The sequence below is a fragment of the Dreissena polymorpha genome, chromosome 7 (genome assembly GCF_020536995.1).
Source record: "Dreissena polymorpha isolate Duluth1 chromosome 7, UMN_Dpol_1.0, whole genome shotgun sequence".
NCBI classification, from domain to species: domain Eukaryota; kingdom Metazoa; phylum Mollusca; class Bivalvia; order Myida; family Dreissenidae; genus Dreissena; species Dreissena polymorpha.
This window is the reverse complement of record NC_068361.1, coordinates 47,761,170-47,833,258: the sequence shown is the minus strand read 5'-3', so window position 1 is coordinate 47,833,258 and position 72,089 is coordinate 47,761,170. Positions and strand designations below refer to the sequence as shown.

At 36.2% G+C, this 72,089-nt stretch overlaps 1 protein-coding gene across 1 annotated transcript; it reads right to left on the bottom strand.

Moving 5' to 3' along the window:
- Nucleotides 1-30,447: 30,447 nt before the first annotated feature.
- LOC127837632 (protein SET-like) lies at nucleotides 30,448-53,979 on the bottom strand. The gene is made up of 7 exons (XM_052364866.1): nucleotides 53,820-53,979; nucleotides 51,550-51,731; nucleotides 42,228-42,350; nucleotides 41,799-41,912; nucleotides 37,621-37,788; nucleotides 35,438-35,548; nucleotides 30,448-31,395 (listed from the first exon to the last, which is right to left on the bottom strand). The coding sequence occupies exons 1-7, from the start codon at nucleotides 53,887-53,889 to the stop codon at nucleotides 31,345-31,347; spliced, it is 819 nt and encodes a 272-aa protein (XP_052220826.1). The 5' UTR covers nucleotides 53,890-53,979; the 3' UTR covers nucleotides 30,448-31,344.
- Between the last annotated feature and the right edge of the window lie 18,110 nt (nucleotides 53,980-72,089).

Here is a 72,089-nt window from a genome sequence, read left to right as displayed (position 1 = left end):
CTCCTCTTGGTCATTTACCTTTCAAAAGCCCCAGTATCAAAGCTATCACCACACCTCCCTGCTGTTCCTTGACTGTAAACCACAAATATTTCACCTCTCTTCAGTCATGACATTTCACCACTTAATATATATGGCACTGAACAGGTGAATGTGATCTGTAAACTGTTGATTACCATTAAAACGCTGTAATAGAACATTTTATGCTTGTGGTCTATTAATTATTTATCAACTAATTGTGTCACATTCCATCTACCCATTCATGACTGAAATGTAAAAAACAATGGATTTGAAGGATTTTTGTTCCACAACATACCTAGATAAGCTTTTTTGGGATGTTTTCCGTATTTAGATATTGAAGTCAATTAATGGAAAAGGGGTGTTAAATTGAGATTGAATAATTAGCATCGTATATAACAGGACGAATTAATGCACATTGTGGTATTTCATAATTCTTAATAGCACAATTAGTGATAGCGCTGTAAGTTGTTTAGGGTTAGGTGAGAATGCTATAATTATTTATGTTGTTTAATGCTGGAACTTTAAATTGTCACAAATTGTATACCCACAAGCCAGCATGCTTTCTGTTTTACAAGTATTTTTGTTTATGTAATCAATACAGTTTTGTATGTTTTGTATTTAATTTCTTTGCACTTCATTAATTGGCTTAACCCTTTGAGTGCTGGAACCGAATTTAAAAGGCCTTTGCAAACAGTTTGGATCCTGATGAGACGCCACAGAACGTGGCGTCTCATCAGGATCCAAACTGTTTGCTATTCTGATAGTATTCTTTGAAAAAAATGAAAGAAAATGCTAATTTTAGAAATTCAGCAGAAGACATTTTAGCAGACGACAAATTTCCTAGCATGCAAAGGGTTAAACATTATTTATTCACATAAATTGATATAAGAGATATCCTAACATAAAAATTACATGTATGTAGGGGTTGGGCTGAAGGTTGTGAGTACTTATATGTGCCCTCTCCATTAAAGTAAGTTACAACTGGATATAAATTATGGACCTGTAAACATGACATTTTTCTGTGTTTTTTACATATAATACTACTGTAATGTACAGTTTATACAATACTTCATGTAATGCACAAATCACGTACTCTGGTGATAGATGACTCAGGTGCTTGAAAGCTTTTGAACACTGAAAGCCATGAGCAACATCAATCATGTCACAAAGTTTCCTCCTAGTTTTGACATGTGTGAGACAAAAAAAGGCTTATCAGTAAACCAGCAGCAGCAGCATAACAAGGTGAAATATTGCCCTGAGAATGCCCGTTGATGACAGATATTATCAGATACAATCAGTAAATTACATGGGTGGATTTTGCAAGCAATTGTGATGGGGTAGCAGAGGAAAACTATAACAGCTCACAGAAAAAAATCAATGAAGCCTAGTTCTGGGAAAATGGGGCTTAATTCATGTGCAAAGCAAAGTGTACTCCCAGATTAGCCTGTGGAGTCCGCGATTGTAGAACAAACTGCTCCCAGACAATCGACTCCCTGCTTTTTTTTGATTCCCGGACAATTGGCACCTCAATAATTTGTGAACCAGGACAATTTGCACCGAATTTTCACCCGAACAATCAGCACCCAACTTGAGTTGATTTGACTTTGCTTGGAAAAAACAATCATGTAGTTATCGTACACAACCTTTTCACACCCTCATGTGTCATTATGAATTCCATTTTTTCTTATGGAAAAAATCGATTTCCCTTCTTCTAATAAAAAAATAAAGCGAGACTATACGATTTTGTCAAATATTTATGAATTTATATAAAATGTGTAAAAAAACTTATTATACACATATTTCAATATAAATTAAAATAAAAGTGAAGAAGAACATGTGTCGAAAAATGCGAAATAAGCCAGATATTTAATTCTGAAATCGAAAATATCTGTACAGTCGAATTCACCAGCATATTTATCATGCATGTACGATGTGAATCTAAATTTAGTTTAACAGTTCCTTTTAAATTCCTGCAACGATATCTATTCATACGACACACGAACACTAAATAAACAGATGAATGCTTCGGTTATTAGAGGAAAGTATGTACAAAATATTTTCGTCACAATCGGCTCGGGGCGCTAATTTGTCTTTGCTGTATTTTATGAAATTTAATTTTCCTTGCCTATTTTGTGTTATTGTAACATATTTTTATCAATATATTACAATTTAACACATATAAAAATCATATGGTCACTTTTTTCGCAGTTTGTTGTTTTCTGGAAAAATCATAAGTTAATGAAATGCTTAAATTACCCTTGATCTACCGGCACATAAATTGTTGACACATGTTATCAAACCAATAATCTGATTAGCTTAATCATTCCACATTGAAATTAGTTTGATAACAAAAAAGTTTGTTGATGGGATTTATTATCATCTCTTTTACCCAACCAATTAGCTGATTAGATTAATAAGTCTGGTTTTTGTTCCCCATTATATGTCAGAATGTTTCTCTTTATTGAACAGAACAGAACAACTCTGTAATTATAGCTAAAAGTACCAGTAAACAAGAGCACCGCATTATAAGCGGGTGCCAACGCTCGGCTGCGGGTGAAGTTTTGAAAAAATGAAACCTTGTCAGAAGAATTTATTTATTATATTTTTTATAGAGGTCACAGTGACCTTGACCTTTGACCTAGTGACCCAAAAATGGTTGTGGCGTGTAGAACTCATCAAGGTGCAGCTATATATGAAGTTTCAAAGTTGTAGGTTGAAGCACTTTGATTTTAGAGCCAATGTTAGGGTTTTAGCATGGCGTACGAGCTGGCCATGACAATACCTCGGGTTTTCTTCGAAAACAGCCGAGCTAAAAAATAATGATAAATTTATTTATTACGCAGAGTAAAATCCAGTAAATGTGAACATTAAAATAACAGTAAAACCCCTAAATTTCCAAGAAACTGCATGTTTGTCCTATTCAAAATGCATGTAATACAATTAAAATGTATATGGGTCATGCTCTGTCTAATGCATGTACACAGGGACGACATTTTCCGCTTTTATGATATTTTTCGTTTCAAGAAAGTCTCTTTTTAGCAAAAATCAAGTTTACGTGGAAATGTCATCCCTGCTTAGCCTGTGCGTCAAGCATAGGCTAATCAGGGACGACACTTTACGCACATGCATTAAACCCCCTTTTCACAGAGGCTCATATGTATATTTGAAATGAAAAAAAAATCAACAACAAATAATTTATAATGCCACAAAAGAATAAATCTTGAGTTAAAATCACACAAATATCTTTATATCATTATGTCAACTTTTGAAGGTAAAAATTGCAATTAAAGCAATACCTTGTGTGTTAATGCAGATACAGTAATGCTTATGTGATTTATGACTATACTCTGCGCATTTTTATTTTGATGTACACAAGTACAAAATATCACCTGATCTACTGGCTTTGCATGGTGCAGACTTGATGTTCAACAATATGCAATACAAAAATATAACCTGATATACCCAGAATACAAACAAGCAGCGCTCTGGGAAAACAGGGCTTAATGCATGTTTGTAAAGTGTTGTCCCAGATTAGCCTGTGCAGTCCACAGAGGCTTATCAGGGACATGACCTATTACTTTTATAGAATTTTTTGTTTAAAGCAGTTCACTTCTAAACGAAAATCCAGTCTAGTTTGAAATTATCATCCCTGAACAATCTTGGCAGACTGCACAGGCTAATTTGGGAAATTTCTTTAAGCACAGGCATAAAGCAACTTTCTCCAGTGTGATGCTCTAATAAGATTTGCTAATTTTTAACTTTAATGAGCTGCCTTTACTGAGGAACGAGATGTCAGCTTGTGAGAGCTGTTTTGAACATTTACCCTTTACCACTTAGATTATGTATTTTGATGCATTTGCAGTCTCTTGGAAAGTTAAATTTAATTACAGACCTTTCTTACTAGATTCAAGTTTTTAAGGCTTCATTTCCAAACCTTAGAAACTGATGAGCATCAAACAGCATAAAACCTGACCAGACTGCAAGTTACTCGCAGGCTGTTCTGGTTTTATGCTATTTGCACATAGCCTTTTTTACTTTTGCTTCTAAGTGGGAAAGGGTTAAAACAGCAATTATTTGTGCTTGCCAAGACAACCGGAATGTGTTTTCGTAAACTATTTTAAGTTCCAGACAAAAAAATAAATGTTCCAAGAAGATGATGTAAATGTTTACATATCCTTTCCAGCTTTTCTAAGTTCCAATGCTCTTCACTCAACGCATATAAAGAACTGTAGAGTAAATATTTAATGAGCACTCTCTGTTTTCTGTCTTCATTTCTCATAATATATAAACAGTAAAAATTGAATAAAAATAATAGAATGTGATAGTTTAGATGTTGGAAGGGTAAAGGCAAGAGATCAAATTTTCTTGGATATTTAAAGGGGCCTTTTCACAGATTTTGGCATGTATTGATGTTTGTCATTTCTTAAATTCTTCTTATACTTCCTATACAGGCTGTCAAGTGACCTTTTTTCAAAAAGTAGGAAAAAATAGGAACTACTTTTGCAAGAAAAGTAGGAAAAAAGTAGGAAAAAGTAGGAACTTTTCCCTCAAAAGTAGGAATACATAATACTAATTTTTTAGACACAGGTCCATGAAACATAGCTTGAAACAGAGCAGGAGTGCCATCACATGTTCTTTATGGATACCCACTTGAAGCTACCTTAAGGGCCGAGAGGATTTCAGCCTTTTGTATCTGTTTCTTGTGTGATGGTTGTACTTGCATACAGATATATTTATCCCCACCACCCTGAGAGCTGCTTGGCTTTGGGGCACTTCCACGCTTTTGTGAATTATCATGCATGTATTTCATGTTTTCCTTGTGTTTTTATCCATCTGCATGACTTATCAGTTGATTAGCACCAGAATTACAACAAGATGGACTTCATTCAGACAGTACAATATCTTGCAAACTCATTGCCGGTATCTCTCTTGCACCATGATCCAAGTGTTTTTCCACTGTTGTCCAACTTCTCCATCCATGAAGGGTTAAACTTTGTTTTCCCACTAGGCATTTTAGCACTTATAGTGCATCTATGATAATTAAGTTTCAAGCAAAGCTACCCTGTTAAAGAAGTATAAGTAGATGCTGTTCATTTTGGTGTATCATCAAATAAGTGGTTAGAGGTCTTCTGTGTATCGATATAAAAATGGTAATATATTGTGCAATAAAAATGGTAATATAGTGTGCATGTTATATCCTTAAGCAGAAGACCAAATTTATTTAGTGATACACCAACATGTTGTACAAGATTAATACTAGTATATAAAGCAGTGTCAATGCTCTGCTACAGCTACATTGTGAAACCTTTAAATTGACAATAGGGTGCAGTTATAATAACTTAAGTTACATTCAAACTCACTGGTCATTGCACAGCAGATTATGCAACTGGAGATAGGACCTTATCACCTGACATCTTTTATGACATCATTGATTGGGCAATGAAACAGTTGCACTACACTGTTTATTCCAGTTTCAAATAATGGTTTTTTCATTACGGTATTGATTACTTCGCCGGAGTGTAATAATGCCGTTAAATAATTTTAATACTACGCTGTAACACCTTAAAGTTACCTCACTAACTATGGCATCATTAGACAAGAACTGTGTTTGTCAGAAACACAATGCCCACTATTGCGCCGCTTTGAAATAAAATTTCAATATATCATTTGGCAGGTTTAGAAAATATCTCCCTTTTAAAGCTTATTACCTCCCTTGGATTGTACTTTTTTACTTTTGACCTTGAAGGATGACCTTCACCTTTCACCACTCAAAATGTTTAGCTCCATGATATACACATGCATGCCAAATATCAAGTTGCTATCTTCAATATTGCAAAAGTTATGGCCCATATTAAAGTTTGCTGACAGACACACAGACAGACAGACAGACAGACAGACAAACGGACTGACAGTACAACTGCTATATGCCACCCTACCGGGAGCATAAAAATGTATCGGGACATTTAGGCTCTGTGCATTTATTTTTAATTACTAAACATGATGTGCCTATGATATCAATAGAACATCATATCTGTTGTCATGTAATACAGAATTTATTACATTATATTTTTAAATGATGAAAACTCAGCAAAGCATCAGTTTTATCTTTTTCCAATAACTTGTGTAATAAATTCCATATTTCATAACCCCTCATACAATACATGGTATCTCTATATCTCTACATTCCAAACAGCAATATCATGTAAATATGCATAAGGTTTGGTCAAATTGTTGTCAATAGAGACAAAATAAAACTAGAATAAACAATGGGTGCCCTCAGCTCTTGCATCACTGGGAACTGTGTAAGGTATGTGAAGTCTGCAGTGAACAAATGCTAAGGAAGTAAACAAGGCACTATTGTTACTTAAAAAAAATTGTCAATATTTTCAAAAGTTACATAAGAAATAAATATTTATGCTTCCTGAAGAGGTGCTAGAAGACAGTCAGCATGGGTTAATTGTCAGGTCTCATCTAGATGAATGCACATTACCAGGGATACAGTCATGCCATTGATTCATTCATCCTGCAAGTTTACTAAATAAACTCTTAAAAAAAATAATTCTTAATTGAAAATGAAAAAGTAGGAATAGTAGGAAGATTTGGTAAAAAAATAGGAAAAAGTAGGATCCTGATGAAAAAGTAGGAAATAGTAGGAAAAAGTAGGAAAAAGTATGACCGCTTGACAGCCTGCCTATACTGACCACATTTCTCATTTGACGTAAATGTACAAACATAAATTAGTATAAATGTCATTGCATATCTACAGTTTATCTTCTATGATAAAGCAAAGCAAGTTTATGCACATTTTATCTAATTATTTGAAAATTTCAGTAAATATTAAGATAAAATGACAAGATTTATTGTTAATGTTTCCTGATGTCTTGGACAGTTCACATTCCTATATGTTATTTATTGCTCTGAGAAATGTTCACACCTTAATCAGAAATGAGGCCTGTAAAATGACCTTAACATTTGAAACATGAATATGAAATGAATAGGTTTACTCTCATGCAAACACAGAGAATTAACAACTATTCCACAACAATATATTCAAATAAACAAGAAATAACACTTATGCCTGGGTTACACTGTTACGAATCAGAGCTACGAACGAGCTACGAATACTTTTCGGTACAGTTCGTAGCTATCCTTACTGGACCGTGGCCCTCCGTACTTGATCCGTGATCAGTCGAAGTAGAGTTTGGATGTCCGTAGCGACTCTTGACAAATTTTGAACATGTTAAAAAAATTGCTACGAATTTATCGACCATAGCGTATCTGTAGAAGTCCGTACTTAACCGTACTGATCCGTACTAGTTCGTAACGACACCGTTGTCATCCTTTCCTTTTCGTAGGCCAAAAGATTTTCAAGGACTTCTACGGATTGATACGAATAACTACGGAGCGGTACGGTTACGCTACGTATTAGCTACGATTATTCCACGGATATACTACGGAAAGCCACGGTTCTAGTACATTGTACTACGGATAGGCAGGAATTTGCACGATCTTGTACGATGTACTACATTTCAGCACGAAACAGTACGGACATGTAAGGTCCACTACAATGAATTGCTACTGAAATACATCATTGAAATTAAAGCAACCGTACTTGCATTTGTTGAGTTAACAATCATGAACCGCCAGCAAATTGCGTTTGCGATACACTTGTTACACTTGGATGTTGATATGGCACAAAATGCAGAGGCCGTAGTCGAGCTGCTTGACGATATGCAAAGAGGTAATAATGATTCAATATGTTATAACAAGTATAGCTTTGTGCTAAAGATTATGTATTTAGAAAATATTAGAATTTGAACTTACTAGTAATAAATTATGTTTATTTGCTGGTAAGTGTCTCCCTCATATGCCTTTTGAATCTTGCTCTAATTTTTACGTGATTTAATAATTGTTAAATTAATAGCCGACAAAATAAAATACAAAATTAATCATATTTTCCTAAGCATAATCTATATTGGTACAATAATAATTACATACTTTATCAGGTCAGAGAAGAAAAAGGAGGTGGTTGATAAGAGACTGGCTTTTAAGACGACTTTGATGGCCGAACTGATGGCTGAAGATCCGGCGGCTTTTAGAAACTTCACCAGAATCGGGCCTGGTTTTGTTCAATGAGCTATTACAGGTCGTTGGTCCCAGGATCACGAAGAACCACACCTGGTTCAGACAGTCTATCAATCCAGATTTGAAGTTGGCAATTACCTTCAGGTTCTTGGCCACATGGGGCAGTTACCGTACATTGATGTTTGGGTTTCGTGTTGCACACAATACGATATGTAGAATTGTACGAGACGTTTGTGAGGCCATAGTTTCAGCATATGCTAGGGATGTTATCCAGACTCCTACTGAGCCTGAGGAGTGGAAGACCATAGCCAATCAGTTCGCGGCTAAATGGCAATTCTCACACGCCATTGGAGCTCTAGATGGAAATCATATAGCCATACGATGTCCCAAGAATGGTGGCTCATTATACTAAAACTATAAAGGTTACCATTCTGTTGTACTGATGGCCATGGTGGACGCCGATTATCAATTCATATGGGTAAATATTGGATCGCAAGGAGGATGTTCCGACGCAATAATCTGGAATCAAAGCAACCTCAAGTTGGCAATCGAAAGGGGGTTGATTGGCATGCCAGAAGCAACACCTCTTCCAGGTGATGACAGACCAATATGATACTATATCATCGCAGATGATGCATATGCCATGAGGACATGGCTCATGAAACCATTCTCACGACGAGGCCTTGAGAAGGACGAGCGAATGTTTAACTATCGCCTGTCTAGAGCCAGGAGAGTTGTGGAGAATGCTTTGGTATTTTCGCTCAGCGATTCCGATGCTTAATGTCTTCTCTGCCACAAAGACTCTTCCCCAGACACGGCTGATTCCATTATTTCTGTTACGCGCTGTTTCTGCCGCTTGCATGTTCTCTTTTTGGGAGGCATTTTGTGTATGACAATACAAGAGGCTGTGGGTGCAATGTTCAATCGTAGGTCGTTCCTACCTGTCCATACCAGTCCGTCGCAATTCCCACTGCTTAGTAGCGGACCGTTCTAGTTCGTACTTACCTGTACTAGACCGATGAGGGTCCGTAGTTGGATCGCACTGATTCGTGTAGCATCGTACTTAATCGTACCTGACCGTTGCAGATTCGTAGTTTGATCATACCAATTCATGGCGCTCCGTACTAAATCGCGTCGATCAGTAGCAGTCCGTACCTTTCCCTGTTCCTTTTCCAACATGTTGATGGTAGATTCGTCGAAATCCGTACTCACATCCTTGTGCTCCGTACTGAAATCATAGCGGCCTAGGAATGTTGACAATTTCGTAGTCATTCGTTGCAGATTCAATCGTAGCTCATTCGTAGCTCTGATTCGTGACAGTGTGACCGAGGCATTAACAAGCATATCAGGGATTTCAGTAGATTTTGAAAACCAGGAGTCAAAATGACCGAAGGTCTCAAAATAAAAATGATATTGGCCCAAATACTGAAGTTACTTAAAATGTCCCTAAATGCGTGTTTAAAGTTTTGTATTCGCTTATTTATCATAATAATGAATAAAACATTTTCACAAAAGCTTTACTATTTCCATAATAGGGGTATTCCACTACGACCCGATTCCCCACGACTGGTCCCGATTTCCAATATTTTGAGGTCAGGGACATTTGTAGCTCAATCGGCGAAGGTCCTAACTCATTCATAGCTAGTCGTGGGCTGGTCGTAAGTAATTCCTGCAACTCGTGAGCTCCCGAAAAATCGTGGCCAGATTTTAAACGTGTTTAAAATTTGGCCAGGACCTCCAAGACTGAATTTGATCGCAGTTGACTTGTAACAGCATGGTTGTGTGTTCTTGGGCGTCATAATAGAATCGTAGGTAATTCGTGACTCAATCAGGAAATCAGTGATCATGTGATCTGTCTACGAATCAGCTACGACTTTGTCAAGACTCTCACGAGTTCACCCCGAAAGAGTTGCCAGCCCGCTATGTTCTTGCGATTAAGATCAAGACTCTCACGAGTTCACCCCGAGTGAGTTGCCAGCCCGCTATGTTCTTGCGATTAAGATCAAGACTCTCACGAGTTCACCCCGAGTGAGTTGCCAGCCCGCTATGTTCTTGCGATTAAGATCAAGACTCTCACGAGTTCATCCCGAGTGAGTTGCGAGCCCGCTATGTTCTTGCGATTAAGATCAAGACTCTCACGAGTTCATCCCGAGTGAGTTGCCAGCCCGCTATGTTCTTGCGATTAAGATCAAGACTCTCACGAGTTCATCCCGAGTGAGTTGCCAGCCCGCTATGTTCTTGCGATTAAGATCAAGACTCTCACGAGTTCACCCCGAGTGAGTTGCCAGCCCGCTATGTTCTTGCGATTTAGATCAAGACTCTCACGAGTTCATCCCGAGTGAGTTGCCAGCCCGCTATGTTCTTGCGATTAAGATCAAGACTCTCACGAGTTCATCCCGAGTGAGTTGCCAGCCCGCTATGTTCTTGCGATTAAGATCAAGACTCTCACGAGTTCACCCCGAGTGAGTTGCCAGCCCGCTATGTTCTTGCGATTTAGATCAAGACTCTCACGAGTTCACCCCGAAAGAGTTGCCAGCCCGCTATGTTCTTGCGATTAAGATCAAGACTCTCACGAGTTCATCCCGAGTGAGTTGCCAGCCCGCTATGTTCTTGCGATTAAGATCAAGACTCTCACGAGTTCACCCCGAGTGAGTTGCCAGCCCGCTATGTTCTTGCGATTAAGATCAAGACTCTCACGAGTTCATCCCGAGTGAGTTGCCAGCCCGCTATGTTCTTGCGATTAAGATCAAGACTCTCACGAGTTCACCCCGAAAGAGTTGCCAGCCCGCTATGTTCTTGCGATTAAGATCAAGACTCTCACGAGTTCATCCCGAGTGAGTTGCCAGCCCGCTATGTTCTTGCGATTAAGATCAAGACTCTCACGAGTTCATCCCGAGTGAGTTGCCAGCCCGCTATGTTCTTGCGATTTAGATCAAGACTCTCACGAGTTCATCCCGAGTGAGTTGCCAGCCCGCTATGTTCTTGCGATTAAGATCAAGACTCTCACGAGTTCATCCCGAGTGAGTTGCCAGCCCGCTATGTTCTTGCGATTTAGATCAAGACTCTCACGAGTTCATCCCGAGTGAGTTGCCAGCCCGCTATGTTCTTGCGATTAAGATCAAGACTCTCACGAGTTCATCCCGAGTGAGTTGCCAGCCCGCTATGTTCTTGCGATTAAGATCAAGACTCTCACGAGTTCATCCCGAGTGAGTTGCCAGCCCGCTATGTTCTTGCGATTAAGATCAAGACTCTCACGAGTTCACCCCGAGTGAGTTGCCAGCCCGCTATGTTCTTGCGATTTAGATCAAGACTCTCACGAGTTCATCCCGAGTGAGTTGCCAGCCCGCTATGTTCTTGCGATTAAGATCAAGACTCTCACGAGTTCACCCCGAGTGAGTTGCCAGCCCGCTATGTTCTTGCGATTAAGATCAAGACTCTCACGAGTTCACCCCGAAAGAGTTGCGAGCCCGCCAATATTCTCACGATTTAGATCAATATCAATAGATATTGGCGCCTAATTCATGGGTGCGTTCGGTGAGGTCCTAGCTTAGTCGTGACCGATCTGCATCTTTCCTAGTACAGTCGCAGTAGATTCTTACACATTGTAGTTAAGTTGCTACCCTATTCGCAAGACTTCAACCGAACCCCACGATTCATGGTAACTCAATCGTACCAGTGTCGTAACTGAATCGTAGACCGTCATGAGTCGTTCCGATTCAATAAATGTGATAAATTGTTGCATATTGTTGGCTTGTTTTCGTAGTGGAATAGTGCCATAAATGATCATTTCTAGTCCTTTTTCAAGATGGATTGTGGAAAGCAGATGTGTCAAAATGATGCAAGCCTAATTTTTTGCAGAGTCAAAAATGAGAAAATTGCAACTTGCAATTCTGCTTCAATCAAAATCACTGCATATACAATCTAAATAACAAAAAATTACACTCCATAATAGTATAATGTCCCAATACCAAAATGCAATACATAATTGCATTTCATTCAAATTGCATAACATGATAATCAACAACTGCATACCCTTCAAATAATAAAAAAATAACAATCAGTATCTGTATAAAATCCAAATACAAATAAATCCACAACTCTACCCCATCTAAATAAATAAGAAATAGTATTCCAAAACATAAACTAATTCCAATAACTAAGAAATAACAATCCACAACTGGAACCAATTTAAATAAATTAGAACTAGCATTCCAAAACATCGCCACATTCAAATAACTAAGAAAATACAATCCACAACTGCAACCCATTTAAAAAAAGCATTAAAATTCCATCACTTCACCCCGTTCAAACAACCAATCCATAACAATTCACAACTGCATCCAATACTAATAACTAATAAATATAAATCCATTATTGCATCACATGCTAATACCAAGAAATAAATTCCATTAAAATACATATCCCAATAACCCACCCATTATCACATGTTTATCTTCACATCCGAATAAACAAAAAATAACAAACCATAGCTTATTACATTGTAGTTGACTATCACATCCAATTAACTCATAAGTTAATCATCAGATTAGATTATTCACATTAGAAATGACTTATCAAGAACTAGAATCTGTCATGCTACATATTATGAAGTCAAATATATCTCAGGTTATCTATGAAAATCCATCATTATTAAAATGTCAGAAGCAATATTATAGAAATAGGAACAAATCCAGATAAATTGTTTTATACAAATGTTAACTTCTTTTTTACATTTTAAACAAGACGTTTTTATAATGTTGTGCTTTTTTCTAACACATTCTAAAACTCTAAATAAGAAGTGTAAATTGGCTAATCACTCACAACTAGTTTCTATTTATTAATCTACAATTTTTTTTAATGAAAAGCATTCAGTACAAAAACATCTTGTCTTCATATAATAAAAATGCTTGACTTGTCCTTTAAAAAAGGCAATACTATTTTCAGATTTAAAACAGTCCAAACACTCAAATAAGCTATTAAAACATATGATACTAGTATTTTGTCATTGAACCGATGTAAAATAACACAAACTTACTAAAAGTTACATTAAAACTGAAATGTAAAACCACTAAAATAATCTACTTAACATCAACGTCTATAAACATCAACAACTAGCATCATACTTAAATATAAATAAACACTCTTAAGCTATTTAAATAGCTAACTCTACAATAAATATTTAATGGGAACTGTAATTAGGTATTCAAAATATTGAAATCAACAGCCTAATATCAACAACTATTATCGTAAATGTAACATCAAATATAAATAAACACACTTAAGGTATTATAGCTAACACTACCATAAATATAAAATGGGGATTTTCCTAGTGAGGTATAACATCAAATTTAAGCCAGTGTTTTAGACGGATTTATAACATCGAACAAAATCAGCAGCCTAAAACTACTTTACATCAACAACTATTAACATAAACATGAATAAAAATACTTAAAACATTATAGCTAACACTTAAAGAAATATTTACATAGTAACTTACCTTGTGAGGTATAACATCCAATTAGCCAGTGTCCTAGTGGTATAATGACCAGGTAGCCAGCCAGCCGGCAGGGGTAGTGCGGGGGTGGAGTCTGTAGTGATCACATGTGACTTAGCTGCCCTGGGCTGGGCTTACCACACCATGACTGAGTTACTCATGGTACACTGCAGAGGGTCTGGCTTTAAAAGTCCTTTAGGCCTGGGCTGGTATTCATAAAGCTTCTTAGGCAACTCTTTACATAAGCTGGATTTAAGGGAAAATTTTAAAATTCAATTTTCTATTGAAATTTTTATGATTTTAGTTTTGTAATGCCAAAATACTGTTCTTCTATGCAAAATTTACTTAAATAAACAAATATAATGAAAAAAGACACCAAAATGAAAGAGCAAAATACTTTTTAATTATTCAAGGAATTTTCTTCAAGTTTACCCTTAGGAGCTTTATGGATACCAGCCCAGCACTTTTATTAGACCAGCTTGTCTAATAGACCGGCTCGACCAGTCATGTGGATGAAACATGCTGCCTGAGATTCTGAAAAGGAATGAGACATGCTCTAGGAAAATGGGGCTTATAATAAATGCATGGGCACAAAGTGTCATCACACATTAGCCGGTGAAGTCTGAAATAAGAGTTGCAGTGAATAAATTGTCTTTCATTTTTAGATGTTTTATAACAATATTTACAAGCATATATTGTCATTTTACAGAAAAAGGACATTTTTTGGTATCCGTTTAGGTAATTTATAATTTATCACATTTAAAATCGTTACAAATGCATGTATTTCCAGGTTTACTTTGTCTTTAATTATGCAGCTGTCATGTGTAATTTAACATGAATGTTAAAGAGATACAGATATCATCACAAATTTACTTGTTTTGTTATTGAATTTGTAGACATACAAATTTAAATAATTATGCAAGATCGTGCAAACAACAGACAAACCTAAATGAAAAATGCAGTTTTAAGTAAAATATTGCGTCACGTAGTAAGGTGATTACAGGTAAGTTCATGTAAGTTTGTTTTATATGTTTGCATTGTATCCGCAAAAATCACAATTTTTGAAGTATTAGGAGACTAAGAAGGCCATACATAATTTATCATAAATAAATCAAAATTGCACAAATGTTTAAATGTATTTGACTCCAGGTTAGGAAAAGCAGAAATTAAAATTTCGATTGATTAAATATCAATAGATGATTATAGAATAGGTCTGCTTCCAAAACCAATTTTGATTATCCAAGGTTAAAGCATTTTCTAGAGTATGTATGAAAAAAAAGATTTATAATACAAGCCTCTGTGACCTTGACCTGTGAATAAAAATTAACAATAAGCATCATGTAATAAGCAAAGCTAATTAGAGTAAGTCAAAGTATTCTCTTGATATTGGGCAGTGAATGAATTACATTCTACAACCTTCTGTGACCTTGACCTTAACCCTGTTGACCTCAAATCTGTAAGAGTTTCATTTCCTCCCAAGTATCCAGCAAAATATCTAACATGATTGTTAAGTCAGAATTTCCTAAATACCTAGTGGACAATAAATTTCCTACTTACAGATCAACCACCCCACCAATGGGCAGATTCAAAGAAACATTGCCCCACTTGTTCAAAGGACGACATAAAATGAATATGCAACAGTTCAGTTATATTCCTTAAATTAAATTCAAATGCTTCAAATGAAGCTTTTGCCATAGTAATGAACGATTTATACTGTCATAACATTTAGCATAATCAATAAAAATGCAATATAATTTTTTACCAGAGTTTAAGACTTTGTTGATTATACTGTTCAATATAAAGATACAATCAACTGTGCTCTTTCCTTTTTGGTAACCAAATTGGAAATCAGATATAATTTTATTTTCATCACACCATTTGGTCAGTCTGTTTAAAAGAATCTTGAAATCTTATATCCGGTTGCTGCATGGGAAGGGTAAAGAATAAAAAAATTATGTTTATATTTACTAAGATTCAACATATAGAGCTCTATAGAGAAATTAACCTTTTTATGCCTAGTGGACTCTCCCATCCTTCTAAATTGGATCAATTTATTTCCAAAATTAGGGATGTCTAGTATATTTATTTCTATATTTAGAATATTTCTTACAGAAATTCATTTAAGCAAACAGCGCAGACCCTGATGAGACGCTGCATTATGCGGCGTCTCATCTGGGTCTGCGCTGTTTGCAATGTCCTTTTTTCAGGACGCTAGGCATAAATGGATTAATTAATGATGCATTTTATTTTATTTAAAATTGGGGAGGGGGGTGGCCTTGAATTGGGAATTTAAGGCAGTCAGTTGAGGAATATAATTATATTCTTTTTGAAAGGATTTTGGCTGAATTTTGGCCCCAAATTAGACCCCTAAAAAACACACTTGTATTGCAAAACTATACAATTTCCCCATTTACTGCAGCATTTCATAGATGGTCTCTGCCCTGACTCACGTGTGCCTGTTCAGGACCTAGCTATCTGGACTTATCTGCCCATGTAGACTGGAGTGACCAATTATCAGATAACTGACCAATTAATGTCCTGTACACTTAATTAGCGCACCTGTCCACAAATACCCTTTTATCTACGGATCTGGATGTGGACTCTGTTGAAACCTGTCCACTTTATCATTTATCATTGGGGAATGTTGTTTTTCTGGGGTGAGTGAGGTGGAAGCATCTTAAGAATATCTCAACTTACCGTTAATGTGCTTTAACCCATCTTTGTTATTCTTTATCTCATTATTTTTTATTAGAAACTGTTATTATTTATGTTAAACTTAAAGAAATATATAATATGTTATGAATCAGTCAAATCTTTGTTAACCTCTACCTTAACTTAATTTTCATAATTATTATGAATCCATATCAAAACACTTGTGTGTATTTTTGCATTTGGCTTAGAAGCAATTGTAATGCTTAAAAGCTAATAAATGTTGTTGTTGTTGTTGTAAAATATCGGTCAAGCAATTCTTAACCCATCTCATGAAATTTGTAGTTAAAAAAGAAATTACCTTTTAGTTGACATGTAAATTCAAGGATTTCTGATTTTGAAAAAAAAATCCGCTTAAGTCATTTTCTTACGTGATTGTGTTAAATTCATTGATAAGTCAACCAACGAAATCAACAAATATTAATGTCTAACAAAAAATGATGATTTAACAGTATTTGGAAATATGCCTGTCTGGACAGTGAAAAAGGCTAAAATATGTCACATGCAGGATTCCTACAGATTAGGATAACATAGCGGTTGCGCTGACTACACAGGCTAACACTTCGCGCACATGCATAAAGCCCCGTTTTATTTACTGATTCTAGAGAAAGGTGCAAATGGTTTCTTGATTGTTTAATTCAAAATTTTCATTGTCTTCATTTTGTTATTCTTCATTTTAAGAGTCTGTTTAACAATCATGTAACATGATACATACAAACTATACCCATGTACAGACAGGGCCATACATCAGGTATACAATTACAATTAATGGCTTAATCTCACTTTTAATATGGCTACTGACAATTTTGTGGTTTACAACAACTATGGTTCAAAAACAAAATATCTTCCAACATTTAAAGGGGCTTGTTACCATATTTTAGTGAATGCATATTATTTACAACTTAAAAAAGAGATGTGTTTGTCAGAAACACAATGAACCCTACTTTACCGCTTTGATTTTGTTTTTTTTACCTTTGACCTTGAAGGATTCTTTTGACCTTGACCTTTCACCACTCAAAATGTGCAGATCCATGAGATACACATGCATGCCAAATATCAAGTTGCTATCTTAATGATCATAGCTAGAAGTTATGAGCATTTTCGAAACCTAAACGCGAAACCTAAACGCAAAGTGTGACAGAAGGACGGACGGACGGTCCGATCCCTATATGCCCTACTTCGGGGGCATAAAAAAAACAGATACGTAAATAAAATTGAAAATAGTATTTATTAAACAATAATAATTTAAAGATCCATATAGCGCAAGTAACTGAGTAATGTTACCTTTCAAAAACAAAACTTTGAGATTGGTTTAAATTGCATAATACCTACCAATAGTAAACTGCATTTTTTCATTTTTTTAACAACAAAAGTAAAATGGTGATTTCAGAATCAAAGTGACAACTGACTGAGAAATCATTGTGATAAAATCTGAATGCACCAAATTGACTATAATTTGAATAACAAAACGGTAACAAGTTTAAGTCTTAAAACCGTTATTACTCATTGTAAAACTAAATATGAGGCGGTTCCACAGATTTCTTGTATGAAAAAGTGATTATAAACCGCAAATTCAAGCCTCTTATTTTGTGGGTCCAATTTACACAATAGATGACTCAAGACCTAGCCCTATAATTACCAGACCCACATTCAATTTAGGACTTTGAAGTCTAATGACCCATGGATCCAGGAAATTTGTAATAATTTATTGAAAAACTCATGTATTGAAGAAAACTAATCACACACATTTTTGTTAATTCAATAGTGATGCTTAAGATAAGCAAAAATAACATTTTACTAATGAATTATTAATAGGGCCAAAACTTTCTTAATCACTGTCTTTGCTTTTGTTTTTGTTTGAACTGGTTTCACTTGAGCAGTTTAAATCAGCTTCACAGGGACTCATTCAAAGTTTTCTTAAAATGATAATTTAAAAAAAAGGAGATTATAGCTCCCACTTGACTGTCAGGTGATTAAAGAAGCTAAACCTTATTAAAGTTGGGGTAACTGATCAGAAATGATCACTGCAAAGTTTTCTTGGTTTAAACCCACTTTTATAGGCTAGCCAAATTTAATAAACATTATGCATTCGTACCACAATATGATACCACAATACATTTAACCCCATTCATCTTTTGAGCCGATACAATGCATGACACAATAATATACCATAACAGTTGCTGTGGTAATTTCAGTCATTTTGTATACAATGGTTAACTTGGTAACCACCAATTACTATTATTAATACATATCTACAGTATACAGGTAGTGGTAATGGTAGTAGTTTACTATACTCAATACAAAACTAATTTTGGGTCTGTAGTGATGGGGGCATATTTAATACATGCTGTTCTATTAAGACCACCCTGCAATCTAAGGGCCATGATTTACTGCTTTACATGTTCTTCTGCTCAATTGAGTCAGATAATTGGGAGCAACCCTGATGTTAATTGTTTAATTGGGGCTTATACACACCCTTTCAGACTGGGTAACTTAATACCTGGCCCGGTAAGGTTGAATAACTTAATACCTGGCCCGGTCAGGCTGGGTAACTTAACCCATTCATGCCTAGTGGACTCTCCCATCCTTCTAAATTGGATCAATTTATTTCCAAAATTAGGGATGTCTAGTATATTTATTTCTATATTCAGTATAATTCTTGCAGAAATTCCTTTAAGCAAACAGCTAGACCCAGATGAGACGCCGCATCATGCTAAGGCCTTTTTTTCTAGACGCTAGGCATAAATGGGTTAACCCCTAGCCCAACAATCATGGCTGGCTAAAAAAGGGTAATTAGTTGTAGATCATTATATTCCAGTGTTTTTTTGGTGGATAGGGTCAAATTTGGGGCTGATATACTGTATATGTCCTTATTGACGCGCACTGCGCGTGTTTTTTCAAGACCCCTGCGCGTTAAATTCGAACCACTATTACCTATTATTGAAATTTGAACAGTGTAACATTTTCATTACCTGCCGCTCACAACATTGTTTAATCCAATCGTATGACATAGTCTGCTGCAGACCCGCTTCATCGGGATGTCCAATTTAACGCAAATCAGCCGTGGATCCCATTTTATTTTTCATCGACTTAGATATTTCTCCACTAAGAGACGCTCACCATTAAATCCAGTTTGACCCGGTATTTTGCGAATTCACTGCGTCTAGTTGATCAGTATTTATAGTGTGACAAACAATACACACGAATGCTCAATACCATGAAGTTGGCGTCAAGCGCACATGCCACCCATTACAACAACATCCTTTCACTGCTGCCTAGCACCCGAGATACAAGCAGTCCTTGAGGAATATACATCGACAAAATATATAATCAATCATGAACAATGTAAATAGTTATTGCTTTACAGAAACAGCGTACTCGTTCCGTTTTGTTTAAAAAATCACATGCATAATGATCGTACGCGATCACGATCACCAAGTTATTTAATTAATTATTATTATTGTTGGTTTGTAACCTACATGTACGGTAGCATATTTACGGTGTCACCATGTTGCAAACATATTGGCCGCAAAAACAATGTTTTCAGATGTAATTTGCCACTCTTTAATGGATTACTGACTAAATAAATCTTATCTTATGGTTCCGATAAATTCCGATGAACACCAGATAAGGGCATGAGCGTCAATAAGGACATATACGGTAAGGCCCCTATGCAATGTTTAAAAGCCTTTTTTGCCAACATAACTTCAACAAGCAAATTCGTTGAATTGATATCCCCCTCCAATATACTTCTGGACACAAATATATCTGAACGGATGGACAACGCCAATGTGCATCATCCTCTTATCCAGTTATATACTCATACCAAGTTTCAATGAAATCTGTCAAAGCACTTCCATTATATGGCTCCTGACACACACAAAAAGCATTTTTTCAAGATACAAAGGGCCATAACTGTTATTATCCAATGGTGTACAATGCCATTTGGCGTGCATCATCCTCTTATCCATATACATACTCATACCAAGTTTCACTGAAATCCGCCAAAGAACTTCCAAGATATGGCTCCGGACACAAAAGTGCCGGCCGGACGGACATAAGGACGAAAAGACAGACGGACGGACAACGCCAAAACAATATCCCTCCGCCTATGGCGGAGGATAAAGATGTCCTTACTGAAGATTTCTTAAAAAAAGAAACGAAAAAAAAAGAATACATCACAAAACTCAGATCAACTGCCTAAACTCTGGTAGTTGAACAATTTATCAAATTAAATATAAACAAGGGCTGTTTGTAAAACATGCATGCCCCCCATATGGGCTGTCCGTTGTACTGGCAGCCATTGTGTGAATACGACTTTTGTCACTGTGACCTTGACCTTTGACCTAGCGACCTGAAAATCAATAGGGGTCATCTGCAAGTCACGATCAATGTACCTATGAAGTGTCATGATCCTAGGCAAAAGCGTTCTTGAGTTATCATCCGAAAATCATTTTACTATTTCGGGTCACCGTGACCTTGACCTTTGACCTTGTGACCTCAAAATAAATAGGGGTCATCTGCGAGTCATGATCAATCTACCTATGAAGTTTCATGATCCTAGGCATATGCGTTCTTGAGTTATCATCCGAAAATCATTTTACTATTTCGGGTCATCTTGACCTTGACCTTTGACCTAGTGACCTGAAAATCAATAGGGTTCATCTGCGAGTCATGATCAATCTACCTATAAAGTTTCATGATCCTAGGCATATGCGTTCTTGAATTATCATCCAAAAATCATATTACTATTTCAGGTCACCGTGACCTTGACCTTTGACCTAGTGACCTCAAAATCAAAAGGGGTCATCTGCGAATCATGATCAATCTACCCATGAAGTTTCATGATCCGCGAATGCGTTCTTGAGTAATCATCCGGAAATCATTTTACTATTTCCGGTCACCATGACCTTGACCTTTGACCTAGTGACCTCAAAATCAATAGGGGTCATCTGCGAGTCATGATCAATCTACCCATGAAGTTTCATGATCCTAGGCATATGCTTTCTTGAGTTTTCAGCCAGAAACCATTTTACTATTTCGGGTCACCGTGACCTTGACCTTTGACCTAGTGACCTCAAAATCAATAGGGGTCATCTGCAAGTCATGATCAATGTACCTATGAAGTTTCATGATCCTAGGCCCAAGCGTTCTTGAGTTATCGTCTGACAACCACCTGGTGGACGGACGGACCGACCGACCTACCGACATGAGCGAAGCAATATACCCCTCTTCTTCGAAGGGGGGCATAACAACACTTATATTCTCAATTATAATATTTGATGGCAAATAAAAAAACATCCCGCAAATTTTCCAATTTTTGTAAAATCAACATAATTTTTCCCTTTTTAAAGGGCCTGACTGCATTCTCAAACTTTTGAAAAAATACTTACTCACTGATTGACCTTTGATATCAAACACTATGTGAAACCATCATCTGGGGACAGTATTACAAAAGCACTGAAAGAAGTTCACACAATGATACTTTTTCAAGCAAAATTATCAAAGTAAGACACAGCCTTTAACAAAACACTTACCTTATAAATAATTTAAAACTTCAAAATAAATGACATCCAAATGATTTTCTTTTTAAAACTAATGAAAAACACCCAAAGTGTTTGTTTGTTAAGCCAGTCCACATAACATTGCAGCATAAGTTTTATCGACCAATAACAAATTACATATACATATGTGCTGTGCTCTGTGAAAAGGGGGTTTAATGCATGTGCGTAAGTGTCGTCCCAGATTAGCCTGTTCAGTCTGCACAGGCTAATCAGGGACGATGATTTTTTGCTTTTATTGAAATTTTCATTTCAAGAAAGACTCATCTTGATAGTTATCAAGTGGTGGCGAAAAGTGTCTTCCCTGATTAGCCTGTGCGGACTGCACAGGCTAATCTGGGTCAACACTTTTCGTACATTCATTAAACCCCTTTTTCACAGAGCGCGGCGCATATGTATACCAAAGATGACATCATGCAATCTGCTTCGGCTTTTGTTTTCATTGTAGCAATTTAAGTGACCATGTTCAAGTCATTCACGCTTTTGTCATACAGGAAGGTCATGTTTTGGTCATTTCTATGTGTTCAAGGGCTTCATTATATTAATTTGATTACAGTTTACAAGGGCTTTACTATACTCTGTCAGTTAAATGGAAATTGTCATTTACTGTCAGTTAACCCTTTACCACTTAGATACGTATGTTCACGCATTTGTAGTCCCATAGAAAGTAATGATTAATTAAAGACCTTTCTCACAACATTTAAGTTGAGAGGCTTCATTTCAATCCCTAAGATACTGATGAGCAGCAAACAGTATAAAACCTGCACAGACTGTGAGTTACTCATAGGCTGTTCTGGTTTTAAGCTGCTTGCACATAGCCATTAAATGTTACTTCTGAGTGAGTGCTCCTGAGTGGGTAAGGGTTATCAGCCATTGTTTATATTACTAGTAAATGCCATTCAATGTCAGAGCTAAGCATGGTCACATATGGGGACATCACTCTTCAGGGTCATTTAAAGGGCCATGCCCCTTTACTGTCAATTTAGGAACACAGCCATTAACTGTCACTTAAAGAGACTAGACGTTTCAATGTCATTTTCACAGATGTTAGAAGAGAAAACCAGTGTGTCGCGATATTTGCATACAAAAATTGTGTGTCCTGATATGGTGTTGGCGCATCAGTATTTTAAGCACTTAATTATATGAACACAGATTATGAATTTTTAACATATTCTGATATTATTTCTTTACAAACATACCGTGAACATTAAATATGTAATCATTTCATACCAAAGATTTTAAACACGAAACTGTTTGGCCAATTTGGTCAGAGTACATGTAGATGCTTACCTTGAAAGCCTTAAATAAAGAGCCCTATACGTCTATATGTTATCAAATCTTTTGGAAACTTCTTGTCATTTTTTATCTTCTTTCAATGCATAATTCTAAATATGTTTTGAAGCAAAAGTTGAACTTTTTCAAGAACTTTGGTTTCTTAGCGTTTACAAAAATTTAAGCGTTTAATGCTAAATAAAGGTGGTTTAATATTATAAGAAGATAAATGCAACAGGTTTTAACTTTTAACAGACTCACAGGGATCTTCATTTTAACCCTTTCCCCGCATAAGAAGCAAAGTGGAAATTGTTTTAAATGCATCCAGCATAAAACCAGAACAGCCTGCGAGAAGCTTGCAGTCTGTTCAGGTTTTATGCTGTTTGCTGCTCATCAGTAACTAATGGTTGGAAATGAAGCCTTTAAAACTTGAATTAAGTAAGAAATGTATTTAATTAGATGTAACTTTCTAAGGCTATTATTCCATCTGTGCGTATCCGCATCCGCATACGCAAAAAAATAGAACCAGTTAATGCACTGCGCTTATTCCATTCATCCGCATATCCGCACGCGCAATAAGCGTCCACAACAGAACCCTCCAATGAGCATTCTAATGCGGATGCGGACAAGATACGGATGGCATTTAGCATGATGAGGGAAGCTGTCATCTCAAAAATCAACTTAAAAACTAATCGAATTCGTGGAAAATTACCCGGAATTATACAACCAACGCAGTTCTGCATATCGGGACTCTGATTTCACTTCAAATGTTTAAATGCATAGTCAAGGCACATACAAGATGTTTCTGGTATTAACCATTTGTATTCTTTTACAGGCAGAATGATGATTTGTACCTTATATCTACCTAAATTCACGCTTGTCCTTCATAACAAGTTTCTCAATTATAATTTTCAGTTTTATCCATATATTTTTTTCGCCAAAAAAGAAAGATACGTTTGACGTATGCGGATAAATGGAATATAGCGTCCGTATTATGATTTTGCGGATACGGATGCCAATACGGATGAGAATTATTAAGATGGAATACTAGCCTTAAGGACTACAAAAGTGTCAAAAAACATATCTAAGTGGTAAAGGGTTAAATAGACTTGTGGTAAAGGGTTAAATAGACTTCTAGGCGTACTATTTACACAGATCACAAACTTAATGTATCTGTAAACAACATGGCTTGCAGGTTTAAAGATGTGAATAACAACAAGAATAAAATAAAGTTAAACACCAGTGGGGGGAAAGAACCTAAAACCTTAAAACAAACATGGATCTTCATCATCCGACTCTTAAATCCAGTTTGCCAATTATGAAAAATAATGTCAATCTGTGAACAAGTTGCTTTAAATTGACGTAACTTGTATTTTAAACAAGAGCTGTTTCTATAGGATGATATATTCCCCCGAAAAACACTTTGATAGTTATGTAAGACAGCTAAATAACAGAACAAATTTTCGAAACCTAAATGCCAACCCTAACTTCAAGGTTATGCCACACTGGGGTCAAGATTTGTGAGTGTCTGGAAAGGTGTTTTCCATATACACATGCATACCAAATATGAAGGTTACATCTGAAGCGACATAGAAGTTATGAGCATTTTTCTAAACTAAACGCAGATTTTGAACCTAAACGTGGACCCTTAGTTCAAGGTCAAGGTCAAAGGGGTTATAAATTGTGTGCGTATGGAAAGGCCTTGTCCATATACACATGCATACCAAATATGAAGGTACTTCTTATGAGCATTTTTCTAAACCTAAATGCAGACCGGACCCTAAGTTCAAGGTCAAGGTGAAAGGGGTAAAAATTTGTGTGCATATGCGAAGGCCTTGTCCATGTACACATGCATAACAAATATGAGAATTTTTCAAAAAAGTGCGACAGACAGACGGACAGTGCAATCACTATAAAAATCTGTATGTCGAAATAATCCCTTGCTATAGCCGATTGAAGCTATTTTCAAAGTACCTATTTATTGTGAACAAAGACCTGGCCCTTTTTAAATATCACCGATTGTATGTGCAGTTGTAATGATGACTCTTGAATATAAAGGAATACTTGTAAGCATGTCTTTGAGATCCAAACAGAAGTTACAGAGTTAATTCAAGGTATAATCTTATAATTTTCATTAACACACATTCTTTAAAATATCATGATTGTGTCTGTTAACGACGTATCACAACTGCACTACATATTACCCTTCCCTGCCATTTTATGGAATAAATACCTTTTACTGTCAATTAAAGGGATACATGTATTACCTTTAACTGTCAATTAAAGGAATATTACATTTTACTGTCAATTAAATTGACATTTCTTTTGAATTTTGTGTAACAAGAAGTCAGTTTTTGAAAATTATTGAGCACAGCCAAACATTGTGAGACAGCTTCTTTAAAATGTTAATAAACTGCTTTCACAAATAAATTTAAAAAAACGCTGTTGTGAGGTGTTCTTTTGGAAAATTTATGAGATAGTGCTATTGGATGACCACAATCAATTAATTCTAAAAATGTTTTTGTGAGGAATACTTTGTGTTAATTTATATTAAAATCTTATTGGTAACCACAATTAATTAATTAAAAAAATCTGTGTCTTTACTGACTGGGATGCTTATTTGGTTACCTGGTTATCATACAGACCCAGACAAGTTTTGCTGAATACTAACCACAACTATGTATTACATAAAACCTTAAACTCTGTGCTAATTTGATAGTTAAATCTTTCCCTCTAAGCAAATTTGATACGATTTAACAATTGCCCTAAAATTACTCTATATGATATTACCATTTCCTAAATGAGTCACAACTGAACAACAATGGGACTAATATCCTTGGATGATACTACAACCCAGCTCATCGTATTCAACCCCATGCCAGATCAGGTGTCTCCAATCACTTAGAAGGTAATTCATAGCGAAAACTTGATAGCGGGCCTAATTTGATTTTGTGGTCACCTATAAAGCAATGTGCAACACTCAGTGAGTCACTAGATGGGACATTTCCTCTAGTGGAGAATGAAATATGACACAGATATCTAGTCTAGTTATGAAACAAGACCGTTCAAGAATATCAACAAGGTTTGCACTTAAACTAAGTTATTAAAGGGGTGTATTGATATTAAAGAATTAAAGCTTACAATGAAATCATTTCAAGAGCAATCATGATATAGAAAAACAATGGTATTACAGAGTTATATTCAAAAACATTTATAAGAATAAGAATATTCAATAGGCAATCTGTTATAAAATATAGGCATGCAAAAATATGATATAAAAAGGGCAATGCAGCTATCAAAACTAGTATTAAAGAGCAATTATTTTAAAAGGGCATAGTGGCAGCTAATACAAGCACAATGTAATATTCAGTAAATGACTACCACTATATGTTTTAAACATGTAACAAGAAGCATGGCAAGGCCACACCACCAGATTTTCCAAATTTTAGTTATTATCTAATTAAAATAATTGTGCAGAGGGAGTGTAGAGTCAGGTCTGCATGTAAGCTTTCTAAACACAACAATTCAGCGCAATACCTCCATCCAAGCTCAAGTAACAGAGAATTTGTCTTGACCTTCATCTGTTTCAAAATGCAATCTCACTCTTGGTTTGAATGTAAGCTATCAACATACATGTAATCTTCTAAGATCAAAAATCAAGCTTTTTAGTGGAAGCAGTTTTTCAATGTGTAGAAACAGTGACCTTGATCTTTCCCGAACTGGTGCAAGATTTAATCCAAAGCTGTACATGCAAAATTTAGTATAACATCACCATCCAAACTCAACTGTTGAGCAAAGACTGGTTTATATTTAAGTAACAGTGACCTTGACATTTACACAGCTGTCTCTTAATCGACTCCCATTCTAGGTCAATACATACAGGCACAATACACACAAAATTTCAGTGCAGTACCTACATCCAGACCCAAGTTGATCACCGGAAATCATTTCACTTTTTTAGCAAAAGTTACCTTTTACAATGACCTGACCAGCCCAAATAGCAATATGAGCTGAGTCTGCATACAAGCTAAATATACACAAAACCTATGTGCAATACTTCTACCCAAACTGAAGTCATTGAAGTCATGCCTTATTTTTAGTGCCCATGACCTTTACCAGGCACGCCCAAAATATAATCCCAAGCTAGGACTCTTTGTAAGCTTGATCTACCCTAAGTTTCATGAAGAAAGGTCATTGTAAACTAAAGTCCTCGACCCAAAACGATCTGTTTACTGTTATTCTATTTTTAGTAACCGTGACCTTGAAGATAACATGACTTGTGCAAAGTTCAACCCCATGCTTTATCAATATGTAAGCTGCCTGCACAAAGTTTCATTGCAACATCTCTGTCCAAACTAGTTTTTGAGTGGGAACTGATTTTCTATTTTCAGTAAATACAATACCCCATACAATCCAAAGCTAAGTCTCTTAGCAAGCTTGATATATTCAAAGTTTCATCGAGACTGGGTGGTCAGTGAAAATTAAAGTAATTGACTGGAAACTGCCGCCCACCATACCCCAAACTTTGTTGAAAGCCTCAGGTTTACTATTGCTAAATGGTTAATACTTCTTAAGGCTAACAATATTGGATTTCTAACAGAAAAAATAAAATTTCCTTCAAGTACAGCTTAAGTTTCTCCAATGCAGATTTTTGAATACCCAATACTGATCCAGGGTTCCAACTGTCATGTTTTACATTAACAGCTAACAGCAACTAGCATTATGTCTCTGAGATTACCATTTGACTTGAGATTCTTGGATAAAACATGTAACAGATGTTTTGGTAAATGACTAGTTAACAAAATAAACTAAGTGTTTATTGAGTAGAGCAAGAAAGCTAATAAACAAATACTGAGATATGTTTTTACTGGTTTAACGCATCAAATATTTGCTTCCAGTTTACATGCTAGCAAGTTTGCTCGCATAGTTACCTCTTTGACAAAGTAAAGGAAATGACCAGTATAATGGGTCCCCTTCAAGTAGTATTATAAGCAGGGGTTTACAGTATCTGATGGGAGTTCTTTGTTAATTCCATATATATTATAATAAAATATTAGCTACAAAAAGTATTCCCAAATAAGTTTTATTCTGCATGATATTTTATAATATGCTAGTTGATTTTCTTATTGAAAACTAAGTAACATACATCATAATACTCTTTTTTTATTTTGTTTAAGGGCATCCACTCCTGGTCGCTAACAAAGCTACAAATATTGAATAATCTCCCTTGTTCTAGCTCCCATTACCATTACAATGAAATATCTCAATCTCACCTATGTTTAGCGTGAGCTGATCATTAATTGTATGGCACTTTTTTCATAGAGCCATTATTTTGTTTTATGCACATAAATTATTCAAAGGAATTCAACAAAATACTTACATTTTTACGAAATTCTCTGGCATAGCTAGGCTCGTTTCTACTCCACTGGTCCCAATCATCCCTTTATTGAGCCGTTCATTCTCAAATCGACCTTTCGGTTTCCTTCACTCTGTCACATCCACCCGTTTGTGTTCCATCAGCAGTTGTATGCTTAAGTCCACAATTGTGAAAACCGTCATTAATTATTAACATTTAAAACCAGAGTAAAGTTGTTCGTCTCGTTGCCTTCTTCTCTCACATTTTCTCTCTTTTGAAAAAAAAGTAGATAGGTGTGTAATCTTTACAATTAGATCTACATGGCAATCTATAATAAACCAAATAAAATTCAGTACGTGATAGGATTGTTACCCACAGTCACACATTTAAATCAGCAAGCGCTTTAATAACTAGTACTTTACTATTATGTGACGTCATTGTACGTTGTGTTTTGAATATTGCTGCCGTTCTAGTGCGAGGTCACTTCGTTTTTCTAATAAGAATATTCAGTGTTAATTTGAGACCCCCAGGCCTGGCCTCTTTTTTGACAGTCTTCTAGTAGATGCAAATTGCACACCCATTCATTATAACCAACTTCATGCGCACCCACTTTTAACCCACAGGACCTGTTTCTCGAATTCGTTTACAACTGACCTATCCCTGTAGACTTTATACATTGACGCATCGGCTCAATATCTAAAAATTACGTGTATGCAGATATATGTCGATATTTACGAGCAGTTTTTATTTCATACATTTTTCACTGAAAAAAATGTTCCAACTGTATTTTTAGCAGTATTATTCGTGATAACCTTCACTGCAAGTCATAAGCATCGACCGTTCATAAACTTTTGTAAGAATCAGGTGTAAATCCCGTGTGGCTATATAAAGAAGCTGTTCCTAACTTACTAGCTTTATTATTTGTTTTCGCAATATATTTTATTTCAAAATGGCGAACTTCATCACTATCTCTTTAAGGAATTGAACCCTCATTTTCACAATATTGAGTCATGTGCTATAAAAACCACTGGTAGACACCTACACATTCCAATCGTGATCAGGTAATAAAATGAAAGCATTTTGTTCCTGCATGTCCCTTTGAGAAATCCACTCCTATCTGATGTTTACAAAATAAGGCCAAGCCCGTGTACTTATTTGTTTTCCAATTATTTAAAGAAACCAGAAAATCAATTTTGATAGGTCTAGCTTGCGTAATCCTGTTTTAAAGCTTTTACACTTAAGAGCTAATGTTTAGATTTATGATGGCTATTCTTCATTTTCACCAAAGTTGATTATAAAGAAAACAATACGTCACTCTAAACTGCAGAAATTTGCTTTTTAATTAGCAATTTTTAAACATTCACCGTGTGAAAACATAACAAGCCTTTTCTTATATACATTTTTTTAACAAAATCATATTTATTGTAAAATTAAAGAATTCAATGCTCTTACTCCTTTTTGCTGTTAGTTTAAGGCATGTGTATTTATGTCGGCATTTATGATTATTGCCTTTTGTAATGAGCTGTATATGCTTATGCCTCAAATCAACCGTCTGTTCTGTTCTTTTAAATAATTAGTCCAGGTTTTTCAAGTGGCTTAATGCATGTCAATCAAAGCCTGAAAGCAGTCAATACCATTCCATTTAAAACAACCTAGTGTTTGGAATTTTACGAATAGTTTGGCGCAACATTTCATGGCTTTCACAATTATTGTTATAAATGCCTCTTAAGTGTGTAACTATATAATTGTTGAATACAACATATATAATTTTGTTGTACAGTTTATCAAGTGAAATCTCTAGTTTACATCTTACTAAGCCAACAGAAATATCAACATACAGAGTTGTCCAACCAAAGAATGTGGCAATTAAGCCAATCAATGGAAACATCTCAATGAAAGTAGGGACCCCAAAATTGTACAGAACACATACAATGAAAGTAGGAACAATAACAATATGTATCATCTTTATTTTCTGTATTTTTCATACATGGGAAACCATTTTTTCTCACTCAGACAAATCACATTCTGTACAGCGAATTCACTAATGTCCGATAGTCCAGTTTACGTACAGGAGGGGCCATAACACTGACACATGTCTTTCAGGGTAAATAACGATAAGGACTTGATGAATACTAATGAAAATGATATGGATGAAAATGAGATGAGAATGAAGGATGGGATGATGATGAGGATGATCCATGGCGAAATCGATGAAAATTAATAATGGAAATGAATGAATATGCACTAAAATGCACAATGATACAATATTTCACATTTAAATGACAAATGATCAAATAACCATGACATCTAATAAGTTTAGGATCAAAAGTAACAAAGAAATTTGTAATAATCATTAACTAGTGATGAAATAACAAAAGTTGACAATTTCTTTGCGATCATAAAATAAATTACAATAAGATTAGGGCTTTTTAGATCAGTCTTCAATCATGGTCCAAGATGATCCAATCACAACACGTAGAAGCCTCATTCTGGAAAAACTTGGCTTAATGCGTAAGGGTAAAAAGCCATTCCAGATTAGCTTGTGCAGTCCACACAGGCTAATATGGGACAATACTTTTCACAAACACTGGTGGATTTTCCTTCAGAACCGAACTTTGATCAACAACAACAAAAAAGTCCCAAAAAGTGGTGTTGTCCCAGATCAGACTGTGCATACTGCAAAGGCTTATCTGGGACAACACTTTAAGCACAGGCATCAAGCCCAGTCTTCCCAGAACGAGGGTCCCATGCCATGAGTCAGACTGTTGAACTGGTTCCCCCCTGATGTTGTACTGGTTCCCCCCTGATACTGAGCGATGTGTGTGGCGATACTACTGCTGATGACTCGTCTAACCATCATCCTCTTCATCCTCCCCACCCTCCTCCTCCTCCTCTCCCTCCTGAAACAAAGGTTTTCATTGTTTTTTATTTGAGTCGTGTTCTGAGAAACTTGGGCATAATGCATGTGCGTAAAGTGTCGTCCCAGATTAGCCTGTGCAGTCCGCACGGGCTGATCAGGGACGACACTTTCTGCCTAATTTGGATTTTTGCTAAAAAGAGACTTTATTTAAACGAAAAATGTAATAAAAGCGGAAAGTGTCGTCACTGATTAGACTGCACGGGCTAATCTGGGACGACACTTTACGCACATGCATTATGCCCAGTTTTCTCAGAACAAGACTCATTTGGAATTCCCAAGCCCTTTACCACATAGATACGTATTTTAACGCATGTGTTGTCCCTTAGAAAGTTACATTTAATTTAACACCTTAAATATTAAATTCAAGTTTTAAAGACTTCATTTCCAACCCTTAGATACTGATGAGCAGCAAACAGCATAAAGCCTGAACAGACTGCAAGTTACTCGCAGGCTGTTCTGGTTTTATGCTGTTTGCACATAGCCATTTTCACTTAGGCTCTGAGTGGGAAACAGCATCGATACAACAGTCTTCACGCTAACTATAAGCCCGACAGCCGGGACTGGGTAAATGTTAATTGGGCTACTAGAAATTAATAATTTATATAGTTGGGCTATTGGATTTTTTGTCCGTTTCCAATAAAGCATCATAATTCGGGCCAGTGGTTGAAATATATTACTGTGAAGACTGGATACAATGATTTTTATTAATTTATAAACTGGACCAGCACAAGCAATATGAGCCTTATATCAGGAACATACTTAAGTCAATGTTCAGACTCAACTTATACATTTTATAAAATTGTTTGATCATCATGCTCTATTTGGTGTTCACAGAGGTTTTGTTTTTCTAGAATTTAGCCTGAATCAACTCTTAAAATTTATGCAGGAATGTGTGCATATTCTTAGAGCTGCGATCTGAGATTGTTTGTGGGTTGTGGGCTCATTTTGAATACACTCAACTGAGCAGAAACTCATATCTCGCTCATATCTCATGTTCAGAGTTGAGCTTAACAAGAATATCAGTGAAACTGATGGATGCTCCCCGATGATGCGCTTTGTCAATCTATGTGTTAATAACCACCTAAAAAATATATTATCAGCCTCGGTGACCTTGACCCCAGTGACCTCAAACCTCATCAAAAAGTAGAGGTCCATGCAAGGTACCTACATGTCAAATATGAAAGTGATTGGTCAATTATTGAAGGCGCTATGAGAAACGGTAGCAAAAGTGTGACGGAAGGAAGTCTTTTATTAGCCTCGGTGACGTTGACCCCAGTGACCCCAAACCTCATCAAAAGGTAAAGGTCCATGCAAGGTACCTACATGCTAAATATCAAAGCGATTGGTAAAGTATTGAAGGTGCTATGAGAAACGGTAGCAAAAGTGTGACTGAAGGAAGTACGGAACTACAAACTGGCAACTATATGCTCCACCGAAAATATTTTCGGGGAGCATAAAAATGTACAATGTTAATGATACTGGCCTACAATTGATTGGTGGTAAAATGTACAGAACAAATATTGCATGGTATTCTCAGAAACTTGTTTTCATCTCTACAATCAGTGAGAGAGTTCAATAATTTCATCACATTCATACCAATTAGTTCTTGTCTTAACAGGATAAACCACTGCATCACAACTTGACAAAATCATTATCACGGTGCCTAAACCACGTGACTTTCGGATCTGTGTTGGGAGAATAAAGCGCGACCCAGTTAACATTTTTAAAGATCTCTTTTTAAATATTTCACCATTTTTAATGGGATAAAGAGGAGAGCCCACTCATTCTATATATAGGTATCGTGATCTTTTTAAACAAATTAGTATTTTTTCAGTAAAGTGCAACCGCGCATTTGAACCATAAGAAAAATGTCGGATCAGCGTGGGGACTTCATATTACAAACACGCTTTATTCTCCCAGCACAGACCTTAACTGAGGAGCTGCGCCATGAGCGCATGATACGCCCGTCGTTCGCCAATGAAGTAGTAAGGTAATAAATAACCCTTTGAATCATTTTTTTACTTCAGTTTATTTGTATTTGAATACATGGTTTATTTTATAAGTACATGAGCATGGAGCGCCGTCTCCTTGACATTCATACCATATCTTTTTTTGAGTATATGTATGCATTTCTTTAGAGGATATGGAGTTGAAGTAAACCTGTTATAGATATTTTGACCAATAATAAAAGAGAAATGTAGATGGGTAAGTGGTAGTGTACAATCGGAATAGAAAAAAGCTCACCTTGTTCAATTTTTCAGGGATACTAAAAAAAAAAAAAAAAATCCATCGAAGGATATTTGAGCTACAGTAGGACATTCAATGAAATCACGAAATTTTGACGAACAAAGTCCCATAACTCTGGAACGACAATTCAGAATTCCGTCAAAAACGAAAGGGGATCAGGGTTTATCAATATTAAGATTGTGTTAAAATTTGAAGAAAATCTGTCAAAGGATATTTGACGTAGCGTACGACATTAACAGACGGACGGACGGACGGCTACGGTAGGACATTCAATGAAATCACGAAATTTTGACGAACAAAGTCCCATAACTCTGGAACGACAATTCAGAATTCCGTCAAAAACGAAAGGGGATCAGGGTTTATCAATATTAAGATTGTGTTGAAATTTGAAAAAAATCCATCGAAGGATATTTGAGCTACAGTAGGACATTCAATGAAATCACGAAATTTTGACGAACAAAGTCCCATAACTCTGGAACGACAATTCAGAATTCCGTCAAAAACGAAAGGGGATCAGGGTTCATCAATATTAAGATTGTGTTAAAATTTGAAGAAAATCTGTCAAAGGATATTTGACGTAGCGTACGACATTAACAGACGGACGGACGGACAGACGGACAGACGCGGGGTATACCATAATACGTCCCGTCATAGACGGGCGTATAAAGTCACGTGGTATAGGCACCGTGTTCATAACATTTTTAAATGCTTCAAAATGACTTGGTGCATAATATAATCGATAAATGAAGTTAACGACTCAGACATGTAAACACAATTTGTTGATGTATAGTTCCGACTTCACTACCTGTTTAATATGGTTGCATTAACCCTTTAACATTCAGATATGCACTTTGAAGTGTTTGTATTTCCTTTGACAATCAAATAAAATTTAAAACACTTATTATACTAGATTCAAGTTTTAAATCCTTCATTTCCAACCATAACATATTGATGAGCAGCACACAGGGTAAAACCTGAACAGCCGGCTAGTAACTTGCATGTTTGTTTGGTTTTATACTGGTATATCGCCATATTCACCTTGCATATGTTTGGGCAAGGGTTAAATACTGACAGACCAAAAATTGCATGGTGTTCTCAGAAACTTGTTTTCATCTCTGCTGTCAGTGAGAGAGTTCAATGATTTCATCACATGCACACGCATTTGTTCTGTCTTGTGATCATTTTTCAAACAACTTGCCTAAATCTTACCAAACATGTTCAAAACGCTTCAAAATTACTTCATGCATAGATAATCGTTAACATAATGTGCAATCTGACATGTAAACACCATTCACTGATGTGAAGTTATCAACTAAAGTGCTCCAGCTAGGTCTAAATGGAAGGGCACAGCACACTGCTGACCCAATGTCCCACACTGCCCCCCCCTTTTTTTATCTGATCAATTTTTGTTCAGCAAATTTTATTTGTAGTTCCAATCAATTTTCTGAATTGACATTAAAGAAACTACTTTTATTAATAATAGAAACAATGTTTACATGAAAATACCTGCTCTGTAAAATATATAACATATATGCTATATTTAACACAGGCAACATCGATAATATTACCGCAGCAATATAGTGCCCTGACCAAAGAGCATGCTGCCGTTTTCAATCTGAGCACCAGTATTATATGGTTACAGATTACTGTGTTTTCCCACATATAAAAGAGTTCCATTAGTGTTGTCTAACATATACAAGAGTTCCCATACATGTTGTCTAACATATACAAGAGTTTCCATATGTATTGTCTCCCATAAACAAGGCTTCCCATACCTCATCTTGGTCCTCTCCTTCTAGTCCATCCTCCTCCTCCTCCTCATCTACATCATCCATGTCATCCTCCCCTCCTGTACCCATACCTCCCTCCTCATCTATTTCTGAGGCCTGTAAACATTTACGGAGATACTGTATGCCTGGGATAAATAAAACATGAAGAGCAAATGCTCGGCTGTGGGTGCAGTTTTGAATAAATGAAGGCTTGTCAGAAGAAAAGGAAGAAAGGTAAGTGGAGTTTTTTTTAGAGGTCACAGTGACCTTGACCTTTGACCTAGTAGTGTTTTTCCCAGGCCGTTTTAGCGTGGCGAATTGCCATACCCTTGTTTTGTTTCGCCACGCTGCCCCTTTCAAAGTCAATTATCGCCACGCTGCCCTTTTCAAAGGCAGCCCCCTTGCCCCTTCATGACATGAGCACCCGCTGGTTTTCGCGCCCTTATTGATAACACATCAATAGGCATAATAGCCCTTTGTCCAAACTACCTTGCAGACTAGTGTCAGAGTATGTCCCCAAGGCCGCGAAGATTCGCTCGGTTATGAATTTGTCATGCGTGAATAACCCCATGTCAATATTTATCGATAATTTCAGTGGCATGGTAATGTATGCATACTAGTCCACAATAAAATCATGGACAGTTACTTCGGAGACTTCTATTGAAACCAAGATTTTCCTCGTGGAAAATGTGCTTTTCATGCATAATACAATATCATCAAAACATTTTTCTTAAATTTAGATAATTAATTATTGACAGAATTACTGTAACATTTTCTTATCTTATTAATACGCAGACATATTATACGAGTTTACGTTGCTATGCGCACCTGTCGGTTTTCATTTTAACAAGATGGCGGACGATACAGCTAATAAATTGTGACTCTCAGCAAAAATGGCAATTTTACGATGGAGATCACACAATTAGAAGAGATAAATGAAATGCACATGCTAAAGAACGATGCATTAATCGTTAAACACAAAAACAACATATTTATCAGTAATCTGTTCATTTGATGTATGTCACGGAAACGAGCGTTTGCAAATTGTTAGTGTTCAGTTTACTCATTTTACTGGAAAAACTTCTGACAAGATTATCGTTAGAAAATGGGATAAGACAAACATGGTTTCATTTATGTGTTAGTGGATCTGTGTATAATCAGATTCACATGCATATATCGCTTTATTATGTTTTTCATTCTGCACAGTTTACTGCAACAGCATGCTACTTTAATGGAGACATAGCAAGGTAAATGTATTAATATTAATAAAAGAAAGTTAAATACACCAATTACCATTAAATGTGCTTGTTTATATGTTTATGTGTATGCTTCTCTCTAAACAACTTAGTCACGTAACGTTTTTGCCCTTTTTACCTAAACTGCGAGTAAAATGCCCTTTTTTAAAGTAATGCGCCATGCCCCTTTTCCCTCCTGGGAAAAACACTAGACCTAGTTACCCCAAAATGGGTGTGGCGTGTAGAACTCATCGAGGTGCAGCTACATATGAAGTTTTAAAGTTGTAGGTGGAAGCAATTTGATTTTAGAGCCAATGTTAAGGTTTAAGCAGGAGGCGGACGAGCTGGCTATGACAATACCTCGGGTTTTCTCTGAAAAACAGCAGAGCTAAAAATGAGCTGCCCTCTGTGGAAAAAGGGATTTTACGCATTGTGTCAAGTGTCATTCCGAAATAGCCTGTGCAGTTCACAGGGATGACACTGTACTTGATGCTATCACAATAGTTTTATTAACGAGTAATTATCGATGAATAGATTTTTACTGCTATCCTTGTTCCCTGGCCATCCTTTGGAGCATCTTGTACCTTAAAGGGCCTAAAATTGTCCAATAGACAACCAAATAGCTATTTTGGTGAGAAAAAAGTCATTACCAGGTAGTATTGCAGAGATCGTTGGCCAAGAGTGGATAAGTTGATCCTTGGTCAGGGAAAACTGGGCTAAAAGCACGTGCTAAAAATGCCGTCAGAAGTAGCCTGTTTGCACAGGTTTGGCCCTTACCAAATAAGACAGTAAACGTTTGGGCCTTTCCAGATAGTACTGTAGAGGGTTGGGTACTGTAGAGGGTTGGGCCCTTATCAGATAGTACTGTAGAGGGTTGGGTACTGTAGAGGGTTGGGCCCTTACCAGATAGTAGTACTGTAGAGGGTTGGGTACTGTAGAGGGTTGGGCCCTTACCAGATAGTACTGTAGAGGGTTGGGCCAGATATCGTCCTTTATAACCTCTCCCAACTCATCAGCGCCGGCGTCCCCATGGTCAGAGAACCAGCAGAAGAACGACTCCTGCTCCTCAGGACTGCGCTTGCGACTTCCCTTGGCGGGCGAGTTTGACTTCTTCGTTAAATCCTGTAAACAAAACAAGCAGGCACAAACATTATACTGCACTTTGCTATGAGAGAGAGAGCATGTTTCAAAATATGTGTAATTTGTAAATTTTAGGAATGTTTTCCAACACAAATACAGTGACACCTTGCTATATCCGATGACCAAGGCAGATACTTGTTAAACAAGTAAAAACATTGAATTTATACCCTCGCTAATTAAATTTTGTTAATGGATGGGTGCAGAACAAAAAGAAAACAAGAATGTTGTCACACTGAGAGAGACAGACAGCTATATACCGCCTTCTTCGAAAAAGGAACATACTATACAAGCGGATAAAAGAAAAAATCTTTACAACTTAGTTGTGCACAGTAAAAGCCACAGTCAGAAATTTTCATTATAATCACAGACTTTCATTAGTCTAGCATGTACAATAACAGCGATTTTCCTTGTCCAATTGGGAAAAGTACCCGTACCGGTCCGATTGGGAAAAATTGACTCGTGAAAACCTCAAAATTGGGAAAAATCGAGTCGTGAAATCCTGAAATTGGGAAAATCCCGTCGTGAAGTTTGGGTATTATTGAATACATCATACAGTTCATACTTAATTGAACACACCCATTTAAATAATCATTTGCAGGCATGCCTTAATGACCATTAAGTTATAAAGTTTATATAAATAACAAAATATTATAAAGAACACACCAAATCAATTACTTGTTGTTTTAATCTCTTTTAAAGCAATGTCTCTCTCTTTCATTTTTGTGAAAATTTCAACAATCTTTGATGTTTGATCATCACTCAGTTGCTTGCATCCCTCCCTGCACAGCATCATTATTGCTGTCAATGTGTCCTGTGATAGATGGTTCCGATTGTTTTTTTGGCATAATATTTGCTATTATGACTCATTTCAAACTACGATAAGGTTACAAACCGACGTAAAACAGTACGCTGGCTGCCTGGCAAAAGAACCGGAAACAGTAACAACTCTATTGATTGAATGCGCTGAATAATAAAACCCGAAATTAATCGAGCGCGTGGTTACACACAACTATACGATTTTCTTTGTTCGCTCGCCGAAAGTTGGTTTTTTTACGAAACTTTCTATCGTTTTGAGAAAAAATTCGGACGCTGATTGGGATTTTTCCAGATGCCGATTGGGAATTTGGGAATTTTCGATCGATTGGGAAAGTACCGTTTTGGGAATTTGGGAATTTTCGTTCGATTGGGAAAGTACCGTTTACCGGTACTTTATAAAGAAGGAGGAAAATCGCTGAATAACATCATTCCGTGGCTGACATGCAGATATCCTGGCAACTAGTGCCGAGCTTGCTCCAGGACAGTTTAAAGATAAGATGCAGACTAACTTATCTGCGTTACTTTAAACTTTTTAAGTTTACTTTGTTGCATTGAATGCCATGTATTTTTTTGAGCAATCCCATTTCCTGGGTAGAAGCAGTACCTGGGGAGATCTTAAGATCCCATAAATATAAATGATCCCGGGACATGGTGATGTTCAAGCAGATGCAATATCCACTACACCTCAGCAACATTATTTGGGTAAGCAACTAACCATTGGATTAGACTTGGATGAAAGTGTGTTCAGCAAATCTTAAAGGTAGTCGATGCATTGACAGGGTTCGACATTAACTTTTTTACAGCAAGACCATCGGACCAGCTCCTCTTAAAATCTACTAGCCCGAATCTGATGTATACTAGACCATAAATGACATTGCAAATAAACACAATTGTGTCATGTAACTGTTTAATCAGGATTTATCAGTAAAAAATCAGTGAACACCAGAAAGTTATTTTGATGCATAGAGTTAACAGTTTTTGCTTTTCTTCGTCAAGTTCAAACCATGGAAACTCAATTTTCCTTTTAGGATAAAATTGACGTTTTCTTTTTTTTATATTCAAGTTTCCTGTCAGTTTTACCGACGGATTCTTCTTTTTTTACTGATTTTTCGGACAAAAATCCGAACTTGAACAAAGCCATTCTTTAAATTACATTCTTTCGTCTGCTACGCCAAAATGTTTGCATTGACGAAACCGATTTTCGATAGAAGTCGTAAAAACATGCTGTAAAGGTTTACGACACTGCAGAAAATCATTAATATTCATGACATCTTGACCAATGGAAAAAGCAATTTCTGCTGGAAGCCCTCCTTTGCGTCTAAAAATAGCGATGAATCATGTGAATGCTCCGCGTTTATTTATATACGCTAGTTTTGTTCTGATGTAAATAACGGATACGAGAGTAATTTTACACATTAAGAAAAAAGGTTTTCACAGCAGTTAGTTATAGTTCTATTAATCATTATAGATTTTTTCATGTACGACCAGTCGGACAAGCTAGCCCGCAGTTTAACTAGACCGACCACCGATCTTACTAGACAATGTCTGTCGGACGTGCCTTAGTGTCGAACCCTGATTGACTGACTAGTTATTTGTAGAAAACCCTATCCCATCCACCAAACCGGACTTTTGACACTTAACTTAGTGTTTTCTTTCATTATTTTGGGAATGGGACCAGGGCTGTTTGGATTGGGAAACAAGATGTGTTTGTGAAACACTATGTCCCCGTATATGACGTTTGACCTTGAAGGATGACCTTGACCCTTCACCACTCAAAATGTTTAGCTCCATGAGATACACATGCATGTTAAATATAAAATTGCTAGCTTCAATATTGCATAAGTGACATTACATGAGCAATTTTGACCCATATATTTGGCCTTGAAGGATGACCTTGACCTTTCACCACTCAAAATGTGCAGCTCCATGAGATACACATGCATGCCAAATATCAAGTTGCTATCTTCAATATTGCAAAAGTACTCATAAAATTAGCGATTTTGGCCACATATATTTGACCTCTGACCTTGAAGGATGACCTTGACCTTTCACCACTCAAAATGTGCAGCTCCATGAGATACACATGCATGCCAAATATCAAGTTGCTATCTTGAATATTGAAATATTGCAAAAACGTACATTAAATGAGCGATTTTGACCCATATATTTGACCTTGAAGGATGACCTTGACCTTTCACCACTCAAAATGTGCAGCTCCATGAGATACATATGCATGCCAAATATCAAGTTGCTATCTTTAATATTGCAAAAGTTATTGCAAATGTTAAAGTTGGCGCAAACCAACAGACCAACAGACAGGGCAAAAACAATATGTCCCCCACTACTATAGTGGGGGACATAAAAACTAGCATTGTTTAGACTAAAATTGAGAAAATTTGGGTTGCTAACATATACTCTACAATAGAGAATATAAAAGAGAACAAGAATGTTGTCACACTCTGAGAGACGGAGAGCTATATACCGCCTTCTTCGAAAAAGGAATATACTATACAAGCGGATAAAAGAACAAATCTTTACAACTTAGTTGTGCACAGTAAAAGCCACAGTCAGAAATTTTCATTATAATCACAGACTTTCATTAGTCTAGCATGTACAATAACATCATTCCGTGGCTGACATACAGACGGGAGATCTAATCATGACTAATGTGTAACTTTTTGTGTATGAAGTTCTCTTCGTGTTATCAAACCAGAATTAAGAAATTATGTGGGTTTTTATTAAAGTTGTTTAAGTCACAGCAAATTCTGCTTCCAATTTTTATTCATCCCCATGAAAGCCCATATTACAAGATGTAGAAAACCCCATCCCAACTACCAAACCAAATTTGTGTTTTCTTTCATTATTTTGGGGACGGACCCATGCCCTTTGGTTTTGGAAAAATATCTTTGTTTAGAATTAAAATGGGAAAATTTGTGGTTTCTAACAAATACTCTACAATTGAGAATATATGTGTTTTCAATATTTAATTTGATAGTTACAATCTAAGAGCTTATGCCAGAGTAATGCGATTCATTAATTTTATATTATTTTAGAAATCTTCAATTGTGAAATTGTGCCAGTCATTTCTGACTGTAAAATATGCGTTTTTTTTAGATAAGGCCCAAGTTTCAGCCCTAAAAGTAACCCCAAAACAACGCCCCGTTCACTATGTTTACCTTCCCAGAGCACCATTTGATTGGTGTAGATTTGGAGGACGGCTCTCCGGTGTCGTTCAAGTGGAACTCTTTTGAGATAACGCTGTTTTCAAAGTACTGGTTCTTGTCAAAATACTGGAACAAGACAAGCAGGGTTTAAAACACCATAAAGAACAAGTAAACGATATACATCACAAGTTTTAAACTCACAGGTAGACAGCAAAGAGGGATTTGCACTATTCATTTTGAAGAAAAAACACACACACAAAAACAAGCGCAAATTCTGAATCGGATTTGGGGCTGTACAAAGACAATATTTTAATGTGGAATACCAAACCCTGTGGGAAGGGTCCTTTTATTTGGTTAAAAAATGTACATGGTTAAGAACTAAGAATGAATTCACCATCAAAAATGCAAACAATACGACATGCAAATGCACATTTTACTTACAAAGTTGATTTTGTATCCTGACTTGATGTCCTCAAATTCTTGAACCTCGACTTTCGTCAGAAACTGTAGCGCCTCTTCGTCCTCTTCATTTAACAACGCTGACACTTGTGGATGGTTTACAAACTGATCACGCAGTTAAAGACACAATGCAGAGTAAACTTGATACAGATCCAACCGACTAGCCTTTAAGAAACATTCAAGGGACTATCTGATGAATTTACTTACAGTGCAGCGCCCTCACACTACTTTGGGGGGAAGGGGTCCGCAGCCCTTAGGAGGGGGAATTTTTGCGGCGTTTCCATTTTTGGGGGATTTTTTTTACTTACTCTCTGATTATTACATTTGTACATGTTTGCACTATATTCATTGCATTTTTCATAATTGAGTATGTTTGCAAAGATTAAATTGAAATAGAATTGAGATATAATAATCATGAGACACATCTTTCCATTAAAAAACAAGAGCGCCGCATGACGGAGCAATATACGCCCGATTCGTGTGCCATTGGAGATGATACACTGATGATTGATGTATTTGTTTTGGAAATAAGCAAAAAAAACAACAACAACTTATATAACTGATATATTCATATATATGCATTGATATCAATAAGTGTACACTTAGTCTCATTTGTTCTCTAAAACACAATATTTAAATCATAATTGTTTAGACCTACATAGAATGGCAGTATTTCCTGTACTGATATTACTTATCTTGAAATTAGTTCCCTAAAAACTGAAATAAATATTTGGTTTGAATGTTTAAATACTGTTTGCTTTTACATTTTATATCAGCATGAATACCAAGGCTGTCTGTAATTCACCTTTATAAGATGCTTATAGCGGTTTTTATTGCTATCAAGTTCGATAAGTGTTCAGCGGATGTAAATGAGGTGTATTAAATTGATAATCATAAACCTGTATAAGGCATTTTGGCAAAGTGGCGCCGTTGAAAATGCACTAATTGACCCTATGACCTAGTTCTTGACCCGACATGACCCATATTCGAACTTGACCTAGATATCAACTAGATGCAACTACTGACCAAGTTTGGTAAAGATCGGATGAATACAATTTGAATAAGAGTCCGGACAAAGTGGCGCTGTTGAAAATGGACTAATTGACCCTATGACCTAGTTTTTTACCTGGCATGACCCATATTCGAACTTGGCCTAGATATCAACTAGATGCAACTACTGACCAAGTTTGGTGAAGATAAGATTTATACAATTTGAATTAGAGTCCGGACAAAGTAAAATGCACTAATTGACCCTTTGACCTAGTTTTTGACCCAGCATGACCCATATTCGGACTTGACCTAGATATCAACTAGATGCAACTACTGACCAAGTTTGGTGAAGATCGGATGAATACAATTTGAATTAGAGTCCGGACAAAGTGGCGCCGTTGAAAATGCACTAATTGACCCTATGACCTAGTTTTTGACCCGGCATGACCCATATTCGAACTTGGCCTATATATCAACTAGATGCAACTGCTGACCAAGTTTGGTGAAGATCGGATGAATACAATTTGAAATAGAGTCCGGACAAAGTGGCCCCTTTGAAAATGCACTTATTGACCCTATGACCTAGTTTTTGACCCGGCATGACCCATATTCTAACTTGGCCTAGATATCAACTAGATGCAACTGCTGACCAAGTTTGGTGAAGATCGGATGAATACAATTTGAATTAGAGTCCGGACAAAGTGATGCCTTCCGCCCGCCGCCCGCCCGCCAAGGGGTTTCACATATTACGTCCCGTATTTTATACGGGCGTATAAAAACAATAAAAGCTGCGCCATGAGCGCATGATACGCCCGTCGTTCGCCAATGAAGTAGTAAGGTAATAAATAACCCTTTGAATCATTTTTTTACTTCAGTTTATTTGTATTTGAATACATGGTTTATTTTATAAGTACATGAGCATGGAAATCACGAAATTTTGACGAACAAAGTCCCATAACTCTGGAACGACAATTCAGAATTCCGTCAAAAACGAAAGGGGATCAGGGTTTATCAATATTAAGATTGTGTTGAAATTTGAAAAAAATCCATCGAAGGATATTTGAGCTACAGTAGGACATTCAATGAAATCACGAAATTTTGACGAACAAAGTCCCATAACTCTGGAACGACAATTCAGAATTCCGTCAAAAACGAAAGGGGATCAGGGTTTATCAATATTAAGATTGTGTTAAAATTTGAAGAAAATCTGTCAAAGGATATTTGACGTAGCGTACGACATTAACAGACGGACGGACGGACGGACGGACGGACGGACAGACGGACGCGGGGTATACCATAATACGTCCCGTCATAGACGGGCAAATAAAAAATCCATCGGGGGATATTTGAGCTACGGTAGGATACATGAACAACAATAACATTTAAGGTCACAGTGACCTTGACCTTAGAATGAATGACCTTGAAATGACCAGTGGTCATCTAAGTGTGCTTGCAAACCTTCATGTCAAGTTTGAAGACTCTATGTCCAAGCATACCAAAGTTATAACAATTTTAACATTTTAACATTTAAGGTCACAGTGACCTTGACCTTCAAATGAATGACATTGAAATGACCAGTGGTCATCTTCTAGTACTGGCCAATCTTTATTTCAAGTTTGAAGACTCTAGGTACAAGCATACCAAAGTTATAACATGAAATAAGAACTTTAACATTTTTACATTCAAGGTCACAGTGACCTTGACCTTCAAATGAATGACCTTGAAATGTCCAGGGGTTACTTACTAGTTCTGGCCAACCTTCATGTCAAGTTTCAAGACTCTAGGTCCAAGCATACCAAAGTTATAACAACTTTAACATTTTTACATTCAAGGTCACAGTGACCTTGACCTTCAAATGAATGACCTTGAAATGTCCAGTGGTTACTTACTAGTTCTGGCCAACCTTCATGTCAAGTTTCAAGACTCTAGGTCCAAGCATACCAAAGTTATAACAACTTTAACATTTTTATATAGCTACAGTAGGACATTCAATGAAATCACGAAATTTTGACGAACAAAGTCCCATAACTCTGGAACGACAATTCAGAATTCCGTCAAAAACGAAAGGGGATCAGGGTTTATCAATATTAAGATTGTGTTAAAATTTGAAGAAAATCTGTCAAAGGATATTTGACGTAGCGTACGACATTAACAGACGGACGGACGGACGGACGGACGGACAGACGGACGGACAGACGGACGGACAGACGGACGCGGGGTATACCATAATACGTCCCGTCATAGACGGGCGTATAAAAACAAGATGTGTTTGTGAAACACAATGTCCCCCTTTATGACCTTTGACCTTGAAGGATGACCTTGACTTTGACCCTTCACCACTCAAAATGTGCAGCTTCATGAGATACACATGTATTTCAAATGTAAAATTGCTAGCTTCAATATTGCAGAAGTGACATTACATGAGCAATTTTGACCCATATATTTGACCTTGAAGGATGACCTTGACCTTTCACCACTCAAAATGTGCAGCGCCATGAGATACACATGCATGCCAAATATCGAGTTGCTATCTTCAATATTGCAAAAGTATTCATAAAATAAGCGATTTGGGCCACATATAATTGACCTCTGACCTTGACCTTTCAACCACACAAAATGTGCAGCTCTATGAGATACACATGCATGCCAAATGTCAAGTTGCTATCTTCAATATTGCAAAAGTATTCATAAAATAAGCGATTTGGGCCACATATATTTGACCTCTGACCTTGAAGGATGACCTTGACCTTTCACCACTCAAAATGTGCAGCTCCATGAGATACACATGCATGCCAAATATCAAGTTGCTATCTTCAATATTGCAAAAGTATTCATAAAATAAGCGATTTTGGCCACATATATTGGACCTCTGACCTTGAAGGATGACCTTGACCTTTCACCACTCAAAATGTGCACCTCCATGAGATACACATGCATGCCAAATATCAAGTTGCTATCTTCAATATTGCAAAAGTATTCATAAAATGAGCGATTTTGGCCACATATATTTGACCTCTGACCTTGAAGGATGACCTTGACCTTTCACCACTCAAAATGTGCAGCTCCATGAGATACACATGCATGCCAAATATCAGGTTGCTATATTCAATATAGCAAAAGTTATTACAAAATGTTAAAGTTGGCGCAAACAGACCAACCAACCGACAGGGCAAAAACAATATGTCCCCCACTACTAGTGGGGGACATAATAAAAATACTTTTTTAGGGGGAATTTTTCCCCCAAAAAGGGGAAAAAGTATACTTTTCAGGTGGGGGACTGCCACCGAATTTCGGCGGCAGATTTAATAGATTGAGGGCTCTGCACTGTCTCTGCTTTTAACCCATTTATGCTTGGTGGACTCTCCCATCCTTCCAAATTGGATCAGTTTATTTCCAAAATTAGGGATGTCTCGTATATTTAGACTATTTTTTTACAGAAATTCCTTTATGCAAACAGCGCAGACCCTGATGAGATGCCGCATCATCCAGCGTCTCATCTAGGTATACGCTGTAAAGTGTTTGCCAATGCCTTTTTTCTAGACGCTAGGCAAAATGGGTTAATATGGTAAATACGTGCGAGTGAAACTCTACATGCCAACATCATGATTTTTAATAAATTAAAATTTTAATATTCAATACCCCAGCACAAGTAAAAATAAGAATATTAGTGAAACTTATAGATGCTCCCTGATAATTCGCTTTGTCTATGTATCATGGGTTTATTGTGAGGAAATAATTATATTCAAAGGGGAAATTACTCCATGAAAACTCACTCAAACTAAAAATGCTTAAAAAATGTCATAATTAATCAAAGGTAATAAACTTTCAGACAAAATGATCAGAGCCCAACCAGGCCATAACCCATGTCAAACAAACAAGCAAATTCATTGAATTGATATATCCCGCCAATATATTCTGGACAAAAAAGTGTTATATTTGACACTCAAAAAAGCATTTTTTAAAGATACAAAGGGCCATAACTCCATAATTAACAGATGGTGTACAATGCCATTTTGCGTGCATCATCCTCTTATCTATATATATACTCATACCAAGTTTCAATGAAATCCGCCAAAGCACTTCCAAGATATGGCTCCGGACAAAAAAGTGCCGGACAACGCCAAAACAATATCCCTCCGCCTATGGCGGGGGATAATAAGGAAGCTTCATATTAAGTGTCATAAATTTTTAGAACACTTGATCCAAAGCGGATAGGATTTGATTTAAAGGGCAGCAAACCCCTAGAAGAATGAACAAAATACATGTGCATGTCCACCTTCTAGGGAATGCATTTAAACTTCTGATCATTCGTTTTTGAGATCTCACACAGAAACAAAGAATCTATGAGGAAATGACATTAAAATAATCAAACGGCAAAACTCCCAGAAAACTCATTTGATCCCATGAAGATGTGACAGGCCACCATGCATGGATGCTGAACATAAAGTTTAATTGAATTCAAATCATCAGACTTCGACATCTCAAACCGACGTGAAACATGACATTTTCTTAATTAAAGGGCAATAACTCTCCGACAAATTGTTGAACCGGATGGAAATGTCCATCCTTAAGGATGCTACATACCAAGTGTCATCAAATTTGGATCATTAGTGTCTGAGATCAAGCATGGAAATGAGAAGAGTGGCGGGAATAAGGGCGTACATAAAGTAGGAGGAAAACGATTAAAGAATTATGATGATTTTTAGCTACCCCTTTCGGGCAGCATACAATGATTCTGGATTATTTTATTTTATCCTAGCTTACACCAGCTTTTTCATTTCTCAAAGAAGTAATTTTAGCGAGAATTCTTCCCAAAATGAGCAATTTCTTCCCACAATCCATAGACTAGGGCCTCTTCCCAATGAAGCGAGGAAACCCCCTGTGGATGTTTTTCTTTGTACTCAGAAATTTGTTTTCATCTCTTCTGTCAGAGAGAGAGTTCAATAATTTCATCATATACATCCATGTTCGCTCAGACTTTTGCATCTAAGTAAAGAACATTTTCAAAGGATATAAACCATTGAATTTCAACTTTCCAAAATGTTCATTCCATAATAAAATGTCTAACTTCTTCGAGATTAGAGACTCATCTACTGTTTTAAAGTGATATAACATAATGCATGAGATCCAGATAAGAGAAGTATATGCGTATATACGCATTGAAAAAAATAAAAAAAACGCATTAAAAATAGGCCCAGTATGTAACAAAACGCAGTACAAATCTTGGTACGTATTTTAAATCGATTTAAAAGCGTAACCGGTTTAACCAATAATCCAGTTGACTTTTTAGTGTAAGTTTACCTTTGAATCAAAATAGTAAATCAAAACAAGATGTGTTTGTGAAACACAATGTCCCCGTATATGACGTTTGACCTTGACCTTTGACTCAAAATGTGCAGCTCCATGAGATACACATGCATGTCAAATATAAAATTGCTAGGTTCAATATTGCAGAAGTGACATTACATGAGCATTTTTGACCCATATATTTGACCTTGAAGGATGACCTTGACCTTTCACCACTCAAAATGTGAAGCTCCATGAGATACACATGCATGCCAAATATCAAGTTGCTATCTTCAATATTGCAAAAGTACTCATAAAATGAGTGATTTCGGCCACATATATTTGACCTCTGACCTTGAAGGATAACCTTGACTTTTCACCACTCAAAATGTGCAGCTCCATGAGATACACATGCATGCCAAATATCAAGTTGCTATCTTGAATATTGAAATATTGCAAAAGTGTACATTAAATGAGCGATTTTGACCCATATATTTGACCTTTGACCTTGAAGTATGACCTTGACCTTTCACCACTCAAAATGTGCAGCTCCATGAGATACATATGCATGCCAAATATCAAGTTGCTATCTTCAATATTGCAAAAGTTATTGCAAATGTTAAAGTTGGCGCAAACCAACCAACCAACTGACCAACAGACAGGGCAAAAACAATATGTAGTGGGGGACATAATAAGCTTGTTATAAAAATGGCGGCCCATCATGTTTGTGGATCAAAAAAGGGACATTTTAAGCGACCAGTGGCTCCTGCAGACATCGAAATTCGCACTAGTCCGACAGCAAAAAACTATTATTTTTTCTTTTGGGCATGTAGGAAATCCAATATTTTAAGCCCGACGTGCTTGTACAATTAATTAAAAAGAAAACGAGTTCCACTTTCATTTTCAATATTTGTAAACAAAGTTTTGAGCCACTTAAATCAACAGCCGCTAATGTATTAACACACTGCGCACACGTGCTCAGGGCTCGACATTAACTTTTGAAGCCACTTGTCCAGTCGGATAAGGAAACCATAATTACACTTGTCCTGACCAAAAAGCAACTTGTCCTGACCATTATATCTTTATTCTGCTCAGTACTTTGCAAAATAATGAAATAATACAAAATGCTCAAATCATAAAGACTTGAATCGTTCGAATTACATGTAAACATAATTGTAGGCAATTTCAATACAAAAATAACTGACTAGAATAACAGGAAAACTCAAGATGATTAATTTTTAATACCTGACAAAAACTTGTGTGTTGCCAACATCAAACAGAAAATGTTAAAAGTGATGTATATGAACAGTACTTAACTGATATTTAAAAAAAATCATTCTATACATAGGGAGGACGTCACTACGTTAATTGTCTGTAAGATCGGTGTGTACCGGTGTCGTAAATCGCATATTCTTTACAAGGGAGAATATTCTTGTTATCTTGGCAAAGAAAAAAATGTTAAGGGTTGCTTCCCTTGTGAACAGTTCAGTGTAGTACATGTACAATGTATCACATGGAACTATCGGAATATCTCGGGCTTCGACGATTAAACGTGAACAAAATATACTCGGAAAAGTTGAGTGATATCTCAACAGAAATAATGGCTTTAAAGGCATTTTTTCTAAGTTATACAATTATAATGACCACTTGTCCTGTCGGACTAGCAAATTTCTTTATTTACTTGTCCGGACTAACAATTTGGTTGTCCCGGACAGTCGGACTACCTTTAATGTCGAGCCCTGCGTGCTGATGATTGGATTACTGCGCATAAGGCGCATGGTTTTGTGGTTCCCGGATTACTATTATGTAAAATAAATGTTTTACGTTGCGTTCGGGACACAGAGAGTAATGGCTGAACAGTTGTCATTCAAGTATGTCGTTGATGAATGTGAATCTGAGGTAAGTGTGATTGACGCATTTGTCAACTGGCTTTTTGTAGAATAACCTGGCACTAAATTGCTTATATATTTTCTGGTGGTTCAGGTTTGCTCTCTCTTTCACATGGATATATTGGATACATTTCTGCTAATTTTTTACCTTAACTTTATGTATTAATTTATAATTGTGATTTGATTCTTCTTATTTCAGGATCCGAAAGAGGCTGGCTCAGATGACGAGGAAGCTAACTTGGATGAGGATGAAATTAATAAGAGATTTGTATTGTATTCTAAAGATTGAATAAATGAATGCTTCTTTGGATGTTTTATGTTATGTTTATCAGAATTTTTAACAAAAATGTTTGGGCTAGTAAAATCTGACTCGGGCTTGTTCAAATTCCCATAGTACTAGCCCGACTTGCTTGTAGATTTCAATGACTGCTCCTGCAGGGCCCTCACACTACTTTGGGGGAAGGGGTCCGCAGCCCTTAGGAGGGGGAATTTTCGCGGCGTTTCCCTTTTTGGGGGATGTTTATACTTACTCCCTCATTATTTCATTTGTACATGTTTGCCGTACATTCATTGCATTTTTCATAATTTAGTATGTTTGAAAAGATAAATTGAAATAGAATTGAGATATAATAATCAGGAGACACATCTTTCTATTAAAAAAAAAAAAAAAAAAAATTTTTAAGGGGGAATTTTTCCTCCCAAAAGGGGAAAAAAGTATACTTTTCAGGTGGGGGACAGCCGCCGAAATTCGGCGGCAGATCTGATAGATTGAGGGCCCTGTCCTGCAGGAATATTTTTAAAGAAAGTCTGTCTATATCGTCTGACGTCATTTTAAATCCATTCTGTTTGCATTTAATAATATAATAACATTTCTAGATTATACACGCCATATACTTTGTCAGTTTTCTATGGAAAATACCCCTAAATATTCCTAAATACCCTTTAAGGCTGAAACAAAGGAGTAAAATACGCTTTAACAATAATATCAGGGGGTAAAAAACCCTTAAGACAAAATCCTTATCTTGAGCTCTGATAAAAACTCCTAATTAATGAACATCATTCCTTTGTTCTTCAAGTCCCTCACAGTCACTTTCACCCTATTACTACTCCTACAAATGATAATTGTCACCAAAGGATACTGCAGTTACCCAGAAATTAGGTATTTTGGCTATGAGATCTGATCGTTTCTGGAAAAATGGCTGCCGCAATTTGTTGTACTTCTGTTCGACTTTCAAAATTTCTTCGCTGGCTTGTTCATTCAGTCTGTCTATTTCATTCTGCACTTCATCAATCTGCTCTATCGCCTCCTGTTGCTCCTTATCTGCAAAACAGGTTTTCTTACCATTCAAAACTGTGAAAACTGCTTTTTCAGTTGGCAATACTTTGGTTACTGTTGAATTGAGAACATAAGCGTCACTTAAAATTAATTCAGTTTTAATTGATGGTTGTTGCTTGATAAAACAGCCATGCAATTTACGTTCTGAATATTTTAAGTGATGCAACCACAGACAGCAAAATCATTTAAACAAGACACATGTACGTAGGACACGGATGCCCCAGCTTCTACTTTTGTCTCCAAACTCAGCTTATGCCAAACAGGAGCTGCTGCTATGTAAGCATTTCTGATCGCCAAAATCGTCGATGCAATTGAATCTTTCAGCTGGTGATTAAAGCTAAACATTTAAATGAAAATGAGATTGTAAAAAAAATCTATGTTTCTATAAAAGTGTATCATTACCATAAAGTACCATTATACCAGTACTTTATAAAGGAGACACTGTGATCACGCATTATCATAAATACAAAGGAAATATAATTAGTGCAGCTGTATTGTACTGAAAAGGTCACTACCAAAAGCCTTTATGTTGGGCTGGTTCAGGAAAAGGGTTTGCTTAGTATACCCAACGAGAGCGCCGATGGCGTTAAAAGCATAGGTGCAAGATACAGGGAAGAATGGCGTCACGTGGTATAATGTAGTTCGATATCGCCATCCGCGAATTTCTCAAATCAATAATTTCAAACAATTACCGACTATTTAAATAGATAATCTTTCCATTTACACCAGTGTTTGAAACGCTTATGAACAATAATTACCCAAGCCTTTCAAAATTTAAGCATGGACAGATCTGTATCGAACTATTCTTTTCACAAATGAAAATAGACGCTACCCTATTCGTCTGCGTCAAGAATTTGTCGTAAAACTTGTGGTAAGCGTTAGATGCAGACGTGCACAACAGATTGAGTTATGAATACAGATTTCTGAATGCAGATTTTTATAGAAACTCCTCGCAGCAGTTACTTCCCTTGCTTTGCCCGGTCAGTAACTTCTAGTATAAGGGAGGCCACTGCGTAGGAGATTGAGATTTATAGTGCAGATAGAATTGTTTTATGAACGAAATTTGTTTTAGGTTATAAGAAGATTTTTTAACATAAAACGGTCTTAGAAAAATTCACTCAAAACGGTGTCAGCAATATTCTTGGAAGAAAACGTTAGAAAAACGTTTCCAAATAAAAAAAATTGTAAGAGTGACCATATACTAAATTAAATAGATATTTCGTATGATTTTTGATCAGGTAAGGCTTCATAAAGGGCAACCGACCGATGTGGATTTTCGAAATGTGGTTTCCCGGTGTGACCCAAATTCGACGATATAACGGTTACATAAAGAAATATTTAGCAAATAATGAAAAAACTTATATAGCAAAAAATAATAATTTTTAACTTGGCTGTAATTCTTTGAAATGATTCCAAGGCAATAATCATCCATTTAAAATTAAACCGATAAAAATAGAACATTGTCGAATTTAGGTGTCGTCGAATTTGGGTTACGGTAGGATATATACCATAAGCATAGGTGCGTAAACGCACCTATGCTAAAAACTAGATGTAATGAATACCATGATGTTGCAAAAACAAAAGAAAACAGAACACAACACAATTTCAGTATGCTTTAAGTCTTAAACTGTCACAAAAATTTGCAACATTACAGCTGATCTTAAAAAATTCCAATGTTTTCATCGATTCTCTTGCTGCCATTTATTTTTCTTAGGCTCCAAAAACACCATGCCGGCTTGTGACGTCGCCTTTATTCAATTTAAATCGTACTTTCATTTTGAAAATGGGTCCAAAATCATTGTCCACATACATGCAACTGATGTTCTAATCGAAATATCATGAATTTAAATACTAAGTGTGTTTGTTTTTATAGCAATTGTTATTGCTAATGACATTGACGATAGCTTTACTTTGTGTTTGAACAAAGAAATCGTGCTCATCGTTTCTCAGTTCGAGACTGCATTTTTAAAAGGCCAAGTTTCTCTACGTTTAAAGTACCAAATATTTCCAAAATTATATCAAACCATCTGTCAAACGAAATGATTGCTAAAAAAATTCAAATAACTAGCATACCGGCCTGTTCATCGGCATTTTCAGCCCCGTTCTTCTCGTCGGTCTTGGCTTGTTTAGCAGTAGTGGCCATGTTTTCGCGAAAGAGACTGAAATGAGCATGCGCGCCCAAACATTTCGCATTACGCGGGATTTGGCGAGCCGGTTCGAGTGTTTCCGCCTCTGCCATACGAACCAATGAAAACCGCCGCAAATTTTCGGGGAGAAAAAAAACGAATCGTTGCTGCTTTCGTGTTTGTCCGGGTCTTTCCGTCAAAAAAGCTGTACACACATTTTCTCAAACATCACACATTTGGTTTAGTGCTACCTTAGCTCGACATTTTGTACATGAACCCGTTGCCCATAAAATAATTTAAACGAAATAGGGTTACAGGCCGCAAAGCGTCAGCATAAAATTAATCGAAAGCTCAAGGCTCGCTTGTGGTTAAATCTTATAATTTAATCTAATGGATGATCGAACAATATATATTTAGATTAATAGAATAAAGCTTTGTTCTTACTTTAACCCTTACTGTGCCCTCATTGACATTAATTTCTGAAAATCGATCTTAACTGTCATGACGTTCATTTTCGCAAGGTTAAGATTCGCTCTTCTTAACCGAACACCTTTGAAAGACTTCCATTTACATAACGGATAGAGCTGCATAACACATTTATAAACGCTCAATTTAGACTATGAAACGCATGGGCGTAGCATATGATATAGGTGTCCCCCCCCCACCCTCCGCATCCCCTACACTAACGGTCCAACGTATGGAGTCCATAATGATGAAACTGGTAATATTAGAGGCATTAAACTGAAAGTGACAATTCAGACCTGTGCAGTTTAGCCATATATTTCTTAAAACCATATTTTAGTATCAAAATTGCACGAGTGGAATCTTGCTTATTAATTAAAATCATGCATCACGTGAACAAAATTAACACTTACGTTTAGTATACAGCTAGGATTAGTGAATTCTTCACTCACCGCTATCGTTTTTTCTTTTTAAAAGCAAAACAAGGTTAGAAGTTACAGGCAGATATACGGTTTATTAGCGCTGTAACGATTTGTTAATGTACATATATTACAAAGCTATATATTAACTGAACACAAATCGCACGTTAGAACATCACACAACAACCTGAAAGACGTCAACAATGTCGCCGCAACGAAAATGACACTAAGAGCCTCGTTGTGATAAAACTGGGCGTAATGCATGTGCATAAAGTTCCTTTCCAAATAAGCCTGTGCATTTCGTACAGGTTAATCAGTGACGACACTTTATGCTTGTTGTATTTTTCTCTTCTTCACAAAAATGCAACGAACGCTGAGAGGGTAGTTCCTGATTAGCATGTGTGGCTTGCGCGAACGAAAACCTTTTGTTTGAGATATCAGAACAAAATATGACTAAAATCAAAGCGCTGAAGGCATTGAAGTTGTACGCTATTGCATAATTTAAGACGCAACTCTTTTTTAAAAATTAATCGCAAGTTTGAAATGAACACACGCCGTTCAAATTTATAAAGAATGTGTCAAAACGCACGGGTCGAGATTTGTGTGCACTTTTTTATTATCCTATTTATTTTAAAGAGATAACTTAGACAAAATAACCACAAGTTCAACATGGCCCTTTTTGACGTTCGGAAAGCATAAAAAGTATGATGAACATGGTAATGAGAACTGTTTATTTTATGCTTTCCGATGGTTTATAGAGAAATATCAGTGAAATAAAACGGATATTTTACTGCTTTAAACAGTGAAAAATAACAGTGAAAAATATCGATATTTTTCATTGTTTTCCTACGAAATGACGTCATTTATTCGACGAAATGACGTCATAAATCCAGCGAAATTATCCATTTAAACTCTTTTACAATGTAAATAAACGGTGAAAAAAAGCATAAAATAAAAATAAAAGTTGTTGGATACGATTGAATATCGATTTCTATTTACTCGTGATCATAAAAAACACATATTTTCACTCGTGGCTGCGCCACTCGTGAAAATATTGTTTTATATGATCACTCGTGAAATAAAATCGATATTCAATCGAATCCATCAAATATCCTCTATATATAAAAACAATTTGCAATCACCATCATAAATGAATATTGTTGGAATATCGAATACCTATCTCACTAAGAATATAATTTCATTATGGAAATTCCCTGTACAAAACTTTTGATTTTTGACACCATATACAAATTCAAAATATACAATAACATAATTGATGAAAATAAAAATAAATCTGTTAGCAATACTTTTTACTCACGAATTAGGTAGTCATAAAGACAGCCCTGTTGACCCGTATTTTTTTGTTTATGCATTACTTGTTACCCTAGCAGTTCACACGGTTTCAACAACTCTCACCTAAACATAGGTATAGAGCACTAATGCGCTTTTTCGGCATAGCTGTTTTACCCAGCTTTTCACCTTAAACGACTTTTACACAACGCAAGCAGACACGCATGAATATTTACGAATAGTTCATAGGCTGATTCGAGATAAAACCTCTGAACTTGGGCAACATCACTGTGTCTTTGCTCAGCGCAAAAGATGTAGCACTGATCAGTGTAAGGAATTCCGGACTACTCTCTGTACGTTCAAATTGTGGCCAATTTACAATTACGCGTTAAAATCAATCTCGCAGAATTTCAGGGTCAGTACTCGTTCACTAAATCGTCAGGAGCATATATAATTGACTATCGATAAACATAGTTTTGCTTTCAAGATGAGAAAACAAACATTACCGAAAAAGTATAGTGTCACGAAAAGAAGAAAATCGTTTAATTATCCAACCACAAACGTTTCCCATACTCAGTCAGCACGTCTGGAAATCGTTCCTGAACGCCTGGATAGGCTGCCTTTATTTACAAGTTTGCTATTTTGAATTCAATTTTGTATCGAAAAGCATTGAGCTAAAATGTGCCATTTAAAATTCGCAATGAGATTTTTAATAACCCTCGTCATGCGAAAATGGGTCTTATTCATTATGCGCCCAACATATATATAGTCCACTCAGCCTGCGCATCTCTCAGTCTGGTCAGGACATACATAATGAGACCATAACACATTGAGTGATTTTATAGCGAACAGCATCGCCTCTGACCAGACTGCGCAAATGCACATGTTGGGCTTAAGATACGCTGGTCGAAATACATAAGACTCATTTTCGCATGACGCGGCTATGAAAGTGTGATTTAAATGTGTCGAAAGAAAACTGCGTGTAAATCAAATATTAACAAACAATATAGTTCGATGGTGAAGAAATATACTTATAATAAGGCATGTGGGGACACAGATGATGTGCACTCTCGTAGTTTATTTTTTATCTACTTACACCAATGTGTGGGTTGACAATGATAACACACATTTCATGCGATGAATATGCGACTTACAAGTGAAGAAAACACGTTAGATAAACTTTTGTTTTCAATTTAATTATTTAGAAACGTAAATTGCAAACTTTATTTCAAAAACAGCATTTACGCCGACTAACTTTTTAAAATATATTTCTTGTTATATTTAGTTGTCTTTTATATTTCGGTTTAAGCGATTATACAGCATTTTTGTGGTTGTCTATGGTATACCTGTAGAAATTGGTGAACTCATGTTCAACGTTTTATAAATTGAGAACTGTGCAAGCTAAACCTTCTACTATTTAGTTGTTAGCACCCGTAAATACAAAAGATCGCCGTTGAAAACAAAAGAGCGAACAACTAAAAACGGAGTGATCTCGACTTGCTTCAGACATGTACAAAACGCAAGCCATTGGGTGTTGGGACACACCACTGACAGAATATAATCACGTAATGCACATTGTTTTTCACATAGGTTTATACCGGTGGCATAACGGGGACATAAGAAATATTTTATTTAGCGATCTCTATTACGTGCGCACGCGATAGATGACCAATAAGAATACGTATCAGGTCAATAGATGACCAATAAGAATACGTATCCGGTCAGATATTGATGATTATCAAACTTCTTCCGTGCACTAGAAAAACAAATAACATGGTTGACATTTCGTAGGGTGTCATTCTCCAATAACTGCGTTCGCATGAGATAACTATATATCCCTCTCTATAATCAAAGTACTTACAGTACTGGTGTGACGATGCTTTTGAGAGGATGGATATAAAAGCATCAAGTTGAGTTTATCTACATCACCACAATCACCACAATTGTGTATGTTGGTACGAAAAAAAATTTTGGTACACAAATTTTGCGAAAAAAAATTGGGTATGAAAACAAATTTGGGTACAAACAAATATTTGGGAACAAAAAAATTGGGACCGAAAAAAATTTGGGTACGAACAAAAAATTGGGGATGAAAAAAAATTGGGTACGAAATACAAATTGGGTAGGAAAAAAAATTGGGTACGAAAAATGTTAGGTACGGAAATTTTTTGGGGGGAACGGGAAAGTAGTACCTGTGGTGAACTTGACCCACACTCGACATTTTCGGCCCTTTCCGTCAAACATCAGATATGTTCCTCGAAGGCAATAGTATGAATACACATTTCGGAAGCGGTAATGCGGTCCTACCTACGCGCGTCAAAATGTAAGCGAAATATGTACACAAGTCTGTCAGGAATGATTGAATTAACGAAGAAAATCGTGTATTGATGTAAGTTTTTTGAAGAAATGTGCAGAAAATATATTAAACAAGAGCTGTGTTTGTGAAACACAATGCCCCCTGCTGCGCAGCTTTGAAGCCATATATTTTACCTTTGACCTTGAAGGATGACCTTGACCTTTTACCACTCAAAATGTGCAGTTCCATGACATACACATACATGCCGAATATGGAGTTGCTATCTTCAATATTGCAAAATTTGACCTTTGACCTTGACCTTGAAGGATGACCTTGACCTTTCACCAATCAATATGTGCAGCTCTATGAGATACACATGCATGCCAATATTGAAAAAGTTATGGCCAATTTTAAAGTTTTCGGACAGACAGACAGACAGACGCTTTATATTTGACATTTGACCTTGAAGGATGACCTTTACCTTCACCTTTCACAACTGAAAATGTGCAGCTCCATGAGATGCACATGTATGCCAAATATCAAGTTGCTATGTTCAATATTAAAAATGTTATGGCCATTAAAGTTTTTGTCGGACGGACGGACGGACAGACTGACACACTGACTGACTGACTGACTGTTCAACTGATATAGGCCACCCTACCGGGGCATAAAAAGAAATGGCGATATTTTTCTTAGCCACATAATTGTTAATAGTTTGATATCACAAAATGAAAGTGAAAGTAGAACTGTCAAAAATGACAACCTGTCAACGTGTTGTTTTTGCCAATGTGTCACACCGGTCTTACTGACCTGTGTGAATGCGCGCTAAGTATTGTGGGAAACGGACTTTTTTCCATCATGGCGTTGGTGACAATAACGTAGTGACGTCACCATCTATGTATAGAATGTGTTTTTGCTGGCACGAGAGGGCGATTACACTCAATGTGTTCACATTTTGACCATAGGCTTTGTCAATGACCTTTATAGTATGGGTAGCTTTGATATTATTTATTGCTATCATGTAACTGCATGATTGGGTATATGTTTACAATACACAAAGCATAAATAATGATATAAATATACTGATTGAGCTTATAATAATCTGAGAACTATAGCCAGGTCAACTAAGGACTTAAAATACAATTTTGTGTCCTGATTTCATGAAGAAATGACCATGCATGTCCTAGATTTCAAATTCAAGGCCCTGGTGTGACACATTGGTAGCATTACCGTTAAACTGTTACCAGGCTTATGAAATTAGTTTTTATTGAACTATCTAAGGAAATCTAAATCAGGCACTGATTTTTCTTGTTTTAATACAGTCATAGATCAGTTGTGGCCTCTGGGTAATGACCAATTTTTGCTTACTTGTCACACCCTTAAAACTTTCCACACGTTTATAATAGCAAATCTGGATTTAGGTGATCTTCAATGGTACATTTAAACTTTAGCTCTGTTACAAGAGTGCTGGTAAAGTCCAGTCACATATTTAAATCTAGGCCATGTCAAAATCAAAGTGTCAACGACAAATGAAAGATGCGTTCATTAATTATTGTCCAGTTGTTTACTACTGCTGTAAGTTTTTATATAATATGACTGATGAACATCATGTGAGAGAAAATTCACATTATCATTGTATATCAGGTTTAGCAGCCTTTTAGATAACAAAGTATGCTAGTTTTCAATGTCGCTTCTGGGGATCAAACCCGTAGGGCTTTTAGGAAGATTCTGAAATTTTCGATCCCTCGAGAGCAACCAAACCAAAAATTAAGTCAATTATTGCCGACTCGGTTTTTTTAGTCGGTTCATGAGGGATAATGGAGCTTGATTGGTCATTGTCGGTTATGGTACTACTTACATGTACCCCGGGTACTCTTAAGTATACTTACATGTACCCTGGGTATTTTAAGTATACTTACATGTACCCAAGGTACGGTAAATAAACGTAATTGTACTCGGTCCATATTAGACTGTACCCGAGTTGTATTCGCGCCCAAAATCCGATGTCGTAAAACGCGCAACCGATTATCTTAAACACACTTCTCTCCAAAAAACACTGCATCAACATGCTTTGTGAGTATGTGTTCCGATAATATAGAGGCCATTCTACAGAAAATTGACATAAATGTGTATATATAATTATTACAAAAAAATAGTCGACAACGACTGATTTAGGGTTGAATTTCCCATACTACATTTTAGTATATTTACCGCACCCGGGATACATGTAAGTATACTAAAGAGTACCCGTGGTACATGCACGTAGTACCCGAGCCGACAATGAACAATCGAGCGATACTGCAAGGTGCAACGTCTCTCACGCCCCCTAGCATCGCCTTTAGCAGTATTCAATTCTCAACAGGAAAGTGCTGGAGTCATTGATCCCGAGGGACAAGAAAAACAATTGATTAATGTTCGAAATAAATAATTTGATTAATGACAATTCTATTATTTGAGCCAGGTCACAGGAAAAGCGCAGTAAAATCAGTATCCAATTAAATTATTTGTTATTGTCAGATAAACGCTTTTAAACAAACAGCTTTCAAGCGACTGCAGGCTGATCTAGATCCAAACTGGCCACAATGGCCTTAATGTCTCTTTTACTGTGACACAGTTCATTTAACTTTAAAATGATAAAAAGTACTAACACTAAGAAAGAGTACAAACCAGTAAAGAGTTTGAAATCAATGTTGAATTTCAGGACAGCTTGGTGATCTGCAAATCCCCGATGAAATGTTGATATCGGGTATCATAGTCATTCAATAAGTCGCAAAATGCTCGAATACAATTTATAAAGCAAAATGTGACTTATATTGATAACTAAAAATACCAGTATGCCAGTTTTGCCGTGTCAAGCTGTTACGATCCAGAAAGTCCTTCATTCACATCGAGTATATATCCTTCGAATTCCAACTATTGTTTTCATAAGCGGAGATTTAGTGAATAAATAATTCATATATCCTAAATGACAGCTTCTGAATAGCGAAACAAGCCAATTTATGCAGTAAGAAAGTTTTGAATCGAGACTCTCATGAGGGCGGCCATTGTTGAATGTTGAAACACGAACGACAACTCTGCTAGGAGAATGTTATCAATGACGAGCAATCTCCTACGCAGTGGCGAATGCAAAAAGGAAGTAACTGAAAAATCGAGTTATCTACATCGGACTGGCTCGGTCTTTTACATAGGTCGCCATTGTGAATTTATTTTTATGGTTATCATACCTTGGACGATGCTATTCCAGCATCGTCAAAAATATGCATTCGAATGCTTTTGTTTTTTGAAAGGTGGATTGCACCAACATAATTATTTGTATTCTATCTATTTTTTATTTATGCATGCCATTATGGTCTCGGAAATGCCAACTAAGTGTAAAGTTTCGTCGTGAGTTTCAGTCAACATTTAAGTAAATGGATGGTGATCACAGTTTCTGTTTAATATATATCATAGACAAGTTAACACTCTATATAATTTATACTAAACTTATTTCTTACAAGACTGTTGTAAGTGTACATATTATTTAATTTACATAAACAACATTATTCTATACTAGATTTTTGTTTTTTGGTGCAAGTAATACGTTTTATTCATAATGGGTTTAAAACACGCATACATGTACACACATATAATGATCTTTTTTAAACTATAAAAACAAGCAAGCTAACAATAATCTGTGAAAATGTTCAGTATAATGACAGTTCTGCAATATGTTTTGGAAATCCAAAACGCAAGCACATTCTTATTTTAAATTTGAAAGTTATGTTTGAAATACATTTGTGATATACAAAGATTGTGTACACATACTTGGTATATATTTGTTCATATTACGAATATTACACCAGTCGATACACCAGTATTCGCGCTTTAAAAATGGGACAACGAGCCATGTTATTCGTGGACGGTTGGCACATGTGCGTATGTCCGGGAAAACGACGACCGCTCGCGCACGGTCCAAACAAATCACGCACAATTGGTCGTCATAGTGATCAAAATCAGTATGGTAAATATCTCCAACAACACTATTACGACCACTTCCATGTCTTCTAGCACCATTATCTATCCTCTCATCATGCCGCCTGTCAGTGTGCAAACGTTTTCGATCAGAAATTCGGTAATAATCGTGCGCGAAAGAAATTTACTGCGTCTTCGTCAATAACACCATTTCCAAAACTTCCATTTCTTGTAGCACCACCATCTATCATAGCATCAGGCGTGTCAGTGTGCATACGGTTTTGAAAGCTATTTTGTAATAATCTTGGTCGAAAAGAATTTAATTCGTCGTTGTCAACAGCTTCATTCCGTAGACTTCTGTTTCTTCTAGCACCACCAGCTTTCCGAGCAACCTTTTACCTATCAGTGTGCAGGCGATTAGGAACAGTATCCTGTATTAATATAGCCCTCATGATAGCCGTTGTGTTGTCTTTAATACGCTCATATTCGAGGTCCCCGACTAGATCGCGTATGTCTGGGTCAAGTCCTTTTCTTAATCTAGCGTGCATGCGCTTACGGCGAGCGTCAGCCGTGTTTTCACGTTGAACGTTGTCGACGTCTTCGTCTTCCGGTTCTTTCTCTGCGCGAGTTTGATTGTTTCCAAGAAGATTAGTCCAAAATGCAAGAAATCCACACGCTGCTATGAAATAACCGCCGTAGTTCGCAACAACTCGCACCGCAAAATGCACGAAATTATGTACCAGCTTGGAGCCCTTTCCCCACACATACAGAGCTGTACGGTGAACGTAAGGGGCCATAACTTTTCCACCTAAAGCTAACCCGTCAATTATCTTTAATATGACACTTCCAACAAAGATAAGCACTTCGCATCCAAAAGAGATCAGGTGTATCGAGAACTTGATGGCATACACTGCACATGTACAGAAATTGTATAGTAATCCAGGATAATAGAAAACTGCAAATACAAGTAATGTCGTACATATTCCCAACAGCAAAAACGAACACACCTCGAACACAAGCATCGTGAAGAGTAACTTATTTCCAACGAAAAAAAAAATGACATTAATCAAATAATATCAGTTCGCCAGTTCCTTCCAATCCATTAGGCTAGCATTACAACACCACTGTCCAGCACTTGTTTCTGCTAGTAAACTCGCAGACAGGGTCAAGCAGATGAAAAAGTCCAACTAACCATGCTCAAAGTCTTAATGAATGCTATTGGTGCTATATTATTTTTTTCCTAAACCATTTATCGTGTTGCATTTTGGGTAGCAGTTCAAGGTAAGTCTATTAATAGCCATGTGTAAACAACGGCATCGCAGAACTATGTTAATATTGAGCTTCATATCAGCCCTAACGATTATGAACATACCGGTAGATCTAGAGTGAAAACAGCTGTATACTAACAACATCCGAGCAAAAATTTGACGGGAACCAGCATAGCTTGATCAAATCCATGCCTTCATAACCAACCACGTGATTATAGCCTAGCCAGGTGGTACAATAATTTTACCGTTGCTATTTTTACTTTTTAGCTCACCTGAGCACAATGTGAAAAACATGGCTGCCAGGCATTTTTCCTTATATGGCTATAGTAAAACCTTGTTAACACTCTAGAGGCCGCATTTATTGTCCGATCTTCATAAAACTTGGTCAGAAGATTTGTCCCAATATTATCTTGGATGAGTTTGAAAATAGTTCCGGTTAGTTGAAAAACATGGCCGCCAGGGGGCGGGGCATTTTTCCTTATATGGCTCTAGTAAAAGCTTGTTAACATAATTGAGGCCACATTTATTGTCTGTTTATCATGAAACTTGAGTCAGTAGATTTGTATAAATGAAATCTCGTATAAGTTCCAAAATGGTTCCGGTTGGTTGAAAAACATGGCCGCCAGAGGTCGGGGCATTTTTCCTTATATGGCTATACTAAAACCTTGTAAACACTCTATAGAGGCCAGATTTATTGTCCAATCATCATGAAACTTGGTAAGAAGATTTGTCCCCATGATATCTTGGACGAGTTTGAAAATGGTTCCAGTTGCCTGTAAAACATGGCCGACAGGGGCTTGGCATTTTTCCTTATATGTTAGTAAAACCTTGTTAACACTCTAGAGGCAACATTTATTGTCCGATCATCATGAAACTTGGTCAAAAGTTTTTTTCCAAATGATATCTTGGACGAGTTCGAAACTGGTTCCGGTTGGTTGAAAAACATGGCTGCCAGGGGGCGGCCGGGGCATGTTTCCTTATATGGCTTTTGAAGAAACTTGTTATCACTGTAGAGGCCACATTTATTGTTCGATTAGTATGACACTTGGTCAGAACATATTTCCGTATGATATCTTGTACAAGTTTGAAATGGTACCAGTTGGTTGAAAAACATGGCCATCAGGGGGCGGGGCATTAATTTTTTCTTATACGGCTATAGTAAAATATTGTTAACACTCTAAAAGTCACTTTTATTGTCCAATCTTCATGAAACTGGGTCAGAAGATTTGCCTAATGATATCTTTAAAAGATATAAAATTAAAGTTTAAATAAAACAGTGTTGCGGTTTTTTCCTTTCTGACGGAGATTATGATGATGATTATGAAGCTTGATTTACAGCAACGAACATGTTTTGTGCTATCTGAATATTCTTTATTAAATATTCTCGAAGTTGAATGTAGTAATACTTATTTCGCAGAAAATTACTTAAGGGAGAAAAAACTGTTCATAGCTTGAATTGTTTGAATTCCAATCATGAATGCACACTTAATTACTCCAACTGACCCTTAAAAGCTGCCTGCAGAGCAATGCAAATGAATACACATCTCTGAGTGAGCATTGTTGTTCTATTTTTAGATCAGCAACTTGACACCTTGTGCTATTTCTTTCATGTATTGCACCACAGATAAGAGAAGATATAATACTTGAGGTACACAGGTTATTGATGAGGTCTGAATTTTTTAGTGTGATTATCAAAGATTTGTGTTTTAAAACGGATTTATTGATTTTTTAATTGGAAATATAATTGCAAGATGAGTCATAATTCATGTTTGTTTAAAAACAATCCTCTCAGGGGGTGGTGGTGGCAGTTTTTAGATCACCTGAGCACAATGTGCTCATGGTGAACTTTTGTGATCGCCTTTTGTCCGTCGTGCGTCGTGTGTTGTGCGGCGTCAACATTTGTCTTGTTAACACTCTAGAAGCCACATTTATTATCCAATCTTCATGAAATTTGGTCAGAAGATTGGTCTCAATGATATCTTGGATGAGTTCGACAATGGTAACGTTTGCTTGAAAAACATGTCTGCCATTTTTCCTAATATGGCTATATATGGCTATAATAAAACTTTGTTAACACAATAGAGGCCACATTTATTGTTCAATCTTCATCAAAGTTGGTAAGATGATTCATCCCAATAATATGTTGGACGAGTTCGAAAATGATGTCAGTTGGTTTAAAAACATGGCCGTCAGGGGGCGGGGCATTTTTCCTTATATGGCTATAGTAAAACCTTGTTAACACTCTAGAGGCCACATTTATTGTCCAATCTTCATGAAATTTGGTCAGAAGATTGGTCTCAATGATATATTGAATGAGTTCGAAAATGGTTGCAATTGCTTAAAAAACATTTTTCTTTATATACATGGCTATATGGCTATAGTTAAACCTTGTTAACACACTTGAGGCCACATTTGTTGTTTGATCTTCATGAAACTTTGTCAGAAGATTTGTCCCAATAATATCTTGCACGAGTTTAAAAATGGTTCCGGTTGGTTGAAAAACATGACCGCCAAGGGGGCGGGGCATTTTCCTAATATAGCTATAGTAATATAAAGAAGTGAAACTCCAGCTGCTGGAGCAGTATTGAATTTTCATTAAAAACAATTAGTTGGTCCTTTATTTAAGGCAAGTGACCGATTGCCAAAACAGTACAAAACAGCACAATACAGCACAATACAAACCAACATAAACACAAAATATGAATAAAGATGGGGTCACCGCCTTGGAACGGTCAATGCAAAGCATTGGGGGTTTAAACCTGGTTATAGAGCGCTCAACCTCACACTTGGCCCAGCAATATTCATAATACAATTAAGTGTAAATAAAATTTAACGTCATAGCATTGTAACTCAAATTAAACAATAATAAAAGGGAATTAAAACGCATTCAATTTAATTACTATTTAATTACTCAATTGCATTGAAGATACAAGAGTAACAGAATTACAACTTTTTGACGAACGATCAAATAAAACTATTACCAATTGTCATCTACATTCCTTCTTTATAGAAAATATTTGAGAATATAGAATCATAGAGTTAATATCTCAGATAATCATCGCGCAAGTACAGAAAGAAGCAGCAATAATGGGTGTAAAAATTCCATATTACATAGCTTGGTTGTTTATGTGACTGCTAAACAAATTGAAAATAATTAAATCAAACAAGAAACGCCTATCAAAGAGAAAATATAAATAAAATGGAACGTTATAAACCCAATGACCTATGCATGTAGATTACAACTGGGAAAGTCGGTCGTATGACGTCACAAAAATCCATAATGACATAATGACGTGAACAAATTCCAAGGGCAGTACTAAATAAAACTATTAATCGGGCTGTGCTACTAATAAAACAAGTTTAGGTGATTTAATATTAAGAAGCAAATGAATAAAAATGGTAATTCCAGTAAAGCAACATTATTGGAATCAAACAGTATATAGGTGTTTTGACAACTGAAGACAGACATGATTTGATGAACGATTTGAGTCCAAATGTAGTTTACGTGCAGATTTGTTCATACGACACAATGACACAATTTTATTCAACAGTGAAAAATGCCTATAATGTAGTATTCATGCAGATTTGTTCATACGACACAATGACACAATTTTATTCAACAGTGAAAAATGCCTATAATATCACTAATGATTCCAAATTTTAAGGGAAGAAAGATATAGTGAATCGAAAACCATCAAACACGTGTTTTTAAGTACATAAGCATCGTATCCATTTGATAAAAACAAGTTAATTAAATTGAAAAGTTTAATATGAACATTTGGTTTAATATATTTAAATTTGCGGACACGCTTCAAAACATCTCCGTAAAATGATGGATGGGAGATTCCATTATTTAAATGCCATTTTAAAGAAACATAATATTTTGAAATTAAATCACCATACTTAGAGTAAAATCTAGCAAATTTATTTCTTAGGTTATGATACAAAAAGCCTTGTTTTAGCAACATTTTAGTTAATATTAGATTACAATCATTAAAATCTTTAATACACGAACATGCTCTGGCATAACGTACCAACTGCGAAATGTAAATACCATAGGAAGGTCCTTTAGGGATGTTGCCATCTAGAAACGGAAAATTCACAATTTCAAAGTTAAAATCGTCCCGTTTGTCGTATAAACTAGTTTTGATCAAATTATTATTAATAGTTAAATGTAAGTCTAAATACGCAGCGTCTGTATTGGATATACACTATCTATTTAAGACTAGTTCTTTTGGGTAGATTTTGTGAATATATTGTTCAAATAATGGATTATCTAAATTAAGTATGTCATCAATGTACCTACTAGTAAGGTTAAAACAATTAATCAAATCTACTTGCTTAGTTTTAGATAATTCTAACATAAATTCGCTTTCATAACAATATAAAAAAAAGGTCAGCTATAAGTGGCGCACAATTAGTACCCATAGGAACGCCAATAATTTGTTTAAATATTTTACCATTAAATTCAACAAACAAGTTATCCAAAAGAAAAGTAAGTGCTTCACAAAAGTCAAGACCAGTCCAAATGATGTAATTATCTAATATCTGATTAGTAAAAAAAGCTGTTTTAGTGTTTAAAGCTAGACACAAACATTTCTCTCTAGCAAAAGTTTTTTCAATCAAAGAAAAGTTTGGATTTTATTAAAGCGTGAGGAAGCGTTGTATATAGTGTCGAAAAATCATAAGTACTTACCTGTGACACCTTATATTTTTTATTTTCAATTTTATCAATAACTTCTAAGGTGTTTTTTATTGACCAAAATAGGTTAATATTACTATTTTCATAAACTTTATTACAAAATTTAGCTATATGATATCTAATAGCACTAAATGCAGATGTAAGATACACTGATAATTGTCGGGTGGTACAAGACACTGAATTAGCGATAAAACGACTTTTATATGGCGTCTTATGTAATTTAGGTATCCGGTAAAGTGATGGCAATTTCTTGTCAGTAATATTGACTATTACATTTAACTTTATGCATTGGGCAATATGGTCGGTAATAATTTCATTAGGTTGCTTATTGTACTCACAATATGATGTAGTTTGTGAAAGTTCTTGTGAAATAGTTTGAACATAAAACACTCGTCATATTATGATAACATTATTAGCAGCCTTATCAGCAGGAACTAAGACGAATTTAGATTTTAAGTCTTCAAGCAATTTACAGAGATTTTGTTTATTAAATTTAGGTGAATGTGGTAGGGCCAAAGGATGTGTATCATAAAAACATATTTTATTCATGGCCATACTAAATATTTTTGTTTTCCAATCATTGAGTGCAGTAATTTCAGCATTTTCCTTCCTGCACCATTTAGTGCAATAATCATGTAAGGATGAAACGATATTCTTAATGCAGTCATCAAAATCAACAGGAATAGGCAGTCTGTACTTAGGGCCTCTGCGTAGCAAATTTCTAAGGTTTTTATTTTGAATGAAATTAAGGTCCCCAGTAATAACATGTCCAACTGGACCATATATATATTTAGAACTAGTACAGTCAAATAATGTAGGACAATTTCTTATTACATTTATATATGTGGAAATAGAATTATAATTAAAAACGATACTTCTTACAGGTTTACTATATTTGTAGCAAATAAGTGGTGATTCAGTATTGCGGAAATAAGGGGGAATCAACCGACGTACATTTTTATCATTGAATATTTTAGGAAGGTCAATTAAATCAAGTAAAACCTTGTTAACACACTAGAGGCCACATTCATTGTCCGATCATAATAAAACTTGGTCAGAAGATTTGTCCCAATGATATCTTGGACATGTTTGAAAATGGTTCTGGTTGTTTGAAAAACGTGGCCACAAGGGGACGGGGCATTTTTCCTTATATTGCTATTTATGGCTTTTGTAAAACCTTGTTAACACTCTAGAGGCCACATTTATTGTTCGATCTTCATGAAACTTTGTCAGAAGATTCATCCTAATTATATCTTGGAAAAGTTTGGAAATGGTTTAGGTTGGTTGAAAAACATGGCCACCAGGGGGCGGGACATTGTTCCTTATATGGCTATAGTAAAACCTTGTTTACACTCTAGTTAAATATTCTCGAAGTTTAATGTAGAAATATTTATTTCGCAGAAAATTACTTAAGGGAGAAAAAACTGTTCATAGCTTGAATTGTATGAATTCCAATCATGAATGCACACTTAATTACTCCAACTGACCCTTATCAGATGCCTGGGCACAAATAAATACACATCTCGGAGTGAACCTTGTTTTTCTACTTTTAGATCAGCAACTTGATACCTTGTTGTGCTATTTCTTTGATGTATGGCACCATAGATAAGAGAAAATATAATTTTTAGGCACACAGTTTATTGATGAGATCTGAATGTTGTTGTGTGATAATCAACTATTTGTTTTTTTTAAACAGATTTATTGATTTTTTAATTGTAAATATAATTGCAAGTTGAGTCTGAAAATAGTTCACGTTTGTTTAAAAACACGACTCTCAGGTGGTGGTAGTTTTGTTGTTGTCTACAGTTGTTGATAGTGAAACATTGTGAATACTTTTAGTCACATTTTTAGTTCAATCTGAATGACACTTGCTGAGTACAAATGTTGTTATCATATCTTGATTTAGTTTACTCAATTAGTTTTAATAATATCATCTTCAAACATGGTGACAATCTTTATGAGCATTACATTTTTTGCCCATGGTGAACTTTTGTGATCACCTTTTGTCAATTGCCTGTCTTCCGTTGTGCGTCATGAATATTTGCCTTGTTAACACTGTAGAGGCCACATTTATTGTCGGATCTTCATGAAACTTTGTTAGAAGATTTGTCCATATGATATTTTGGACTAGTTCAAAAATGGTTTAGGTCCGCCAGGGGGGCATTTGCTGTTCATTCTTCATGAAACTTCGTTTGAACATTTGCTCTATTGATATCTTGGGCTGCAAAGAACAGGTCATTTCTTGTTATCTCTGGTGGGCGACTTGGGCCTTTCAGGCCCTCTTGTTTAATTTAGGTAATTAGTTTTATTTATGAACCTAAACTTAAACACTATTTTTAAATTATACCCTTGTTGTACCTACCAAATCTGGTAGGATTTTCTTGTGATGGCAGAGATTGTGTGTGAGAGTAAGAAACGACCACTCTGCGTGGAGATTTGTAAACTAGACCAGCGAACGAATTTTGACACGGTTCGTAAATTTCGCAGTTGAGGTGCGTTTCACTCGAAGTTAAAAATCTTTAGGCCTAACTATTAATCGAAAGATCATTCGCTTTCAACGTGTCCAACGTAGTAGTAATACTTTCGTTTCGTCACACAAAACGAAAACTATCACACAACGGGAAAACTAATATACTACGGGAAATATACCACACAACTCCTTAACTACCATACAGCAAGAAAACTGCCATACAACTTACATATAACGTGAAAACTACCACGCAACGGGATCACTACCGTACCGCGGGAAAAGTACAAGCGTCAAGAAAACAACAGGAAAACTAACATACAACGAGAACCACCTGACAACTGAAAAACTACCACACAACTGGAAAACTACCATATAACGGGAAAACTACCACTTAATTGAAAAACTACCATACACCGGAAAAACTACCACACACCGGGAAAACTACTACTTAACGGGAAAACTACCACTTAACTGGAAAACTACCACACACCGGGAAAACTACCACTTAACTGGAAAACTACCACACAACGGGAAAACTACCATATAACGGGAAAACTACCATACACCGATCAATGTACCAATACCATTCTACGGAAAACTTACATCAGTGCAAAGCCTTATTAAGCATTGCTGCGTGCATTTTGGCGAGTGCTCATTTTTGTACTGTAGGCAAGGGCATGTATTATATATGAAGTTACCCTTTTGTTGCGGACTTATCTTATACACATTTTCTGTAACAGTAAATTCATTCGCGCTTGAATTTTAATTTTGCGTATTTGGATGTTATATTATTTGAAAGGCATATAGCAAAAAATAATCGTTTCTATTCGACGTTCTTTTTTAATTTAGGCATTATGCTTTAATGTTATCGGATGTGCCAACTTGGTATAGAGTTGTATTATGAATATTATGTCAAAATTTGTTTAACACAATTGGTGATCACAGTATGCGTGTATGCCTGTATCTGTATGTATTAAAGACAAATTTATACTCTACACAATGTTTACTTTATTTGTTCTCACAAGACTGTTGTATAAAAGTAACTTATCCAGTTGTGAAATGTTATTTGTGCACGTAATATGTTTCATTTATGTGTTGAATCCCGCATACATGTATATCGGTACGCATTGTATATCTATTTGATAAAAGAAAAGCAATAACAAACAAGCTGACAACAAGTCTGTGATAAAATGATAAATATAGAGTAATTTATGATATGTGTATGTACTATGAAATCCAAAATGCAAGCACATTTTTTATTATATGAGTTATGCTTGACAGACACTTAATTCTGATATGCACACATACTGTATATTATTGTTTATATTGCAAAAGCACTGGTCGATCTCCATTACTCGC

What these genes read in the sequence shown, in the direction of transcription:
- LOC127837632 (XM_052364866.1), bottom strand. Translation starts at nt 53,889, where the DNA reads ATGGCCACTACTGCTAAACAAGCCAAGACCGACGAGAAGAACGGGGCT. An exon ending in CTAATTTCTGGGTAACTGCA is followed by an intron (nt 42,351 to 51,549) that starts GTATCCTTTGGT and finishes CTGCGTGATCAG; the next exon opens with TTTGTAAACCATCCACAAGT. An exon ending in AAGGAGAGGACCAAGATGAG is followed by an intron (nt 31,396 to 35,437) that starts GTATGGGAAGCC and finishes CCTTTGTTTCAG; the next exon opens with GAGGGAGAGGAGGAGGAGGA.